Source organism: Phoenix dactylifera, chromosome 3 (genome assembly GCF_051530095.1).
Source record: "Phoenix dactylifera cultivar Ajwa chromosome 3, Ajwa_hap1_PhDact_Kaust_v1.1, whole genome shotgun sequence".
Classification (NCBI taxonomy): domain Eukaryota; kingdom Viridiplantae; phylum Streptophyta; class Magnoliopsida; order Arecales; family Arecaceae; genus Phoenix; species Phoenix dactylifera.
In genome coordinates this window covers 622,714-685,809 of record NC_143192.1, presented here as the reverse complement: position 1 = coordinate 685,809, position 63,096 = coordinate 622,714, and the positions used below count along the sequence as shown (strand labels likewise).

The 63,096-nt window shown below is 36.9% G+C and overlaps 2 protein-coding genes across 9 annotated transcripts; both read left to right on the top strand.

The window, feature by feature from the left end:
• Positions 1–2,432: 2,432 nt before the first annotated feature.
• On the top strand, positions 2,433–48,775 carry LOC103720448 (uncharacterized). Of its 4 annotated transcripts, none has more exons than XM_088717327.2 (26): positions 2,433–2,826; positions 4,541–4,621; positions 9,800–9,937; positions 10,602–10,712; positions 10,815–10,865; positions 10,998–11,098; positions 18,256–18,346; positions 25,353–25,484; positions 25,603–25,869; positions 26,033–26,111; positions 26,205–26,299; positions 26,390–26,473; positions 26,620–26,694; positions 26,763–26,810; positions 27,380–27,475; positions 27,603–27,832; positions 28,188–31,699; positions 31,806–31,882; positions 31,995–32,078; positions 33,243–33,314; positions 33,398–33,506; positions 33,599–33,665; positions 36,930–37,058; positions 37,146–37,263; positions 41,706–41,785; positions 47,970–48,775. In XM_088717327.2, the coding sequence occupies exons 1-26, from the start codon at positions 2,662–2,664 to the stop codon at positions 48,406–48,408; spliced, it is 6,531 nt and encodes a 2,176-aa protein (XP_088573453.2). In that variant the 5' UTR covers positions 2,433–2,661; the 3' UTR covers positions 48,409–48,775. The 4 variants fall into 4 exon arrangements, with proteins under 4 accessions (XP_088573453.2, XP_088573456.2, XP_088573454.2 ...); XM_088717330.2 differs by having other exon boundaries at positions 2,479–2,826; positions 10,825–10,865; XM_088717328.2 differs by having other exon boundaries at positions 2,479–2,826; positions 47,979–48,775.
• Positions 48,776–56,280: 7,505 nt separating this feature from the next.
• LOC103720446 (pectin acetylesterase 8-like) lies at positions 56,281–63,000 on the top strand. Of its 5 annotated transcripts, none has more exons than XM_039123912.3 (13): positions 56,281–56,580; positions 57,767–57,894; positions 58,075–58,157; positions 58,721–58,847; positions 60,040–60,119; positions 60,250–60,336; positions 60,412–60,536; positions 60,664–60,724; positions 61,001–61,054; positions 61,138–61,215; positions 61,671–61,776; positions 62,159–62,298; positions 62,710–63,000. In XM_039123912.3, exons 2-13 carry the CDS (start codon positions 57,768–57,770, stop codon positions 62,815–62,817), a joined length of 1,176 nt encoding a protein of 391 aa, XP_038979840.2. In that variant the 5' UTR covers positions 56,281–56,580; position 57,767; the 3' UTR covers positions 62,818–63,000. The 5 variants fall into 5 exon arrangements, with proteins under 5 accessions (XP_038979840.2, XP_038979839.2, XP_038979841.2 ...); XM_039123911.3 differs by lacking the exon at positions 56,281–56,580 and adding an exon at positions 56,693–57,032; XM_039123913.3 differs by lacking the exon at positions 56,281–56,580 and adding an exon at positions 57,030–57,332.
• Positions 63,001–63,096: the final 96 nt, after the last annotated feature.

The following is a 63,096-nucleotide window of genomic DNA, read 5'->3' as shown; positions in this document are numbered from 1 at the left end:
CATAATGGGTTAAAATTTGATGGAACAATGTAGCATGGAGATAGAAGGTCCCATAAACTTATTTTCTTAGAGAAGAAGCAATGAAGGGATTTAAAGAGTACGCATCAGCTAACTTTATACCAGCAACCATAGTAAGAGAAAAGATGCAAGTGCTATCTAAAATGATTGGGTGTTAGAAGCTTTTTAATTTTGTTGCCGAAGCCCAGGGCTCAACCATGAACAGACGGTAGAAACTACCAAATTGGAGTATGCCCTGAAACTTGCCATTGGAATAAGTCTATCTTGGCCGCAAATTGTTGTAACGCTGTCAAAAGATTATTAGAGCTAGTTCCTTTTAGATATGCTTCAATACCAGCATATAATATCTTACTTTGCTTAGTGATCAAAGCTTGTGAGGGCCAAATTTTCTTGAAGACTTTGATCTAGTGAATAATGCAGGTTCTTGCTGCGTAACACGATTAAATGAGGGAAAGGTGGTCGAGGCAAAGCTATTAACAAAGCATTTGAATTTCTTCACATTTTTTTTTTTTTTTTGTTCCATATGGATTATTATTTAATTTGCTAACCAATTCTTGTTTTTCATTGATGTAACTTTGATGCTACTTGCAAGTTTTTGTGTTTCTCATCTTTCTTTTCGTTATTTTATTTTTTTGAGATCGGAGGGAGTAGGCTTACTATAGTCATGCATGGATCGAAATCAAGGCTGAGGCTCATGGAGTTGAACATCCCTCTCTTGCTTTGAACTTTGAAAGCAAACTTTGAACCTAATTTGTACGTGATGATAAATTATTATCTTAAGCACACTGTAAATTCAAGGAACAAGGATACAATTTACTGCACACTTGATTAACGCTTTGTTTCATTTATGTTTGTATATTTAATAGCTTGCAAGTTGAGTTACTGGAGTTACCTAATTTTTAGTGTTTGCTCTGTTTTGACTACCAACTTAGATGCACTAAACAAGGGGCCCTCATTTCTCACGGTCCCCGGAAAGAAGGTTAAGAAGAAGAAGAACCTATGAAGGCATATGTATGTATGACAGGAGCTCTAACTCTAACTCAATGAGACCTCCCCAGTGACTACATGAATGTTAGTTGTTAGGCTACTAGCGCCTAATGAGGCAATCTAAAATATATGAACTGCCTTCAAAAATCTAAGGTTAGATTAATTTATATATGTACTCTTTTCTACAAAATTTATCATCATGGAACGTCACTTGTTTCAATACCACACCAGTTTGGACTCCCTTAATTTAATATTTTTCAATATTAGATATCCTTCCCGATCCTAGAGATCCACTGTGATGGACTCCATTATTTTAATATTTTTTCTATAACTCAAGATTTTTTTTTTTAGAGATCTACTTTGCATGCTTTCTCTTTCCTTCAGCATTTCAGGCTTTTAAATCACGTGCATTGTTGCACACATGAATGATAGCTCAAAGCAACTCTTTGAGTTGCGACTCAAGCTGCAAATGGGTCGGATCAGGTTAAGATATGCTGGACTTCAGCCCGATCTAATTTCATATTTGGGTCATATTTTTGGACTTGTAACTAACCTATTACCTGATTGGATCAGGTCAAGTTGGATCAACATAAAGAATTTGATCTAGCGGGTCATTGGAGCTGTGTCGTGGTCAAGTATACTCGGACTCAACCCGAAAATACATAGATTTATATAGGGACAAGGTCAGATCAGATTTGCAAATGAAGTCAAACATCTAGCTACTTTTTTATAGCTAAAATATAGCAACTGATAATTAAATATAAAACACTAAAGAATATAAATAAAAACTAAAAAATAATTTAAAATTGATTTTTCATTCAACAACTTTCAATTTTATCTGAGCAAGTGATCATTCTAAAGTTTATAAACTACAATTTCTAATATATATATGTATGTATGTATTTATGCATATTTGGGGTTAAAATTCATCAAAACAAATAATAAATTATGAACGTCTAATTATAATTAAGTCAAAGTATATGAAAGGAGATGTAGTTGTTGAATTGAAAAAAAATGAATTAGTTTAAATAAGAGTTCATTCAGTGATTCCAATTTTTAGGTTAAACCATATTTAATTTGGGTCGGGCTGTGTTTGTTTTTCATTGACTCAAATATGTCCGGTTTGGAATTTAGATTAGATCCAATTTTTGAACCAGCCCCTAGATCTTCGAATACGGAATGGATTAGGTCTAATCAGGTTAGGATGAGGGGTCACCCCAATCCATTCACAGCCCTAGTTGCACCTAAATTTTTGAAAACAAACTCTATTATTTCTCTTTTTTTTTGGGGGGGGGGGGGGGGGGGGCGGGGGAATGCTTCGAGAACTCTGGTACATTTGCCAAATCCTAAAGAAGATCACGTGCATTGCATACGCACCGGACTCTCGCACTTGCTATAGGTTTTACCACACGTACCGCACGTGCGATACGCAAGCGTGTACATTGAATGGAGGAGGGGGACTCGAGAGGCGTCGATTCTCTCTCCTTTTCTTGATCTCCTCGTTTTTCTCTCATCGAGTCCCCGCTCTCTTCTCGCTTCTTCGTTCACTCTCTCTGAACCATATCGTAGGAAGGAGACGAAGCTAGCTGGTAGAATAGAAGAAGAGGGGTTCGTCCGGTGCGCTAACCGTAGTTCAGAAGAGGGGGGAAGGGGAGGATGGAGATGGAGTTGGAGCCCCGGGTGAAGCCCCTGGCCTACAAGGTCAAGGCCATGTCCCGCGAATCCCCCGCCCAGAAGGCCGCCAACGTCCTCGACTCCGATCTCCGCACCCACTGGTCCACCGCTACTAATACCAAGGAGTGGATCCTCCTCGAGCTCGACGTGCGTACTCCCCCTTTGTCTCATCCTTTTCTTGAAATTAGCTTAATATTTAGGTCACAGGAAAGAAAAATCATCTCTTGCTCTTGATTTCTAACCAATTTGTTGGCAGAGCGCGCCCCAAATGTAAGATTCTGTATTGCAGATGTTTTTCTTTTTAAAATTTTTTAACTGGTATAATAGTATGGAAATTAAGTCCTTTCTTGGTCTTGATGTGGACTGTTGTTTCATTTCCCGTCTTTCTTCTTGAAATTACCTTAATATTTGGGTCATGATAAAGAGAAAAAAACGCACTCTAAATGTTAGATTTTGTAGTGCAAAAGATGTTTATTTTTTTCTACTTGCATAATTGAATGCAAACTAAGTCCTTTTCTTGATCTTGATGTGGAACTGTGGTTTTATCTACCGTCCTTCTTCTTGAAATTACATTAATATTTAGGTCATTATAAAGAGAGAAAAAAAATCATCTCTTGATCTTGATTGGCAGACCAATTTGTTGGAAGAGGGCACTCCAAATGTAAGATTTTGTAGTGCAAACGATGTTTATTTATTTATTTATTTATTTTTACTTGTATGATAGTATGGAAAGTAAGTCCTTTTCTTGATCTTGATGTGGAACTGTTGTTTCATTGGCCATCCTTTTTTTTTGAAATTACCTCAATATTTAGGTCACAAGAAAGAAAGCATCTCAATTTAGGATATCTTCGAGCAAAAGATGATTTTTTTTTTCTTTTTTGGTTGTAGAAAAGTATGTGTAAGTCCTCTTGATCATGACATGGACCTGTTGTTTGCACGCATCTTTGTTTGCAGAATTTTATGCTTGTATAGCGTTTTATCTCAATATTCTTCTTGGTGAAAAGCATTGTTATCATGGATGGCGCTAACCATGTGTCTTTGGCATCACCTATATAAACATCACTTAACCAGCTTAAATCACTTCTTCGAAGGAAATTATAGAATATGTTTGATAATGTTGAAAAAAAATGTTCTCATGTATAAGTTAAAGGGGGTTGGTCAATAGCATAACTCTTTCCCGGGTCTTCTTTCGAAGGAAAGGCCTTCGCATTCCTATTCCGGTAGGGCCTGATGGCTTTGTTTGCCCCAGCTTGGCGAATAGCTTAGCTCTTTCCTAGGTCTCCTTTCAAAAGTACTTTTGCAAGAAGCTTTAAAATCTAGATTTCAGCTTGTGCTTATATGGAATACCTATTTTATTTAAGCTTAACCTACTTAAGAATAGATGGATTAGAGATTCATGTGAATTACGTAGACCTATAATTAATCTATAGATGGATTAGAGATTCATGTGAATTACGTAGACCTATAATTAATGTAGACCTATAAATTACCTTGAAGTCCTTACACTGAACTGGGACCAAATACTTTCTAAAAAATTTTCTGCATTACAAGTTACCAAACACAAAACAAGTAGAAAGGTACTTCTCTTAAAAGCACTTTCGTTGAAGTGATCAACAAAAAGCCCTACTGGAAAGCCAAACAAATACCACACATGAAAGGCGCTTTAACTTGTTGAACCTTTTTTTGTCAACAATTGAGTTGTGAAATTTATGATTTGATGGACTAGAATTTTGTGGGATTTTTGCAGTTTTTTGATTTGGTCTTCTAAAAAGTTATGTGAGAGTATTTTGTCGGGATTGTAGTTTAGATATCTTTATGAAACATCTCTTGTACTTCTCCTAAACTATTCTTTTTCTTGCAGGAAGCTTGCCTACTTTCGCACATAAGGATATATAATAAGTCTGTTCTTGAATGGGAAATCACAGCTGGACTGCGCTATAAGGTTTGGAATTGTGTTCTAGTTTCATTGAAGGATCCAAAATGCTCAAAACTCCATTATGTAAACTTTACAAGTATATTATGACAACCCAATTTGAGGAGGATGTGTTCAATTTTTTATATTGGAAATTGTTGCACTGTTTCTTTTATCATTTCCGTTGTAGTACACACATGATTTCTTACTGTGATAATGTCATCATGCAATTAAATTAAGACTACTGCAGATCGTGTTCGGCATTTTAACCCATGTATAAGATTTGTTATTTTTCTTCATTTAGGAATGTTTTCTGTGTTTGCTTATGCAGAATTTTAAAATTAGAAATACATGCTGCATGCTTGAACGTTGTGGAATATGAAACCAACAGACAAAACCAAGCTAAAAGCCCAAAGCTTATGTTTGCCTTCATTTCATATTGGAGTACAATTAGTTTTAGAATGCAATTAATGACATCATGATTCATTTTGGTTGTCATAACTTTGTTCAGATGTTAATTGGTCATTGTTATCAGATTTACATATGTAAAAAATATTTGGAGGCCTGATGAAAAATTTAGATACTGCAAAAAGCTGAACTGACGGTTAACTTATTTCATGACCATAATTTATTATTAAATTTTTCAGTTTGGTGCCTATACTTTTTCAGATGAAACTGCTATACCAAAATTTGACAGTATGTATTGCTGCCATGCTACTCTGGTATGGGTACAATCACCATATGTAGCACTATCATATGTTCTCAATCCTTCCTTTCTCCTAGTGGAAGACGAATATACCGGGTGAAAGGTGCACCTAGGTTATTTAATTTCCTGACTTTTCTTCAACCTCCGCTAGTGATCCCTCTTTCCCAGGAACCAATGGTTATGAATCGGCTTTGCTGAAACCATGGTTTCCTGTGCATGCGTTTTGAGACAAGTATGACTAGGAAAGGATCACCGAGATGAAACATAGAGGGTTGGTATACAAGATGTATATTAGATACTACATATACATGTGTGTGCATGCAACATTCCAGACACCCTTGTATTTTTTTGGCTCTCAAGAAGCATGGCACATATTGCAAAAGCATGACATGCATCACTGCTCTATGTGTTTCTGCATGGTAGGACATAGCACTAATACAATACAAATTATTTAATCTTTGAAATGATCTATGTTCCTCACCAGAATAAAAAGGGATCTATGTTGGCATTTCTTGTAAATGCATAGTCAAAAGGGAAATTTTGGATGGGATGAACCCTTTACATTTAAAAAGATTAGGAAAAACAGAGGATATGGTCTCAAATGGCATATGCGATCAAGAGATACAAGTGCATGGCTGGAAGTTTAGGATGAAGGTCTTAAGTTTCCATTTACATGCATTTGTTTTGGCTGCATGCATTTGTTTTGGCCAGAACGAGACAAAAATTGACCTCCATTTTGGGTTTCGGCTAATTTCATTCAGTTTCAATTGAAACTGCCACCACATGGGTGATGTATTTATTAATTATATTTTGTTGTTTATTGCCATTCTAGACTCAATTTTGTTTCTTTAAATATATTTGAGTAAATAGTGTTGGTTTGAAGTCATCTTACATTTCTCTTTTTAGTAAATGGGAATTCAACTTGCATAGTAGCATATGTCATCTACACTAGCAATTTTTCCATTTCATATTAGTTCAATCCTTAAACATATCTTGTCAAATAAAAAGTTATATGCCCAATCTTGAAAAGGATAAATAAGTAGATGAAGGAGAAGACTACTTCAATTCATTATTTGAACCAGTTTATCAAAACTAGTTTGGAATGAGAACACTGTGTTTTTACATATAATTGGTTTTATTCTCTAAAATATAGGTGAACAATGAATTGCATTATTTTCTAATTTTGGACAGTTAATCTTCTAGGGATGCTACAACATGCTACAGTTGGCTATTGATTGATAGACCTGTCCTTAAAAAACCATTCTTCTGAAAGTAAACATAGATTTATTGCAACTGAGAATATTGGCAGCAATTAAGAGTTATGTTTCAAGAAATTCAGCACAATGACCTTTTTTTAGATGTGGGGGGCTTTTTTTTTCCTTAAAGATTTTAGGAGGAGAAATAAATAAGAAGAGCTTTTACAAAGTATATCAAGAGCATTCACCCAAAATTAGGAGATTTGATTTCAAATCACATGAACAGATAAATGACCTTTTGTTTTCAGTATCATTTTATTCTCAGACTTTATAGATTCTAATATGTTGATATTTGGTACTTGATATTTTGGTAAACATTGTATCAAGTTCCTGTATGCAGTCTTATACTTATATCTTGTATGTCTTCCTTTTTTAGATATTTATGCAGTTTTGCATATTAGATAATTAGATTTAGAAAACAATTAAATTTTATATCATGCCTAAATTACTGTATAACATGTTATGTTAGGTTTCCATTATTTTGTAATATAATTATAGTTTCTTTTTCTTTTTTCTTTGTAGTTTCAAACTTCTGGTCCAAAACATTGAATCTATACATTCAAATTTTCCAGGGAATACAACTTCTTGTTAAATATGGTGAAATATGTTTTGTCGTCTCACTTTTTTTTTCTTTCTAATATTAATTTCTTTTTAACTTAAACTCCGAAAGTCAGACCAAAGTTGCCAAAACCACCTCCTCTGATAAAACAAAAACTCAACAATACCCAGCTGAAACCTAGCTGACAAATGCTGGGTAAGATTTGAATCTAGTGATGAAATTGTAAATAAGATGTCTGAAAATATAGTGGTATAATTTTTTAATAGCAAACAGAATATTAATAAAGTTAATTTGTTGGCAGCTTCTACATTTTCTGGAAAAGGAATGCCTACTGATTTTCAAAATGTATAAAATCAATAATATAGAGGAACATGGAGGCTATGTTACATGGCGTTGGATACGAGTGTGGGGTATCGTTACATCTAAGTGTTGGACCCTTCTATTTCCTACAAATTTTCTTTTCATGGACCTATATTTAGGTGTCCTATCCATAACCTTATCTTAGTATTTGGTTCATAACCTTATCTTAGTATTTGGTTGTAGCTACTTAGATAATCCAAAGGTTTGGAGCATTAGAGCATTGAGATTATCATATTTATCAGGAGCGGTGCAAATTCATCACATTACAGATTATTTTTGTCATACAAAGGCGGGGACAGTTTGAACCAGCTATTGTAGGATGGTGGTTATTGGTGTTTGCATTAAGACTTAAAAGAGTAGTTAGAGTCTAAAAGTAGCTAGGAGTAAGTTGATGGAATTGAAATGTTACCAAAAGAAAAAAAACTAGTCTTTTTTTTTTTTTGTGGGGGGGGGGGGTACCAACAGAGAGAAGCAAAACATGAAAGGATGCTAGCTTAGGCCCGTTTAGCATTGCTTTTGTAGGGCCAAAAAGTGCTTCTTGGAGGGCTAAAAACTCTTTTTGGGTGACTTTGAGGTGTTTGGTAAAAATTTTGAAACAATTTTCTAGCTCCTCCAAAAGCTGAAAAAGGTCCACTAGAGAAAAGATTCAATTTGTAGTTTTTGGGCAAAAGCTCTACTTGAGATATGTCGGAAAGTTGTTTTTTTCGGAGAGACTCGACTTTGAGCCCTGACAACGGAAGTTTTTTGAAAAATTAATTTAAAAATATAAGTTAGCAATACTTTATAATAACAATTTTTGATGATACAATATATTAAAATAATATCATTATATTATAATGATTATAATGATATTATATTATGATAATATAATTATCATCATTAATATTCTATTATAATAAAAATTATAATGTAGTAATATGGAAAAGTATTATTATAATTTATGATAAATTTAATTATTTAATAATTTATTATATTATTTTGATTAAATATCAAAATAAATAATTTATAAATTAAGAATACTTAATAGCAATTTTGATAGTACAATACAATTGAATGCACTATATAATGTTTTTGTTATTATTTCTTGATACTAAAAGTACTTTCTCAATTGGGTTATAAAGGGTTATAAATGGATGTTAAAGTTCTATAGTGCTTTAAAAATGCAGTTATCAAACAGTAAACGGTTTTTTTTATTAAAAGCTCTACTAATGAAACCCCTAATGTCCAAAGTTTTATGGATAAAAGCTCTACTGCGTACAGTAATGCCAAGCAGAGCCTTAATGTGTTCACTCAAAAGTTGCTAGATGGGTCCTTAGAATGTTTAATGCGAAAATTGCATGCACAAGTAAACATAGTGCTGGAGTGAAAAATTCCAAGAGGCAGTTGAGTGAATAAAGTCTTGTGTTAAAGCATTTCAAAAACCAGAAACTTGAAAAATGATTGAAAAATATCGGTTAAAAAGATTATAAGATACAATATGTATCCCTTATTATCTTTACAGCTATTAAAGCTCGAAATGGCCTGAAACAGACATTTTTTGGGATAGATAAAATGAGAAAAAGTAGACAAGGAATGAAAATCACTTAGGATGCATCATTAGGATGGAGGTAGGATACTTATGTAATGAAGAGGATAAGTTCAGAAATTATTGCTTAATATAACATTGGCCACGTTGTTTAAGGGGAAGGATGAGAGGAAAACTTTTAGGACTGTGCAATGCCACTTGAAGTAATGACAAGGAGTTAGCTAATTTGCCTGGTTTATATATCTACAAAAGATTTTGAAAGCTTGGAGGGTGGCCCATGATGGGCCTTATATGCTTTTTGCTGAATTGTGATACAGCAGAAGATTTACAAAATTGCTCAAATTTTACCATGAAATCTTTCTTGTAAGTAATAGTGAAATTGTGGGAGAGAGTAGGACAGAGATCAGGACTTGTCAGAAGATACTGGAACTTAATTCATCTTAGTGCAAAGACAATTACTTCCTGAGTAAAGTTTCTTATTTTGATAGTTGATGTATTGAAATTGTCAGAAAATTGAAAATGTTAATACTCCGGCAGTCTTTAGTATCAACATGAATGTTTGCAGCATTTTTTAGTGTTATAACAGGAAAAATATATTTAGTTTTCTATGTCAGAGGATCATTCTTAACTTCATCAAGCTCCTTTGTTTTCAAACTTAGTAGTCTTTCACCTGTTTTCAGTGGCTTGCTCTTATATCTATATGTATTTATGCATATTTGTGTATGTCAAACTTTCTCTTAATGTTATTGCATCTTTTTTTAACGGCTAACCACTATTAATGATTCAAATTTGTTCCCCCCAGCCTGAGACATTTGTAAAAGTCCGTCCACGTTGTGAGGCTCCTAGGCGTGATATGGTGTATCCTGTGAACTATACACCATGCCGTTATGTACGGATATCTTGTTTGCGAGGAAATCCAATAGCTATATTTTTTATTCAGGTATTTTTTTATCTTTTTTCCCTCCTATACTAGGTTAAGACCCACTACTTGTAAAAGTGAGCCTATAATTTTTAATAATCCATCAAGCAGAGACTAAAATATCTAAAATCTTGGAGTTTGGTTGGAGGAAATAAATCCCATTATCACCATGGTAGCTTTGAAACATTTAAAGTTCTATTATGTGTGTGTCAATAGTTATTATCTTCATGGAAGGGCATCTTTTGGGTGCCTATTCTGATAGTATTTTGTGAAATACTCCCTGGTGCTTTGGACCTGGGAAATACTCCCTGTCCACTATTTTACTGATTCAGCAGGAAGCTTTTCTGATACACTACCATCATCACTTTGGCCTGAAGAAGTTTCTTGAAGAAGTTGATCTTTCAGACAGTAAATATATGTCAGGAGTCTCATGACTGATAAAGTTTCTTTTTCAAAATGACCTGGTAACCATTTGAATCATTTTTTTTGTCTTTCCAAAACTTTGGCCTCAAGGTTATATCTGTTAAGCCTTCTTTCTTCTTTTTTGCCTTTTGTTGACCTGGGAAATGAATATTAGTTGAAGGTATTCCTGCAGAAATCCACTATTATATCCACTATCATTCATCTTTTTTTTTTCCTCTTCAATTTTTTGTTGATGTATAACAATCAATTGATATTTGCCCAGCTGATCGGAGTTACTGTGGCTGGATTGGAGCCTGAGTTTCAACCTGTCATCAATTATTTGTTACCACAAATTATTTCACACAAACAAGATACCCATGATGTGCATCTCCAGGTAAATCATAATATCTATATCATTGACCCTCCTTTTCATTTGGTTTTTTAAACTTTTTCTGTAATGATATTGCTTCAAATTCTAATGCTGTATAGTTCGTAGTTGCTTCAAGATATGGCAAGCCGATTGCTGGTTTTTCTTCCCCAACTTGAGGTATGGTTATGATTTCTTAGGTTTCAAACATGATTTGTAACTGTTATAAACTTATAATTACTTTGTTTTGTTCTATTCAAGAATTTTAGATTTAGATTTAGAATTTTTCTTAGGTTTATCCTATCACTGCAGGCAGAGCTTACCAGTTTTGCAGATGCAGCTGAGACTAACATACGGTTTTTGGCAATGCTTGCTGGTCCATTTTATCCAATTCTGCACCTTGTAAATGAAAGGTTAGAATTACTCTTTTTTGTTTTGCAGTGTTTAGAGATACCATGTTTGCAATTAGCCATAAATGATTTATCTCATTTGCTGCATTTAACATGCAACATTTCAAATATTTCAGCATATTATCATGCTATGAATATATTAACTAATTTATTGAGCTTGTTTCTTTGATAAAGTGGAATATGTTTCCAGAACTTATCTGCACTTGGATTAACTTCACATGCACTACAGCTGGATCAAACTACTATAATTTGAACCACCTATGGTATATACCTAGGGAAGCAAATGTATGGAGCAAGTAGTTTATGGTATTATATTCTACTGTTTCCTTGCAATGTTGTCAAATTGTCTAGGCAGTCCAGGGGATTGACCCCTTTAAAAGCCTAGACAGAAAGTCTAGGCGGCCAGGTGGGTGCCTGAGTAAAAAAAAAAATCTAAAAATTGACTACCCTATATGTTTTAATATATAGAATCATGTATAGTTCATAAAAAAATTTCTACCCAAAAAAACTATACAGCTCTTAGAAACACAGAAAGAACATTATGTTGATAAATGATAAGGCTGTTAAGTTCTTAGGCTGTACAATTATAAAATATTTGATTTAATTAATTTAGTTTTCCTTAATAATTTTTTCTATTAAGTGGTTTGAATTATTTGAATCTTCTTAGAAACATTACATGTCCAAGCATCAATTAATATCCAAAGGAACATGTTATAGATGGACTCAGCTTCCTTCTTTGTTCAAGTAACCACTTTTTATTTGAAAAGTGAATTAGTTGACAATTTGATGTTTTTTGTAAACTAAAGAACGAGGCAATAGCTTGAGACAAAGGCTGCCCCTAGGTGGCTTGGGCGACAACCTAGGTGCTTAGGAGGGCACCTTGCATGAAGGCTTGGGAAGACCTACATGCCTAGGAAGTTGGATTGTCCAAGTGCCTAATCAGCCACTTGTGACAACCTTGTTGCTTGGTCTTATTTTCCCTTTGTAGGAAAGAAAACTATCTTACACTATATTTTGAGTGCTATCATAGCGTAAAGAAAAACTGTTGGATGGGTTACAATATTGCAAGAATCCACTATCAAGGGCAATTAGCGCAATACATATGCTCAGAATAGTCCATGAGGTTATTTTTTGGAACAATTTAAAGAAGAGTCTTCTCAACCACCATCTCAGCAATTTCAGAATGAAGATGAGGCAATGAGGTCTTGATAAAGTGACTGCCCTCGTAGTATTTTTGGGAAAAATGCATCCCATAAGTACCAGAAAATTTTACGGTGCCTCATATGGGCTCTCTCTTGGGCATAACGGGATACAACCTCACCTAAGACTGGGCATAAAGTGTGTTTGTGCGCAGGAGAAAAGGAGGTCAAGGCCATCCTGATGGGTTACCAAAAATCCTTAGCCTTCCGTGACAAAGCATAATGACATATGACTTCGCCTGGGTTGCGGAATGAATTCCCAATGGAAGCAGGTAGAGGGTGATTTTAAGTATTCTTAGCTATCAGCAAATGGAAAGAAACTCTACTTTGACTGGGAAAAGGAAGGGAAAGCGAAAGATTCAGTATTGGCAATAGCTTTGAGGCTTGATATCACCAGTCTAGAAAACAAAATAAGTATGCTTGCTGCTTGTTGGTTTTTCCATCATCCCATCCACAAGAAATTGAATAAAACCGCTTCAGATTTCTTTTGATTCAAACCCTTGTTCTACTCTGGCTTGCTGCTACTAATGGGGTCTCAGTTGATTTTGCTTTAGCTATCTTCTGTAGCAAAGACTAAGTGATTGATCTCATTATAGCTAAGTGAAGGCTTTCTGATATGGGTTTGAGTGCTCATGCTCCTACCTTGCTTGCTTCAGATGTTAATTTAAGTCGTAAATCTGAGATGAAATAAAGAATATCTCATTTATGGATTCTTTTGATGTCTAATTGCGGCTATTTTCCATCATGTGAATAGCATGAACTAAATCATAGACTTTGGAGCACCAAGGCCTATCTGTCCACCTCTTTAGACACAATAACTTGAGTACCTATTATGGTGGCTACATCTGCTGGCATGTGATGTTTGAATATAAAAACGAGTACTTGTGAATGGGTAGAGCCAAGTGCAAGTATTTACGACAGTAGGGATGATTGCTTCTATTACTATGAAGAAAGACACCAAATTCTCCTTTAGGTGTTTCAATTGTGTTATAGGTAGAAGGAGCTGATATGGAAAAGCCTTTTGTATAAAGTTTGAAATGGTGAATTGAGTGGTTGATTGGTCATTAGAAGGTAACTCTTTAGGGAAAGCAAATGCGGAATGAAGTGCTCGGTGGTTGTTGTGATCACAATAGATGAGTTGTGAGACCATAAGCGATATGATCTACTTTTCCTTTCAGAAGCATAAGTGTAAGGCTGGTCGTTCTACTCTATAATAGAGTCGCGAGTTCCGCAATTCTGGAGAGAATTCCATACTTTAACAATGAAAGGTGATGATTGAGTTACAGGAGAAATCAATTATACTAAAAAAGGTAAATTCATTCTTCTTATTCTTTAGTTCTTCGACTTGCATTCTTTGCAAGTCCAGTCTTTATAAAAATTTGTCCACCTTTCGTTGTTTGTTTCAAAAAGTTCTAACAAAAAAAATGTGTTATCGAGGAAATGCAAGCCAATAATTCATTAAGGTCTATTTATTTTCTCACGTAGTTCATGGGTCAAACTAATGATTCTCTTCTCAAAAAAAGATATAGAGAGACCTTTTGATAGTATCATTTCTATCAATGCAATGAAAGAGCCATCCCTTCCCATTTGTTTGCCCCGTTCTTTACCACATTGATAAGTTGACATGGTCATTTCTAGTGCTGGATTCTTGGTAGGCCTTCTCTTCCTGGGGAGCGGGGAAAGGAATCATGTTCTATTCGTTCCTTTAGCAATAAGGAGAGAGGTAGGAGAGTTCTTTCCTTTTATATTTAAGCCTTAGTAAAAAGGAGAAGAGACGTTGTTGGTGAGCTTGGATCAAACTTTGATCTTTGCCGACCAATATCCTTAGTTGCTTTTTCGATGCTGCTGTGGATGAGGGATTGGAAAGGCTTTTTTGTGGTGGGCTCCAAGGTGCAAAAGAATGAATGTGGACGAGGCCATAGATTTGGAAGCCTTTGACGGTATGTTTAGGTGGGGTTGCTTTTAGCTTGTACATGCTGACTTGGGAGTTGCCTTTACTCATGTTTCTACTAGCTGGCCAAAATTACAATTATTGTTTCTTAACCCCAAAGGCTCTAGAAGAGGAGGTTGGCCTTCCTTCGGGTATGGTTTTGAGGCCAAAGAGTAGATGCATTAGCAAAAGTATGTGAAGAAGCTGAAACTGCTTTTCCGCGTAGGCTATGAAGATAGTCACATGAGGGTAGAAAAGCGTATTTAGATCATTCCACTCATGTGGTGATCAATTCTTCCATTTTGAAAAGAGGGTAGGCTTGTTCTACTGAATACTACTCTTAATTTAATTAGGCACGTTCTTTTGTTCTAGAAAAAAGTAAAAAGCTCCTCTCTTCAATCTTTTGCCCTAACCAAACCAATTTGGGGCAGACGGGCGGGTTGGGCCTAAATTCAAAGCAGACTAGTCTCTTCTTTGTTTAAGCCAAGGTTGGAGGAACCTGTACTGCGTAGCGTCCTAGTTTTCCAGCAGCACGAGTCGGTATGAGCCGTGTCGGGCCTGTATCGACGAGGGCACGATACCGTGGGAGCAAGGATTGTCAAACCGGTACCAGTAGGCGTACCGATTGGCACCGGTACCGAACCGGTATCACTGGTTCAGCCTGGTTTACGCATCCAAAAGCCCCCAAAAAATTTAGAACCAGTATGGGCCGGTATGGTTGGTCGGTATGGGCTGGTACCGGTTTTTAACGCCGAACCGGACCGGTCAGAGTCGGTACTGGTGCGGGCTGAACCTGCCGGTACGGGCTGGTTCAGCATTCCTTGTGTGGGAGAGAAGAAAAGAGAAAGAAGGGGGAGAGAGAGACTTCGGTGGAGGGCACCGGCAGAGGGCCGCGGGGGGTTCGGGATTTTTAAGTGAAGTCAGCAAGCGATTTGCTGACTTCACTTAAAAATTCTGAAATTTTTTAAGCCGTGGCTGGACTCCTGTTTCATTCGAAACAGGAGAACCGGCCGCAGCCTCGCTTGCTGCGGCCTCTGCCGCCCCCCCCGCGGCCCTCCCTCTCCCTCCCTCCCTCCCTCCCTTGCTTGCTCTCTTCTTCTTCGGCTCTAGCAATGGGTCTTGTTTTCGTTGCCGGAACCGTACCGGTGAGCTACCGGTACAGCTCGGGATGGTTCCGCCGACCTTGGTTTAAGCTACTACCATGCATGCACATAGGAAGATATCAGTTGTCCTTGACCAAACAAGGGCGTAAAGATCTTTGTTGGACCAAGGAGGGAGCCTCAATTGATCACTTTCCTTAGGTGGTGGGATAAGAGATGGAGACTAGAAAAGGCTTCTCGGATGGGAAAGAAAGACTTAGGATAGATAATGAGGTTCCCTCTTCTTCAACTTATTTTCTACCCGTCCCTATAGTATCCATTGCATGACCTTTATTGTTCATTCGCTCCTGACCGGTGTCCTGTTCTAAATGGTTGAGTTCACAAATGACCTTGCTTCAATCTGATTGAGCTAGCGAGGGAAATCCCTGCAAAATAGTAAATCAAACCAGCTCAACGTGTTCCAAGGGCTTGTCCTTCTGGCTCGCAACAAACACTCACTTGGAAAAGGGTTGGCCAGTCATTCAAGCTTGAAAGCATTTGTAATTAGCAGAGAAGGAATCGTTGAGAGATAGATTTTGCTGTTTAGTCAGGATGAATGAGTGGCTATGAAGTATGCTGAGGAGGTGGTCAAATTGTCCTTCCTTAAGTCAGTCCAGTTAGAAAGAGGAGAGCTTGCAACCTAGACTGCATCATGGGAGATGCTGGTGGAGATGGAAATTCGAATTTTCATTTTTGGTTTGTGGCTATATGATGTGGAGTTCAATTTGATTGTGTCGAGACAGCTATGTCTATGTTTGTTTGAAGTTTGTGCCGATAATTGATCATGTGAGTGTATTACCGCTCTTTGGTCAGTTGCTTTGAGTGAATTGGTAATTACAAAAAAAATGGTGCTTGTGGGCCTTAATTGGCCATTTGGAGAACTCGACAGAAAGGCCTTGCACAAGATATTCAATTCCCAATAATTTGAGACCAGAAATCTTAAGAGCGTCCATCCAGTGATTTAATTTGATGTCAGATTGTGTAGTGTATACCACAAAAATCTTGCCTACTTTTGTAAAGATGTGATTTTGGGTTTAGATGATCAATGCCATCCAACTAATCATATTCCTTAAGGTGCAAAGAGACTACTGCATACTCAAGGTTGGAAGGATAATCATGGCCTTGCCCATTTGTTAGTGAGGTGTTATAAGAGAAGCACCAAAGGATGGTGAGCTAAGGTGGGTAGGAACATCTTTACAAGGTAGCTAGGGAGAAATCTTTGAAATTATACAAATGTAGTCCGAAACACTTAGTCACATGATAGCAAGTATCAGACATAGAACAACAATCTATAAGGAAGTTTGAACTACTCTAAAAGACAATGGAAAGCCAATGATCTGACACAACCATGCAAAAAATTGGTATCTTATACGAAGGAAAAGGACCAGTAAGCAATATAAAAACTTTTTCCAAGGGAAGGAGGCGCCATCCATGCAAAGGAATTTGCCCTTACATTGCAGGATGAAAGAGAACACAAGTTATAAAAAAAAGATTTGAGCCATATTTCATTCAAACCTGTCCTTGAACTACTCGAAAACCACTTTAGAAAGGTGGAGAAAGCTTAATTGCTTCCAAAAGACATTTAGAAGAAATGATTCATGGTTATGAGAAAAATTGTCTGTCATATTATTCACCCATTATGGGATCTTCTTAGGAGCATCTTCAAAGTGTAAAAAATGATGGTTTTGGGCTTTGCATTAATCTGGAGTGTGTGGAAAATTCTGACAAATCTCAGATCAATCCCTTTACCGAGAAAAGAACAGGGCCAATAGTCCAGTATATATAGTTAGGGTGGGCTATGGCACTTTATTAGTGTGAATAAAATTCATGATCTAATATTGTACACTCGTATCACAATGGTGTTAACATCAGCCTCTCTAATAATAGATGTGAGGAATTTTAAACGGCAGATGGTTGTTTTGAATTTTGATGCTTCTTATATGCCTCCTTTTTGTACTTTTTTGTTATTGGTGTATATGGTGTCATCTGATCCTTTGATATTTTAGTTTTTCCAACTAAAGAATAATGTGATTGAGGTAGCCCTAAAGTTGTGGATATTTGCAACATATTGGTGAGACTTCTTGAAAATTCTATGTGGCAGTTAATTTGAAGGATAATAACAATGCAGATGATCTAAATAGGAATACTCAGAGAATGAGGATCCATAAAGCCAACCTCAGATAGTTGGGAAAAGGCTTGATAATTATGATTCTGATTATGTGTTGATTGAAGGATAATAAATAGAAAAGAAATTCCCCATTAATAATACAAGGGATGTAGTGTTTACGTAAATAATATGTTCTATTATAAATATATAGTTTATGTAAATAATATAGTTTCAAATCTATGAATTTGACATCGTTAATTCAAATGAAAATTGTAATGTTTAATTCTTATGAAAATGAATTGTTCAGGTTCTTCTTTTGTTTGACATATTCACTTAAGCTGATTTAATTATTTGTATTTGCAGAAAAGTTATGCCTGTTTTTTTGATTTTTTGTACCGGAGATCAACCTGACACTAAGGCTGGGAGTATCATGATGCCTTTTAGGCAAGATGAGTGAGATGCACGCTAAAAGCAGAAGAAAACATTCTATTTTTTATTGGAAGGGTGCCAGTGTTGAAATTTCTTGGATGCAAAGTATTAGATGTCTGATTCAACAAGCTTTAACAAATAGATGCTGAGGTTAATAATATATAACTAATTATTAACAAATTTATTTTTATTTCTATAAGCATTTTACAATATAGAAGAACATAATTTTGCGTACCCAAGAGTTGTCACTACTATCAAAAAACAAGCTGTTCATGTTACAGAAGATATCTATTATTAAATATTGTTTCTATATGTCTTTTTTGATGGATCAACACCCCTTTTCTACTAATTTGTAGGGAAGCTGCAAAGACACTGCTTTACTCTTCTGATTCTGATGCTTTTAGGACCAATCAGATGTCTACTCTAACTGTGTCCTCAAATTTTGAGGTAGGTGCACTAAGCTTCTAAGACATATTAGTTATGATTCTTTATCTGTATTTACTGTCATATGCATTGAAAAATGGTGCTTACCAGTTTTGATTATTTAGCTGATAGTTTACCATTGATCATAATTATTCAATGGAAGTATTTAAATACTATGCATACTAGCTTGTATTAGCCAAACAAGATTGTACCAGTAAGGTACAAGTATTACAGATTAGCACATGGTCATTCACTTCTGTTTTGCTGTCTTGGATCAAAAGCTGTACTTTTTGTTGGTATGGTACCACAATGTATCAAGTGAGTTATTGGTGCTGAAAATTTGAACCTTGTTGTAATGTTCTTTTTTTCCCTCTCTTTTTTCTTTTCCTTGTGTTTCTGCAGAGACTATGAGCTGGTTCTGCCCCATTTATTACAAAGTCGATTGTTGGTTATCTCGAAAAATCATTTACAAGTTCTAAATCTTGTTTTAGACGAAATACAGAGCTACATGAAGAAGGCAGAATTTTGTAGCTGGCGTATATTCATGTTGTAATATAGGCACCATCAAGATAAACCAAAGCACGTTGATCAAGGATAATTTTTTTCTGTCACTTGTTTCAAAAAACAATGCAATCAGCATAAACTAACTTATCACTTTCACATGATTTTGTCCATAAATTATTGTCACAAGAAAACAATTATGAACTTTGGAGCTATTAGTGACAGCTATTAATCACTTTCACATGATTCTGTCCATAAATTATTGTCACCAGAAAACAATTATGAACTTTTTGTGTGTATGTTTGTGGTTTTTGTTTTTTTGGTTTGTGGGGGGGGGGAGCGGGCTCTAATTTATCTTTATCCAACTAAGCCTTTGAGTAGAGATGATGAGGGGGAAGGTTTTGGTGAGTCAGGGAGCCAAGTCGAGGAAGTGGATCCTGCTTTAAGTATTGGTTTAAGGGGCCTAGTAAGATCTTTTTGGCAATAGATTTCATCCCCTGGGGAGATATGAAGGGGAGAGATGTGGTGAGTGAATGGGAGGGACTAGGTTTGGAAAAATCCATGTTGAAGGGCCTAAACAGATATTCAGCAACAAAACCAGGTATGCAAAATTAAGACCTAGGAAAGCTTCATTTGATTGGATCTCCTTTGCAATTAGTAATGTGATATCTGTAGGACCAATGTGTTTTAGCTCACCAAAGAGCTAGAAGACTTTGTGAATGAAGTTGAATGAAGATATCAAAATATTCAATGAGTTCTATAAAATTTGTGGTTGGTGGAGGAACCTCTCCTAGTACAATGATCAACTTCTATATATGCGCACACAATATCATAGCTGAGAAAGACAAGTTTAAGGTGTGCATTGGAGTTCTGTGTTTTCAATTAAGCAACTTTTGAAGCTTTGAAAGTGGAAGAAGGATTTCAATGCTGCAAATGGGGACTTTGTGGTGCACAAGTTAGGTTCAGACATTTAACTATTGCGTGGAGCAACTACTTAAAGGGTCTGTTTGGTTCCTTGCATCCAAAGATGCCTTGTAGTTAGAATTGCTTGTGGTTAGAGTTGTAGCGTTCAGAATTGCAATTATTAAATATTCTATTTGAAAAAAATGATGCAATTATGAATGCTGAGTCTAATGTTTTTTTTTGGTTGGCTCCATTAATAACTTAGTTTACTACTTAAAAAAATATATGCAAATGATTTCCTTATCCAATTTTCCCCCTTTTTTGTTTTTCTTGGTTAGTTTCCTTGACTACCACATGGGGCTCATCTATAGCATTAGATCCTTTTCATCCCATATTGACCTATATTCGGCAACTCATCACCATGCCATCATCGGAGCTTCCTTTGCCCCCTTCTATAACCTTTTTGCCCAAGCTCTTATCCATTGGAACACAAACCAAATCTGATATTCTTATCATTGTCTCCAATGTTGAAGCCCCCATCCACAGTCTCCTCATTGCTCTTGCCCTTTGATCCTGCTGACATCCATGTGAAACTCAGCAATACCATCACTTTTCTGGCAGTGGAGTCCCATTCCATGCGATCTTCTTTGCTCCAGGCCTTTGATGTTGCTGCTTGTCAACCATGACTTGGGTAGAGAGGTGAAAACAGAGTCTGTAGGCACCATCAAAGCTTGGGAAGCCATGACATATTTCAGGATCCCTGCTAATGGAGTGGGAAAGGGGAGATCAGTGGATGAGGAGAAGGTTTTTTTTTTTGGGATATATAAGCCAAGGACTATCAAATGAGAATAATTGATGGTTTAATCGAGTGCTGATGTCTCCACTTGTTGCATCTTCTCATATGGCTGTTTTGGCTGAAGGCCATCTTGTAGCATCTGGGACCCAAACTTGGGAAGCCATGACATATTTCAGGATCCCTGCTAATGGAGTGGGAAAGGGGAGATCAGTGGATGAGGAGAAGGTTTTTTTTTTTGGGATATATAAGCCAAGGACTATCAAATGAGAATAATTGATGGTTTAATCGAGTGCTGATGTCTCCACTTGTTGCATCTTCTCATATGGCTGTTTTGGCTGAAGGCCATCTTGTAGCATCTGGGACCCAAACTGCAACTTGAGTTGCAGCAAACTAAATAGACAAGAATGTTGAGTTGTTGCAATTGAATATGCAGGCTATCCTGTTGCAGCAAACCAAACGGTCACTAAGTTAATTTGTCGAAGTGTTTCAACTATGGAAACTGGAAAGTCTTTTGTTTAAGCTGATTCTGTAGCTCTGATAAACATGTGTGAAGGTGATTGGCTAATGACATGGTACCCTCCCTATGGAGGATGTTAAGTGGATTAGTAAGAGTTTTCCAGTATTGAGTTTCTGTTTAACTATGCAAGGTGGATCAGTTTGTGGATTGTCTAACTAGCCATGGTATCTTTCCCATGGATTACCATTAATGAATTGACAAAAGCTTCCCTCTATTGCAAATTTTTGTGTCACTATGCAAGGTGAATCAGTGAGGGTGAGTCTTGGTGCATTGGTATGGTTGCTCCATTATGACTTGGAGGTAACTGGTTAGAAACAGAAAAATAGCCTTGCTGCATACGGGGCTAAGGCTGCGCACACATTTGACCCTACAGACCCTGTACTAGTGGAAGCCTCGTGCATTGGCCACCCTTTTTTTTATATGCAAGGTGAATCAGTTTGTCTATATAACAAAGGATGTAAAGATGAATCCTTGTATGTTTGGAAACAATGGTTTGGAATGGGTCTACAACTTGAAGTGAGATTCTTGCTTGAGCTTCCTGAACAGAGAAAATCATGTTGCAAGCGACTATCCAGTAGCCTCATTGATGAACAAAGGCATTTGCCCGACTTTTGATATCTTGATTAATGATATGAAGACCTTCCATTTCTTTTGTCTAGTTCTTTATAGCATCAAGTTTTTTTCCTTTTCATGATCCAATCAGGAAGAAGAAAGGATTTCCTTCCACCCACTCAATTTGAACTTCTTTAAAGAAGCATGGAAAAGTAAGAGAATTTCGAAAGCGAGAGTTTCAAAAATCCCATTTCCTTTCATTGTTTTCCTAATATAATTGATTAGAATGCATCCATTTATTACTAGTGAGGTTCGTACTTACAAAATTTAGGTTTATCTTCTAGTTGGAAGAAGTTACGAATTTCTTAAAATAACCATAACTAGCTAGTGAGGTTCATACTTACAAACTTTAGGTTTATCTTGTAGTTGGAAGAAGTTACAAATTTTTTAAAATAGCCATAACTAGTGGAAATAATCATGGAAAAGCTAATATCCTCCAGAAGCTAGATCTTAACTTTTGTATCAATTTTCTTTTTAGCCACTTCACCTAATTCATCCCGGATTATAAGTTATGCCCGATCAAATCTTTCCACAAAAGGAAGCTTTGACCATCCTATTTGGAGGCCAAAATGTCATTGTATATCCCCGATTTCTGCCATGCATTCGAACCCTTTAGGGGTCGATACATCGTTGTAGATCCTAAAAGGTTTCTAATTTCAAGAAGAAAATGGCTCCTCAATCCAATGGTGTATGGGAAGGTTATGACATCTGAAAGTTTTGATGCGCAATTTGGCTTTTAGTGTGGTGACTCTTGCTCTCGAACCCTGTCCAGGCCTTTTCGAGATGACTAGAGAGTGGTTTACAGCGAGTTTGGTGATCCTTTAGATCATTTCATCTCTACACCTTCAATTAAGGTCGCAATACTAGAACTGGTACCTGTGTCAGTAGGTTGGCAGTATGGTAGGGTACGTCCCCGTGCTGTGCTATTCCCGTGCGAACTGATAGGGAAACCGACAAGGAAGGGGGAGAGGGAGAATGAGAGAGGAAAAGAGAGAAAGAGAGGGAGGGAGAGGGAGAGGGAAGAAGGGAGGGAGAGAGTGGCAGAGGCAGGGGAGAGGGAGAAGGAAAGAGGAAAAAAGAGAGAGAGGGAGGGAGGAGAGAGAGGGGCAGAGGACAACGGTGAGTGAGGGCCGCTTGGAAGGGCCAAAGGAGGGCGGAGAGACGGCTTTTGAAGTCCTCTTTCCATGCATCGGAATAGGGGCAAAGTCCCTATTTTGAAAGAAAACAGGGTCTTCGACCCCTTTTTTATATTTTCTTTTGAAATTTTTTTAATGAAGTTTGCAACCATAGCTGACTTCACCTATTATTTTCTTTTTCGAAATTTTTTAAGTGAAGTCCCTCTCCCTCCTCTCTCTCTTTCTTCCTCTCTTTCCTTCTCCCTCTCCCCCTTCTTTGCTAGTTTCTCAATTTGAAGGCTGGAACTATGTCGATCTGCCGCCGGTATGCTCCCTAACCAGCTGGTTTGGGACAATTCCACTGTCCTTGCTTCAATTCTTTGGATTCTTTTTTCCTGAACCATTGCCATCTCTTTGTCATCAATTTTTTTTCCTAATCATAGTCAACATCGTTATCATTGCTTTTCTCTCCTGTTCTTGATTCTTCATCATCTTTTTTTCTTATTCTTTTCATGCTTGCTCATATTTATTTAATGCTCTTTCTATTCCTAGAGATTGGTAATACTTCATATTGATTGAAAAAGGCATCCACTTTGTGATATTAATTTAGATTATTATTTATTACTTCCTTTTTAATCACAGTTTTATCATTGTTTGTGACCAGTAAGCTGTTCTTAGTGCCCATTCAAACTAATTAAACTGATTAACTGTCAAAGAAATAAAGTGCTTTTATTGATTGTTTAACCTTTTTGACAACCATGCTCTCTTCAAATTAATCAGGGGATATATAACATGGATTATGTGCAGTTGGAGGATAAAACCAATTTAAAATAATACATATTACAATTAGAATGTTAATCCGCCATTTATTCTTCATGGGTTGCCAATGCCATGCTCTCAGATGCATGGATCATGCTTTAGATACTTTGAGAAATTCTCTAGGGTAGACTAGTTCCAAAACTTGCCATTAAGTGATCATTGCTATTCTTTCTCGTGCAATAGATATATTAGACAAGTGTCTTTTGTTGCTAGTAATTTTTAGCTTTTGCACTTTCCAAAGCTTCCTTGCAGGAATATGTAGTTGCAGGAAATGAATGATGTCCTTTTTTGTTTTTGGTAAATAATGACGTCCTTTTTAAGGTATTGCCTCGTATATTTCTTATATCCTTTTAATACTCAAGTAGCCTTCTAAAGAGTAATAGTCTCTTTTATACGGAGAAGTCGATCATGATACTGAATCTGCTAGCTGTAATGAACATTAAACAAGCAAGAACAATTCACATTATGAAAGATGTCATTTAAAACAATTCAGAACCAAGTTTAACAATCTCTAGGAGTTACGCACCAACGATTGCTTCCAACATGAAAATCATCATATTAGGTGGACCGTGGAATAGCTTTAATATACACCTTTTACATCGTATTAGGATATGAATAGAAAAACTAGGCATGAATAGCATTTATACATCATGTCTTACTGATGGATTGAGATCCTCATGCCTGGTAGTGTGGCATTTTATGAGTTATCATCCATGGTATGCGATGCAAATGCTCCCCCCCCCCCTCCTTCTTCTCTTCTCTTTAGGCAGTTCTTGAGAAAAGCTGGCTTTTTTGCCTTTTGTTTCTGTTGTCCAGAGGAAATACCACCAGTTTTTAGCTGTCATTGTTATCCAAGTATTCATTGTTGTAGTAGGCCATCTCTTTTTGGCTGGACAGACATGAGAGTTTTCTATGTTATTTTTTATATTCTTTCATAATAATTAATTCAATGAGGCAAATTTATGTTGATTTCTTTATTTATATCTTTCATTTTTTATTGGTTTATAACTTAAAATTTGTACCTCAGATATAGCTGGGGTTCTGTATATCATAGTTTGCCTTTGCTTATCTTTTTCTTTTTTCTTTTTTTCCTGAGATTAGGAGGGGCTAATCGCCACGTTTTCTACCCCATGCCCATCCACCCTTGGGGACGGACTCCAACTAGAATTGAACCGCTGCCCCCTCATGCAAGTGGCAAGGGGTGTTATCATCCGAGCAATTGCTCTGTCGTAGTTTGCCTTTGCTTGTCATCTAGACTTATTCCATGTCTACAGAAACTTGAAAGGCTGCTTTTTGGTTGCATAAGCTGTAACAGTGGAATCAATATGTCAAGTTTCCTTACCCATTGATTTGTTTATTAGGTTTCATGGCAAACCCTTGTCTTCCCCAAGGTTGTCTTGGCAAATTAAGATAAATCATACCTTGATCCGTAAGGCCTATAATGCATAGATGTGAAATAATTTGCTTAAGATTATGACATCATATATTCATATTGTCGTCATACTATTTTACACTGAAATTAATGGCAATTGTTGAGATTTCTAAATTGTGTTCAGACTTCAGATAATTTGTTATTTTTTAAATAAGCTAATTATTTGTTTTGTTTCCTATGTAATACTTTCAGTTGTATAATATATGAGTGCATATATATATGTATATATATATATGCTTAGTAGACGGCTTGAAGCATTGTATCTGTTGAGACTAAGCACTTCATTAAGATTTCTTTAAATGCTGTTAATTAACTATGTTTATTTTCAAGCACAGCCTAGGAGATCACGCAGTCCATCACCCTTTGTTCAGCCTGCTTCAAGCTTCATAGCATTTCGTCCTGATGCTGTTATCATCCTGTTAAGAAAAGCACATAAAGATTCTCATCTTGGGACTGTTTGCCGTATGGTATGTATCAATTATCTTTATTTCTTTTTCATGGTAGTTCTGTACTGGCTTCCTACCTCCCTATCATCTCATCATCATCATCAATATTCTTCTGGGGTTATCTTTGTTGTTTCTTTAGGCTGCAAGAACACTACAAAAGCTTATAGACCCTATTACAACCGGGGAAGAGTCAATGCCTACTGGTGATTTGACTTTGTCTTCAACCTCTGATGAAATAACCAAAACTGAAGTCACCTGTCATGTGCATATTGCCGATTACTCAAGCTTGTTTGGAGAAGAATTTAGAATACCTGAAGATAATTGTGATGCTGCATATTTGAATGTCCTGGATATCGCTGCAGTTGAAGAAGGAATTCTCCATGTCCTTTATGCTTGTGCATCACAAGTAGGTGCAACTTCTAGCTGCCAAAGTAGTTGTTAGTGGAAGTAACTGCTGTTTTTTGAGGGAACAACTAGTGTGTCTTGTGACCAGATTAGTTTCGCTACCAAAAGAGTAGTCTTGTATTCTTATAATTGTTGACTGCTTTTATGATCTGAGATATGCACAGCCTCTTCTCTGCTGCAAGTTGGCTGACGGTAGTTCAAATTTCTGGTCTATACTACCACTTGTGCAGGCACTGCTTCCAGGTGATGGTTCTTCTGTTTTTGGATATATTTATGAGCTTGCTTTCTCTTTTTAAAAAAGGAGTTTTGATATGCTAATGGTTTTTCGTATTTTAGCACTTCGTCCTCCTGTTAATGGTACTCCTCCAGTTCATGTTGATGATAGTTTCGGGCTATGGAAACATGCTTCTGTCCAGAATGCTCTTTCTCAGGTTTCTAATGTTAAATGTTCATAATATTCATGGCATGTGATTTGCATATGTAGCAAAGCCTTGATATTTAACATTAAACTGTTACTGCAGATAGTTACAATGTCGTCGTCATCAGTATACCGTCCCCTTCTTCGAGCTTGTGCAGGCTATCTGGCTTCGTTTTTATCATCACATGTTCGTTGGCTTGTTGCATGTTGAATATAGCTATTAGTTATCTTTTCATCAACTTGTCTAGAATAACTATGTAACTTACAGAGACATCAAATAGGTCACCCACTTGAGAAAGACATTCATTTTTTTTCCTTTAACTGCACCATCAGGCGAAGGCAGCATGCGTGGTTATTGATTTATGCTCTGGGCCATTATCACCTTGGATATCTACCATTACAGCAAAGGTTTTCTCTTGAGTGCCCTATAGATTTTTAAATATTTTTTTTCAGTAACTGTACTGACCCGAATGCAGGCCGATCTTGCAATTGAGCTTCTGGAGGACCTCTTAGGTGTTATCCAGGTACATTGATTTCTTATCATCATATCAAATGCAATGTATATTTATAGAAGTTCATGATTGATGCTCAATCACATGTACATGAGCAATATATGATATAATTCTGGTGAATTTCTAGTGGTCAATGCATGTGTACTTCTAGAATACAAATGCTTCATTTTCTTAAGTGATGTAAGATTATCTCTTTTTTTTTAGTTCTCTACTGAGTGTGTATTAACCATTGTTTGGAAAGTTCCAGGGTTGTCTTTATGGACTTCACTTTTGAATAAATTAAATTGCTAAATAAAATATTAAAATTACTTTTCAATACTGCCCTTCAAATTTTCTTTTTTTACTTTCTCCTCCTCTTTTCCCAGTCCTAGGAGCTCAATGCTTTAACATGCTGCATAATTTGTTGGCATAGCCACCACTTTAACCTCTATTAAGCACAATTTATATACTTACCCTAATGCAATAATTTCTTACTTATTTTAGATGCTGTTTCTTCATCATTCACGAGGTGGCATCTTGCATGCCACAAATATTTTCATGCTTTATATTGTAGTTTACCCTTCTTTTAATGTCTCTATCAGGGTGCTTGCCAATCAATTGCTCGTGCTCGTGCTGCTCTGAAATATATAATACTTGCAATGTCTGGGCACATGGATGATGTGCTAGCAAAATATAAGGTGTGATTTCTGCTGTTGTTTTCCAGTTAGACTGAGTTTCATGCATAACTTCTTTTCATTTCTAGCTTATTATGACGATTTCCAATCTATCTTCTGGCATAACTGATGCTTATCTTCCCTTCTTCAGGAAGTCAAACATAGAGTTCTTTTCCTTCTGGAAATGCTAGAACCTTTTCTTGATCCTGCCATAACTTCCATGGAGAATACAATTGCTTTTGGAGACGTTTCTTCTATAGTTTTGGAAAAAAAGGAGAGATCCTGTGCTATTGCACTAAATATTATTCGTACAGCAGTGCAAAGGCCTGCTGTTCTTCCATCCCTGGAGTCTGAATGGAGAAGAGGATCTGTTGCTCCAAGGTTTAGCAATTATAACCTTTATTAGTTATTTTTCTTCTTAAATGCTAAACTCCTGATATATGAAAATGTTTAAAAATGTCAATACTTAGACTTAATAATATAAAAATTGAAATTATGAAGATTTTCAATGTTTAGGAAGTTGTCTTATATTATTCCATAAATAGAAATTAGCCATCTTGTATAGTCAATAAAAAGTTGGGTTAATTTACAAATTAAAGAATTTGATTTTTCTTCCTATATGGACAACTTTGTGCTTCTGTACTTAGTCTAGGGATCACATACTGGTGCAGTTTAGATATCCAACTTATTGATAATAGATTAATACTTCTACCATCTTACTTTATTTGTTATGCAGTGTACTTCTTTCTGTTCTGGGTCCACACATGCCATTGCCTTCTGAAATTGATCTTTGCAAATGTTCAGTTTCGAAAGTTCTTGAACAAGAAAATTTGACTGTTTCATCTGGCTCTTCAATCCACTCCCATGGGTTCCCTACCTTATCCTGTAGCCCTGAAGAAACTGATCTAAAGATTGATGCATCCGAAGGAACTCTAAAGATAGATGTGTTCGAAGATGCCAACCTCCTTTTTGCCCCTATAGAATTGAAAAAAACTATGTTGACAAGTCTTCCTAACCCTTTTATAAGAAATAGTCCTGAAAAAGTTAGTATAGAATCTAATCATGGCGTCTCAGAAGGGAAACATGTTGATGAGAACATCTCGACCAGCCACTCTCAATTGGAGAATGGTTTCTCTGCTGATTACTTTAATTTGCAGGCAGATTATCTGCAACTTGTGAGCAATCAAGATTGTGAGTTCAGGGCTTCAGAGTTTCAACGCTTGGCACTGGATTTAAGCTCCCAGCCCGACATCACTCCAGAGGGCCATGATGCTGCAATAGATGCTTTACTCTTGGCTGCAGAATGCTATGTCAACCCCTTCTTTATGTTGTCCTTTAGACCCACATCTAAGCTTATCGATCAAATGAAAATTATTGGGTCCAAGTTAGGTCAAAATAATGATTTCATGGAGCTTAAAAGTGACTTTCAGAATGTTAATATTGATCTGGAGACAATAGCTCATCTTGAAAGGAAAAGAGACACAACTGTTCTACAGATACTCCTCCAAGCTGCTAAACTGGACAGGGAATACCAGAAGAGTAAATCTAATGGTGAACCGTATCTATGTGACCCTGATGACATTGAGCTTGATATAGAAATATCCCCACTAGATACAGAGTCTGCCGATGCTGTAACCTTGGTTAGGCAGAATCAGGCTTTGCTGTGTCATTTCGTAATGCGGCAGTTGCGAAGGGAACAGCACTCGTCACATGAAATTCTCTTGCAGAGCCTGCTATTTTTGTTGTACTCTGCAACCAAACTATTCTGCTCCCCTGAAAATGTGATTGACATTATACTGCAGTCAGCTGAAAATCTTAATCAACAGCTTATGGCTTTATATCATAAATTTAAATTTGGAAATATACAACTTGATCCTGAGAAGTTACATGGAATAAAAAGGCGCTGGGCACTTCTTCAAAGATTGGTGATGGCATCATCTGGAAATGATGGTGGAACAGATCTCATGAGCAATATGAATGGTTTCCAGTATCGAAGTTTAGTTCCGCCTTCATCATGGATGCAGAAAATAGCAAAATTTTCAAATTATGCATGCCCTCTTCCTCGGTTCCTAGGGTGGATGGCTGTGTCTCGTTATGCAAAGCAGTTTTTGAATGAACGGTTATTTCTTGCCTCTGATCTCTCACAGCTTACATCATTACTCTCTATTTTTGCGGATGAACTTGCATTGATGGATAATGTAGGAAACCAGAAGGTTGAGCCTACAGTTCCAGAACCATCTGATAATAAACAAACCCTGCAAGTTGGGCTTTCTGATCGCTTAGATGGTCAACATTCTTTACGAGTTCTTTATCCTGTTCTACATCTGTTTTTTCCAAATATGAAAAAGCAATTTAGATCATTTGGAGAAATTATTTTGGAAGCTATTGGGTTGCAGTTGAAATGCCTTCCCTATAGTGCTGTTCCAGATATACTTTGCTGGTTTTCTGATTTGTGTTTGTGGCCATATGTTGAAACACTGAAGGACCAGCTTACCTTTCCAAATACTGCTGATTGTTTGAAAGGATATACTGCCGTAAATGCTAAGGCTGTTGTCATATATGTACTAGAATCAATTGTTGGAGAACATATGGAAGCAATGGTTCCTGAAATGCCCAGGGTTGCTCACATTTTGATGTCATTATGTAGAGCCTCTTACTGCGATGTTGCATTCCTTGATTCTGTACTACGTTTATTGAGACCACTTATCTCTTACTTTTTGAGAAAGGCAACTAATGATGAAGAGTTGTTGACTGATGTGTCTTCTTGGCAGGATTTTGAGTTATTGAATTTTGAAGAACTATTTGATAGTATTAGGTATAGAAAGGAATCCAAGGATGATTCTGGAGAAAAGAACTTCCAGGGATCTCTGATGATCTTCATTTTGGGTTCTCTCTTTCCTGATCTCTCCTTCAAGAGGAAAACAGAAATTTTACAATCCTTGTTATTATGGGCTGATTTCACTACTTCAGAACCAACATGTTCTTTATATAATTACCTGTTGGCTTTTCAGAAAGTCATGGACAGTTGTGATATTGTACTATCACAGAATCTAAGATCATTTGGCATTCACAACCCAATTGAGATAGAACAATCATCTGAAACAGCTAGCACATTAAGAATTGATGGCAGCTTAAATTGCCATTCTAGTTTACCAGATAATGCAGAACAGGCTACTATAAGCAGGCCCATGGAAGAGTTTGAAAGTAGCAAGCCTGGTGCTAGTCAAGAGCTTCATCATCTATCAGCAGATGAAATTGAAGGATTATTAGATGGGTTAGAAAAGTTGATTTTCAAGCTAATTCGAGCTATTGAGGTCAGCTGGAAACTTCACTACCAGTTGACACTTAAGCTCACGTATACATCAGCAAAATGTATATTACTCTCAAGATGCTTGCGTTCCATCAGTCAAACAGGTAGTGATGGTGGTGGATTAGACAATCCTCCATCAGAATCAAGTGATCTGACCCCTAAATATTGGAGAAATGCTCTTGAGGGACTTACCGGAGCTATCTTGACAAGTCAACAAAATCATTGTTGGCAGGTTGCTTCAGGTATGCTAGACTATCTACTCAAGCTGCCCAAAAACATCTCTGTTGACTGTGTGATCTCTTCTATATGCTCTGCAATCAAGCACTTCTGTTGTCATGCGCCAAAAATTTCATGGCGGTTGCAGTCTGATAAATGGATATCATCATTATTTATGCGGGGTATTGGTAGTCTTAGTGGCGATGAAGCTTCATTAGTCGATTTGTTCTGCACAATGTTGGGCCATTCAGAACCAGAACAACGATCGGTTGCATTACGGCTTCTTGGTAGAATTGTTGACTTGAGTAGCTGTGATGGAATCACCAAACTATCTTACCCAGTTAATCTGAATGTGGTTGGATCTGGCTCTGCAATATGTGTTCCTGAATCAGTTATATCCGTTTTGGTCTCAAAGACATGGAACGGAGTGGCAGCATTAGCCTTATCTGACCCTTCAATGCAACTGAGAACAAATTCAATGGCTTTGCTTTCAGGTTATATGCCATTTGCTGAACGAACTCAGCTGCAATCCATTCTCATGGCAACCAATACCATACTGCGGGGTATGGGGAAACTTTCCCATTCAATGGAAGAGGGTCATTTGACACGACTTTCATTGGGTCTTCTTGCAACTGCATGTCTTTATTCTCCTTCTGAAGATATTGCTTTGATACCTGAAGGTGTTTGGAGGAACTTGGAGAGCATGGGAATGTCAAAAACTGGTGTGTCCACTTATTATGTAGAATGATTACTTTAAGTGCATAGTTTTACTTTAGGTGATTGAAAATGCTTTAATAAAAACCCACACACAATGTCAATTTATTTCAGGAGTCCTTGATAATATGGAGAAAAAATTATGTCTAGTTTTATGCAAACTTAGAACCGAGTCTGATAGCACGAAAGCAGTAAGTTTCTTTCCTTTGCTTGCTTATCTATCAGAAGTTCTCATAATCACAAACTTGATAATAACTTATTTTATTATTAAAGATTTATTTATTTGCCATGTTTGCACTTAAGGTTCTGAAAGAAGTGCTTTCATCAAGCTCTGCTGCAAAACCAAGTGTTCCTAATTTTGAAAGTACCCGTGAGTCAATTCTTGAGGTGAGTTGCATTAAAAGATGATTTGCTCAATCTAAATTCTAGTTTGTTCATTGGTGCAAATGAATTGCTCCTGAGGCATATGGCATTGTAATCAACTTTTCAAGTATATTTTCTTCTAGATGCCACTACAATAATAGCTATTATGTCCTGCATTCTGGAAAATGACACAATGAGTGTTACATTGAAATGATGCCAAAAGTAAATGGTTAATGAAGATATTTCTATTAAAATCTGTAGAGATGCTACTTTCAACAAACCTGAATGGGTAAACCACATGACTTCAAGTTAAAAGCTAAAAAAAATATGTCTCTGCTTTACAAAAACTTCTGTTATGATTTATTTTTATAAGAGATCTTGCAAGCTGGGCTATAGCCCTGCAATTGCATGATTTCAGGTTCAGATCTTGGGACGTGCTTTCCCATCTTTTTGACTTTTAGATAATTCTCGCATCAATACTCTTTGAAATGATGGATCATGCCTCCGCCTTTATTCTCAAAAGAGAGAAAGGTTACTTTTATCTAGAATGTAAGTTGAATCTTTGGTAGTTTGTAATGATTATTCTTCTGTTCTATTAATCATCTTATTGTTCATTGGCTGTAATTTTTATGTTGGCAATAGTTTAATTATATAAAAAAGTGGATTTTTAAAAGTATGTGTTTCACTCTTCATTTATGATAGATTACTAAGTCCATATAACAGAATTTTTGCTAGACCCCTCTATTTGCTTTGAGGTATGAATCCAAATCTCTACTCAAGCTCCTTATTTTCAACACAGAACTAATCAAAATTTATTGCTACATGTGAATATTTATATATGTGCGTGTGTTGGGATGTGAATTGTACAAAGGGAAGGTCACATGCAATGCAAAAAGCAAGCACGGTTTGAGGAGAGGGCTTTCCCTCTCTTACAACACACACACACTCACGAAGGAAACATAATTATACTCCATCTAACAAGCTCCAGGTCAGAGCCCTGAGCAGCCCATATGGAAAATAGGCCAAAAAAAGATTTCTTTTTCTATTTTAGTTCATTTTGTTTGCAATGTTTTGGTGCATACATGCACATATATATACACATTTTGTATGTATATACATGCTATTGTGTGGACATGTGCAATGACATTTATTTTCATGTTTACAAGGTAATATTTTGATTTTCAATAGGTGCTATCTTCTCTGACTTCCCTGCAATCATACTTCGATTTCTTCTCGGAGAAATTTGAACGAGAGTCTCAGGTAACATAAGTTCCGTTAACATTATTTTGATCTTATCATGCTTCAGAATGTTTGATCTACACTTTATGTTTGCAAATGTATAGGAACTAGAAGAAGCTGAGATTGAAATGGACCTTCTTCAAAGAGAAAAAGCATTGCAGGCACAATCTGGGTGTCCACCAGATGAAGCACCTCTATCTCAAAATATATCATGTAAAGTTGCTAGAAGGATCATCTCTGGATTTCCCTGCTGCCTCGAAGCCTTATCTGACCTCATGTTTTTTTTTTATAATTTTCAATGTCAGATGATAAGAAGGATGATAAGAGGGATAACGGCCGTCTTCAGAAAATTAAGGATGACATTGGAGCCTTGTAAGTTTCACTAGACTTCTAAAAATGTCACTACAATGACCAGTTTTCATCTACACACACTGAGTATAAGAGCACTTCAGTAAAAGGTTTTGTTTTGGATTGTTTAGTTTTGTATGAATTTGGAGCTTTGATATTCTTTGCTTTCTCATTAGAGTTTGTCGTCCCAGCATTGAATAATTCTAGTGGACACAGCTCAGTAACTAGTTTCATGGTACCCTCCTCTATGTTTTGATTTCGACTGAGTTGCCTTTTGCTTTACCATAAGTGCATTTTTCTTAAGTCCTTCAATCAAGAGATTTTGTGAGGATAATACAATGCTTGATGTTAGGTAAGGTTTGGATTCATAACTAATAATACATAGCAAGCCTTTGTCCTAGATATTTGGGGTTGGCTGAATCTTCATTTGCCAAGCATTCCTATCTAGGGCTACTATGGATATTATTTCAACCTTTTCCATATCCTTTTTCACAATTTTCATCCATGTAACTTTGGGTCTTCCTATTTCGTTTCTGAATTTTTCAGCAAAAATTAAACTACCCCTTCTTGCTGAATGCCCCTTTTAGGTTTACATTGCACATGTCCATGCTATGTCAATAGGTTTACATCACTTGATCCTCATTCCTCAATTGTTGCAACAACTACGGCTCAGCTATATCTGTTCCTCATTTTATCCTTCTTGCTTTTATAACGCGTTCATGTGAACATAATCACTTCTACTTTCACTTATTTTCTTGGAGCGTCCTTATCACCCACCATTCTTAGCCATAGAACATAGCAGGCCTCATTGTCATTCTATAGATTTTCCATTAAGTTGCCAAGGAATCTGTTGATCACATATTACCCTAGAAATACCTCTCCTCTTCATTCAGTCAACTCTAATTCTAATGCATGTCTTCATTTATCTCTCTATTATTTTAAATAATAGATCTTGTACGACATTAGTGATCAAACATTGGTATCTTTTGTCCACCAATCTTGGTTGAGGCCTCATCTTTATTTCTACTTTTGCTAATTTTGCATTTCATATAATTTCACCAATTTTAAGCCCTCATCCACTTGGGCTTTCCTCTTTGAATGCAATGCAGCATTTAATCTTGTCCTCAACTCATCAATGATGATATATATCAGCAAATGACATACAGAATTGATGCATCCTCAGTATTAGTGATTAGTTCATCAATGATTAGCATAAAAAAAGGGCTTAGTGTAGATGTTTGTTGTAGATGCACAGTGATTTGAAACTTTTCCTGCCACAACAATTATTGGGTTATGAAATATGGACCTAGATAACAATCAAGCATGCAACATGAGCAAGATAATTATGAGCTAAAACCTGAAGCATCTGATTCTTGCACATGGAAATAAAGGAAAGTAAACTATTTTCATGTAGAAAATTAAATTATCTAGCGCCAGTTGCACAGAAGAGTCTGAAAACTCAATTAATTATTCTGAAACAATGAAAACTACTTATCAAGAAAGAGATGGTATAGGAAGTTACTGAAAGTCTTTGAAGCCACCAAAATTCTCTCTAATTTGCCCCATTTGTATCCTTGCAATTAGGTCCTAGTATGTGGAAGCTTGATGAATTAACATCTCATAAAAAGGAGATTATGTGGGATCTTTATACTATTAAGATTCCTCCAAATATGGGAGAATTTTGTTAAACATTTTTGATGACATGGGATTCAAGACCCCTCAATTTTGGGCTGAAGGATCAAGGTACAAATTAGCAGTGCCTTATGATGTCCTAGCAGTTCCTCTGCTTTTAATGTGGCCCAATTAAGGGCTTGTAGAAGCTTTAGATTTCAGAGTTGAATGGGTTGAAACAGAAGATGTTAGGGATTTTTTATAATAGTTTTCTAAGTCAACTTTGTGGATAATCAACATTCAAAATCATAATTGCCACTTTGTGAAGTGGAAAATGGGATTAAAGAGTCTCCCTATTTCCTAAAGCAAGGACAGGTATTAATTCGAAAACACAGGGAAAACATCTTGGGACACCTTTAGGAAACCACTGTTGTTTCCATGATATTGTCATATAGGGGATGAAGTTCATAATGATCCTGTTACCATTTAGGTGTTTTTGACATGTTCTTCCTTTGTGGAAAAATCTTTTTGTTTCCTTTTCTATAATAGTTTTCAGAGAAATACTCGTGCATGGGGGACATGCTTTCTTGCAAATAATTTCAGAAGACTAATCAATGGATGTTATTAAAAGGAGCCTGTGAAATGATAAAGGCATACATGCTTAAATAAAAATGGTAGTTATCTTAACGAATCTTTTTTCTATTACTGAATGTCGAGTTTTTTCATTTCAACCATAAAGAGGGACTTATGCATATTAATTTGAGAATTATCTACATGGGCTGTTACTTCATCTATCTTTTCTAGAGCTAGATTATGTTTTCCAAAGGGTGCTAATACTATGTTGTACTCATCCATCGTAATTATCTCCATCAAGGATTGCTGAACTGAGCCAAACCGGCTGGTTCAGCCCAAACCGAGCCAACCCGGTCTCCGACCGAGTCGGTTCTCTAATGAAAAATAGTTCCGGCCTGCTAGGGGCTGGAACATACTGGAACAGGCCAGAACCGAATAGTTCTGTCTAGTTCGACTTGGATTTGGTGCTAACCTAGCAGGTCGGAACCGGCCGGAACCAGACAATTTCATCTGGTTCGACTCAGATTCGGTGCGAATCGACCGATTCGCATTGGATCCGAGGCCCCGCTGTGGGGCTGTGGCAATTGCCACAACCTAGTTTAGTTCGGTTCGAACCGATACCAAACTATACCGGTTGCTGGCCGGTATAGGTCTCGGTACCGGTTCGACGAACCTTGGTCTCCATCTTTATCATAATTCTTTAATTGATCACCTTTGTTGGTCTCTTTTTCGTTTGAACTTCTATAACTGTAGACGAAACTGGTGAGATACGAGCTAATTGAACTAGTGAGGTACAGAATTTCTAACGAAACATTTAATGAGTACTCACAAGTTTATAACTAATACAATATCTATATCATGAATAGGATGCTTAAGATGCTGCAAGCGATTGCATTGTACCCTTCTCTTTTTTGACCATGCCATTTTTTCTATTAAGCGAGTTTGAGCTATTCTGAAAAGCTAATGTCATATGATTCCCTTTAGATCATAAAATTAGATCCACTTACATGTCACTATGATAACTTTTTTCAGCTCCAGAAGCCATTAAATTCTTGCTTTTTGTTATACTTACTGTTCTTTTAATTAATTTGTCCTTTTGACCAGAGAGAGGTCCAAAGTTCGAGAAGATATTATAGTCCGGAGGCAAAAGAAGCTTCTAATGAGACGCGCACGTCAAAAATATATGGAAGAGGCAGCTTCACGGGAAATGGAGCTTCTACAAGAGCTTGATAAGTTTGTATCTAAAAATTCTTCGTTCTTATCCTCAATATAGTATGAAATTAAATCTTTTGATCACTATTCTAATTAATATATATCCAGGGAAAGAGCTAGTGAGTTGGAACGTGAGATAGAGAGACAGAGGCATTTAGAACTTGAACGTGCGAAAACTAGGGAACTGCAGTTCAACCTTGATATGGAAAGGGAAAAGCAAACACAGGTACCATTATGGAAACCGGGCTCCATTAATGCTTAGATCCACTAATGGAGGGCGATAGTGCAATTTACACTTAAACTGTAACTCCACATGCAACTCCTTTATATAATTCTTGAGCTTGTTGTGTATAAATGTTATGCAGGGCCTGTTTGACAGTAGATGAAGGAAATGAATTGCACTTCATATCTCTAATTGCTTTTGTTTATAAAAAGGTTTTTGTAATCCTTGTAGATATGCTTGGCTATACTCTTACTCTCAATCACCTAATGTTGTTGAACAAATCAGTTACATCACTGAAGAAATGTAATATCTCCATATGTTGAGATGAATCGACCATCATTTTAGAACTTCTTATACAAGTTCTTGTGTATGGTGCATTATTTTCTAGCCACTGGTCCCAAAGCATTGAAATGCAGTGGTTTAATATTTTTGTGGTACTGTTGTCCTGTGCATACGACCGTACCGTATTGGTATCTGTACCGAACCAGTATGTGGTATAGAGGGTGTACCAAGTGTCGGTACGCCGAACTGGCTTCCCCACTGAGCGTACTAATATAGTAGCAGGATAGTACCAGTATGGGATCCGGTACTAGGACAACAAACCTTCCTGATAATGGTTCAAAGAATTTGTTGCTGCACATGTTGGTTGCTACCATGTGAAGCTGCTCTTTCTTCCCGATCTTTTCCTTTCTCTCTTCTTTCTTCTCCCTTCGCCTTTTCTTATATGTGATAATTATCATGTACCATTGCATCTCCAAAACTCCCTCCAGTGTCTTTAACTTATCACCTTGTTTGTAAGCAATTTTCATTCAAAGACCACCTCCTGGGGAACCCTCTATCTCTGTGAAGAGAAAATGACCATTATGTTTTATATTCTGCCTGTGTTTTTGTTCATGTTGCTGTCATCTCTGTGTGTGCACCCATATGGATGTAAAATAGAGAGGATCTGATGTATGCAATGGTTGCTTGTGTCTTATTGTTTGGTCATTAAGTGGTCATTTTGATTTGAAGTATTGTGCTTCTGCTGCTATTTATGGTATGTGTGCAGGACCCAAGATAGATGTAAATGTCTAGATATTCCATCTCTTTTTCTAAACCTTTCTGTTATATGTATTTATTTATTTATTTCACTCCATGATGCATCATCAGAGATTCTATCTGTTGCTGATTTTATATCTTGGGACCTCAGTTTTCTTATAGTTAAAGATTTGGAGAGCAATCTATTAGTTTCTTGTGTGGTTTATGGTGAAAGTAATTATAATAATTTTTCCTCTTCTTGATGACATAGTGAACGTGGAGAAAACTATGTCAAAGGAAGTTGTCAAGTTTACTCCACGGGAGAAGTGTGTGAAGGTCTCTCATACTGTTATATAAAGAACCGGAGTTTGAGAATGCAGGGTCTCAGATATCATTTTATGGCCCCTTATTTGTGCATCTGGCTGATGTGATACATACCACTATATGTACCTTACAGGCATAGGCTACCAGTTGGTACTGAAAAGTAAAAAGTTTTAAAAACACCTTGAAGCTTGGTATTGGGTGGTTATCAAGCGAGTTATGGCTGGTATAGGGCAATTTGGGCCAATTTACCTAAGGAACCACCATGAGGTATGCTAGATATCAATACATAACAGTCAGTATGGGCGGGTACGCTTGGTATTTGGAACCTTGTCATAGTGGATAATCCAAATCATTGTGAAATTATACCAAGTTGATTCAAGAAAACGATGTGATGACATGGTTTTGAGATAGTACGGAGGTAATATCTGCAATACTGTTTCCTTTTCCAGAAGTAGATTTGGGACGCACTTAGTGAGATTTGCTTTACTAAGTAGTAAGTTAGGATTAACTAATTAACTAATTAATAATTACCTTATATGCTGTAATGGAGATATATCATCTGCTACCACAAAAAAGTCTTAGAGAACATTATGATACCTTTTGGAGTGTGTACTAGAAACTGTCTATACGCTCATACCACCAGCAAAAATTGGTGAAATTGAGGATATCTTTTTAATCAGACTTGTGCCTATGGTACGCGCTGTGATCGGGGCTTTTAAAACACCACATAATTACATTCATGGCAATAAACATTTGATGATCTGCCTCTTCTGTTTGCTCTCCCCCTCCATCACTCTCTCTCTCTTCCATCTCTCATGCCTTCTCGAACTCAATGCTAGTTACCTAGGTCCATATGGTTTGTTTGGTTTTATTACCTTAATCACAGTTTCGGCCTGAAGTAATGAACAAAAAAACAATATTTTATAAATCATCTTAAATGGTTAAAGCACATGCTAAGTTATTATGTGGAAAAGCTTAAAATGATTTGCTTCTCAATAAGGGAGATATTAACTCTTCAAAATGCTTATTGCTAGAAGAAGATTTGAGCATATCTTGTTTCTATGTGTCTATGAGGCAGGCTTGGAGAAAGCATGGCCACAAAATCTTGGAATATTTTGGTTTTGATGAAGCAGGTTTTATAACATGCATTAAATCTGTTACATGTTTTAGGATCTATTGCTGGAACTGCGGAAGAGCAATAATGAACTAGGAGTAGTGAATCTTGGACAATGACATTAGCAAATGTAGTGGTTAGTTGATGAGGTTAGAAAGAATAGAATTCTGGTGTTTAATGTGCATAGGCAGCAAAATTTTGAGGTGGCTTTATTTCACGGATGAATATATAGGTCAGTTTGGGGTACCCTTTGCAGCTTAACAGTGCTATGAGTGCTAAGTGGTGACAAAATGGATCAATGTTCTAATGAACAACGCTTTCTGCTTGGGCACCATGCTAATGTATCAATTTGTGTTTGAGTGTGTAATATAAAATTGATATATGAATTAGTATTGAATGTTGCCAAGTTGGTACTTCCTATTAACTTGCTACATTTTATTTAAATGATAAATATTTTTTGAGCTTTATTCCTACATTTATTAATTTTTGAATTTATTATTTTTGGGTCACACTCACCTTTGAGCACCCGCCGAGTGCCTAAGCCAGTTTTACCGATACACTTGACATAGGTGCCAAGAATCTAAGTGTCCTCATATAATTATATATGGGATAATATATAAATATATGAATACATAAAATATATATACCATATCTAAAAGTACAATTTGCAATAAGGAAAATTTTGTTTTGATTCCATTTGTCATTTTTCTTTCCAAAATGTGCTTGCATCTCTCTTACAGTACATAAATAGTTCCTATTTATATAAATTTAATTATTTTTAAAACGTCAAAGAATCAAAATGCTGCATTCCATAAAAAAAGGGATAGAAGAGTTTAAATTGAATTCTCATTGCTCTGTTTTAAGTGTGTCAAGTGTCAGACACTTTCTGTTGATGTTAGCAGGACATTTCGACGTGGAGTGTCTAGCCACATCGTACTATGCCATGTCTAAGTGTCTAAAAGTGTTGATACTCTTGGCTAGGTCAAAAATGGTATCTTTAGTTTAACATAAGCCAAAGCACTAGGTGGCACCTTGGCCACCCATTTGCTGCGTAGAATCTTCTAAAAGGTTGGTAGCTTGTTCTATATCTACGGAAAGGAACAATAAGGAAAAGTCTTTAATTTTATCTGGTTTAAGGCCATAACTGAGAGAATGTAGGGCGATAAGAAAAATGGATTGAAGCAAGGATGAAGGATCAGGGAGGAAATCATGGGAAGTAAATGTTATAATTAACTTGTATGCAGAAATACCATTATTGCTTAGGAGATTGCCACATTAATTGTCATGTCATATTTTGTCTGTGGTATAGCTGTTGATGAGATGTGCTGCTCAAATTTTGGCAAGATCCCATATTTTCGAAGCAAATACAACAGGCTTGCTTTTATGTTTTGTAATAACATTAGATAAAAACAAGGCACCCAAGAAAAAAATGTAACCTGATTCAATAGCATCTTCTCTTAAAATTAGATTATCAAGCTTATAAAATGCTGACAGGACAGCGAGACATCCCACCATCCCATGCGACGCGGCACTGTCCTGATTGTCGGGATGGGACAAGTTGGGAAATAGACTAGGACAGGACAAGAGATCTACTTCTCGAGTGTTGGGATGCGGGGCATCTTGTTCCACGAAAAAACTAGGGTGGCCCCATCCCATGGTATTTAAAACCTTGCAGATTAAGAAGTAAAAAAATCTAGTGTTTCTAAATTTACACAAACAATCGTTTGGATCTTTAAATTGTACTAGACAAAACATTAGTTTTCTTTTATATATTAAAAATTAGTATTATTGGGCAACATATAATCTTGTTTTAGGGTAAACAAAAATAATAAGCTGCATTAATCATCTAAAAACCTATAATTTATTAAACTTATATCTGATTAATGGGAATCGCATCATTTCGTTCTAAGCAAATTTTGTGCAAGTTTTTGTATTTTTGAATGTTTTGTAAATGTGTATTGATAATGCATGTTTATCCATCTGTGTGTAGAGAGAACTTCAACGAGAACTGGAGCAGGTTGAGTCTGGAGTACGATCATCTCGAAGAGAATTCTCTTCTAATCCCAACAGGTGATATTTTTAACCATTCCCTTTTCTTTTGTTCAAAATTTAAAAATTAGATCATGGGTACAAAAGTTATGGTCAGGTGTATATTTGCATATAAATCTTGGTGACCTTGATTGATTTTCCACTTGCTACTAGCATTTTACATGTTATACTTGTTCATTAATTTGGTGAGCTATCAGACATGTTACCAACACAGGTATAGTTGGATACTGATTATAGTTATAGGTATTACTAGAAATGCCAGATAATCAAATTGACAAATTGTTGCATCATGTGGCCTTGTTTGATACTTTGAATACTTGTGTAGCACCCCCGTCCATATCACTTAGGGCTTTAAGGATGTTCTGGTTATCAGCAAGTGTTGGATAAAATCTTAGTAAACTAAATATTGTGCCCTGTCCATATATATGACCTTCCAGTGATACCTTATCAGCAAGAGTTGGATAAAAGAAATAGTTATTCTAATTGCTAATTGAGCAACCCAACACTCTATCAAGAAACAGAAAAACTGTTCTGCGTATTCTTAGGAAAGATGATGTCGGAATATTTCAAATCTTTTCCATTTTTGCAATAAGCCACTTGGAATGCGGTGATCACATTTTATGTACAACATCCTTTTGTTCTTATCTAATTTTTTTTAAAAAAATTCCTTATTGCGGCTGTTGTGGAAGTTGCAGCATAGGTTTAGGCAGTCCCCTGTTTGTTGTCTTTAGAGTCTATGGACCATGTCAACCCTTATACATCTGCAGGCACTTAGCAGGTGCCTAAGTGGCTTGAGTGGACCTTGGCACCATCGATGGGTCAGGTATTTTGTGGAGCATACCAGTATTACACATGATGCAAACAAATTATACCTTTCCTATCTACCTTATTGCTGTCAGTTCCTTTATTTTGAAATTCTATCAATTCTTGATTAGTTATTCATTTCCATCTTTATAGTGCTATTGTTAGCTTGTTTTGCTGGTCACATTAAAGTTGCATCTGTTAACTAGGTTAAGATGAAACTCTTTTACCATCTACTCCAGCTATTATTTCCATGCACCTTTCAACAACCAACTTTAGTCATGGGGAAAAGTTGGCATTTTAGAAAGTCATGAGCACTGCTTTTTCCGTATGGGGTTGGAGTTTAATCTGAAATTAAGTGGGTTAGTAATACCTTAATCCATTTATCCCAAGCTAACTTACAGTGCAACCAAATCGGTCTTTAGGGACTGCTTCTCTGCTTGCAGAAGACTATCTCAAGCTAACTTGTCCTGCATAAGACTTGTGTACAAGTGTCTTTGCTGTTAGTGACTTGTAGGTGGGCTTTCTGCAATATTTGGCTATTTTTAAGCTTTCTGTGGTTGGAGGTTAAATGATATGCAATTAATCAGTTTTTGCAGCATTTTGATACACTGCCAAATTGGCTGAGTCAAGCTAAAGCCTTGTCTTGTGACTGGTCCTCTGACCCATTTCTCATTCAAGACCTTGCCTCCCTTAGCTTTAGACAATCTTCATCCTCCCTCACTCTCAATCACTCATCAGATTGGCAATGTGTGCCCTCTCTCTTCTATCTCTCTCTCTCTCTCTCTCACCCACCCTTGCATTCTTTTTCTCTCCCCCCTCTTCCTTCTCCCTCTTGCTGAATCTAGCTGGATCTCTGTCACTCCCACTTAATGACAAAGCTAGGATTTTTTCTTTGTGAGGTGTCAATGATAACAAATGACAATTTATGAAACCAATATATTTAAAACTTCAAAAATATTTTTATCTACATTAGCAACCAATATAGTTAAAAGCACTTGATAGACATGACGGTTGAGGGTTATGGCATCCTGTGGATGATGGGCAACTTGAGCTCAAGGCATATATTGAAAAGATATTAGTATTTTACCTTACTAGGCATCCAATGGACAATGTTTCGCTTACATTTCATGTGCCTAATTTAAGATTTTAGGAGTAGTAATAAATGCAATCACTTGTTATTTATATCACACTTCACAATGACTATGTTGGACCAATTATTATGTTTCCTATACAATCACAACTCAAAACATTATATCATTACTTAAGAAAGCAAAATCCTAAAACAGAGAGTTGACTATTAGGGGAGAGGTATCGTGGAGCTTTGTTGTTAAACCATCATTTGTTAGGAAAGAACCACTTGGAAACTGGTCTAGCTGCTACAGGCTTATGGTGCTTGCCTTGGACCCACCATACAGCCACTGTATTGATGTTGAGACCTGCCATGGTACCCACCATCAGCTAGGATACCATGCCAGGTTGCCACATATGATGGCAGGGCAAATTTCACCTAAAATTAAGAATGTTGCTGACAACTGTACATGTGCAATGCAAATTTGTGTGAAGAAAATGAAAATAAACTCTTAAATTACATTACTAATAGACTATAAAAAGACGTTACTTAAACAATAATATTGTATAAACAAAATGTGACATAAAATATTCTAAGTTGAATATTTCTTTTAATATTTAAAATTTAATGTTAATTAGTCTAAAATAGTTTTATTGGTTTATCCATTTATGATTTGAGAGATGTGTGAATTGAGCAATTAAAATAGGAAAGGAAAACAGAGATAAGAGCTAATATGCTTCCCTATTTATTTTACTGAAAGAGTAAGTATTTGTTATTTAATTGAATTTCTATACTTCAAGATTCAGTGAAGAGATACTGACAGTTTTGAAAAAATGACTGGGCATTTTTGTCTGAAAAGTTCATAAAAGACAATATAGAGGGGAATAAAATCTGGATTATCCAAATGAATAAATCAAAACTAATTCAAAGATACTAATATACTAAATATTGTGCAGGAAAGCTAAAAGAACAACAAATTTAAGAAAAATATGGCTCGAGACTACTTTCCATGAAATGATAAAAGAGAACTAGATCATATGCTTTTGTTTCCTGTTGGTTTCGAGGGAGATTAAGGTTCTATTAGAAACCTTGTAGCTCGACCCACCTGCAGGTTGAGCTACAGGTGTTGTCCAGCCCCTCTGTTTTGACTCTTGTAACTCAAAGAGGTCCCACAAGTCAAGATGCGGCCAACATGTAACTCAGGCCAGAGCTGCAACAGCTCAGCTGATTCTTGTTACCCCCTGGCGCCCCTCAATCTGCACGAGCTCTCCATCTGCTCGAGATCAAGAGTGAAGTCCTCCTTGGCAATGCCATCACCATCCCAATGTCTCCTCTAACCCCTTCTCCCTCTTTCCCCTCAACTTCTCATCTCCCATCCCGTCCCTGCTGATCCTAAAACACATCACTCACCCAATCCTTCATCCTAATCCGCCTCCTCAATCACCTCTCTTGTTAGAATCCTGGACATCGGAGTCCCCTGTGATGGTGCCCCATTAAAAGCAAATCCTCCTTTGAGGAGTGATAATCAGAGCAACCTTCTTGGAAGCAAAGGACATGCAGTGCCCTTCCTACCTTTGGCCCAATACCAGTGGCCATGGCTGCAAATTGTTGACCATTCACCTGGAGGGAGGAGGATCAGCTAGAATGCGTATTATGAGGAAGTTTTGGACGAGTGGCCGACACACCTCCATGGGCTTGACAAGGTTTTAGGGAAGCCTATGAATTCTGGTGAAAACAATAATATTCTAGAGGCTTTTTTTTTATTTGATGAGCAATGATTTGGGTCAATTATATATTTATGTTGCTATATTTTATATTGACAACTTGACAATTACAAATGTTTCTTTTTAATTTTCTTAATCTGGCAGATTTAAACTTGTTATAATGGTAATAATGAAAATAGAGGTTCTTAGCTAATGTTCATTCTTTTCTTGTAATGACATATTAATTATTATAATAATTAATATTTTAATCCCAAATATTCCTACTTTGGCACATGACTGTTATTTTGGTTTATAACAATAAGCAATGGCAAAGGGGGGTGTTCATTAATTTGAGATATTGATATTATTAAAATCATGGTATACATATAAAATAGAATATTTATTATAACTTGAAAGTGAGGGGTAAGATTGCAAGATTAATACATTTCTTGCATCTTGTCTAGTCAAGCAAGAAAATTATAGTTACTCTAGTTGTAGTTTCATCCAACCAAACACGATGAACTGTAGCCACATGCAACGTAGTTGCATGCAAATCCAGCTGCATGCTACTTGAGCTATAGTGTATCTAACATTGCAAGTTTGCAAACAACCCCTAAAGTGTGCACAAGTTAGAGGCGAAAGAAAATTGTAATTTTATTGAAGGTGCAACTGCATTCTCCTTTTTATTTGTTCCTCTTGGTTAGTTTTTTATATGCTGGATAAAAGCCTTCAAATATAATTAAGAATAACAGAAAGAATACGTCCTTTGATAGGGAAACAGAATAATCCATAGATGGGTTTACGAAATCCCCAATAGTGAATTAGCATGGCTAGAGTCTAGGCAACAAATTTTTAAAAATATAGAACTAGATAGGGACTTGTAACTGGATATGTAGTGACGAAAATGCAGACTTCTGACCCACTTTGGATCTTAAATGAATTTTAAAAAGGTGAAGCAACTTTATACACTTTTTTTTTTGTGAACTAGGACTGGAGGAGCCTAGCCAAAGTCAAGGTGAGGGTGAAATTCAAGCCTAGGTCACTGGTATTCAACACCCAACGACTTTAACCGAGCTAGTTGGCACCCTCTTATGCACAATAGTTTTAGTATATAACTTCCATGGCAAATCTCTTGGCGTGACACTTTCATATGGTTGGTTTTAAAATTTCTAGGGGAGCAATTGCCCCTTAGCCCCAACTTTGCTCTATCAATTTTCCTACTTATTTATTCTTTTAGTTTCTCTCCTGCTCTCTATTACCATTATTAGTGGTTGACAACCAATTGCCTTCTCTCATGTCTCTCCTAGTTCTAACTCCTACTATTGTACTTTCTCTCTCATGGTCTATGTTGTATCCAATTCTCTCCCTCTGTTAGCTAAATGACTCCCAACAATCAGGTCACCTGCACTCTACCCATCTCTCTCCTTTTGCTCCAATTCCCTCCTTTCTCTTCTCCTTCTCTATTGGCTTCGATGGTGGCCAATAACTAGATCGTCTCACTTCGTTCTCTCTTTCATACTTTCTCCCCTATTTTTTCCTCTCTCTACCATTCTATTAGCCTAAGCTATAATTGATAACCAGGCCATCCCTTCTATACTCTCTTGACTCTCTTATTATCTCTTTGGCTCATCCTTTCTTTTCTCTCTCCATCTTTGATAGTGTAGCAGTCCAAGTGTAGCGGTAAGCAACAACTAGACTGCCTCCTCTCCAGTCTCTCTTTCATTCATCCTTCTCTCTTAACTTTTCATACCCCCTTCATTCCTCACTAGTAAGCGCAAAATTGCCAATATCTAGTCCATCCCTCCTCTAGTCTCTCAGTTCTCTTGCTGTCATTTCTTTTATCTCTCTTACTTTTTTTCTTCCTCCCCCTCTCTTTTAGCCCTAGTGATAGTTGACAATTAGGTTGCTCCTACTGTCCTACTCCTATCTCTCTTTCTCACTCCCTCTATCTCACCCTCTTATTTCCCTCCCTCCCTCTCTCGTGTCCAAATACTGGTTGGATGTATCAAATTAGTAAGCATGTCAAATGTTTTTAGAAGGGTAACTTTTTCAAGATAATTGCATCTCGTCTAGCATTTGACAAAAAGAGCATCCTAGTGCATGATGCTCATGCCATTGTAGAGTCTAGGGAGGGTCAGATGTGGAGCCTTAACCCCACAAGCAGAGGTTGTTTTCATGTTTCGAACCCATGACATCTAAGTTACAATAGAGCAAGTTATCATTGTGCTAAGGCCCGCCTTTTCTTTTAGCATTTGGCAGTGGAATAAATAAATATATTTGCAATTGTTTGTTCCAGGTCTCAATAAAAAAATAGTTGCTCTAACCATAATTGCAGGCAAATGAACGAAAATAGGTAAAAATTAAATTGCAACATTTTTTGTTGCATTGCAATTTTAATCTCAATTAATTGGTATTGTAGGTCTATGAGTCAAGTTACTCAAGTTCTTTTTCTCCTCTTTTTTTTTTTCTTGACTCTTGCCTGATTTCCATGTGATCTTCTGGCTGCTCGCATACTGCAATTGGTTTTTCCTGCTGTTCATAAAGTTTATAGAGAAGATTCTATCATCATATGATATTATTTCCCAAACTTTGTAAAAGCTTATTGCTCATGCACTCTAATTCTATGTAGTCGGCCCAGGGAAAGGTACCGTGAAAGAGAGAATGGGAGGTCCGGACAACACGAAGGAAGCCTAAGATCAAGCAGCAGAGATCGTGAGAGTGGTGCTCCACATATCGCGGCTTCTGGCTCCAGCGGAGCTTCTCCTGCACCAACTGTAGTGTTGGCTGGGTCCCGATCATTTTCAGGTCAACTTCCAACAATACTGCAATCAAGGGACCGCACAGATGAGCGTGCCACCAGTTACGAAGAGCATATTGAGGGGAGTAGGGATTCGGGGGATACAGGCAGTGTTGGCGATCCAGACTTGGCTTCGGCCTTTGATGGGTTGGCAGGTGGATTCGGGTCAGCACCTAGGCATGGGTCACGGGGTAGCAAGTCAAGGCAGATCGTAGAGAGGAGAGAGAGGGACGGGAGGCGTGAAGGAAAATGGGAGAGAAAGCATTCTTGAATAGTTAAAATTAGGAAATAGTTTCGATGAGTGGTTTCACTCTCAGAGAAGTGCAGGAGAATTGGAGAGAATTGTCCAGGTGGTGTGCCACAAGCTGTGCCCGGCTTTTTTATCTTTTTTGGTAGAAGGGCATCCTCGTGGTTAAATGCAAGGCTCTAAACCTGATGAGCATGGACGCTTTTGCTGGGGAAGTGTGCTATCACTCTGCTGAGAAGATGGGTTCGATGTAAATTGTTAGTCTAATGATCTTTTGTTATTTGACTGGTTCTGTTTCAATTGTTTCATTTAGAGACATGATTGAATACAGACTAAAGATGTTGTAAATGTCATTTATCTAATGTACAGGTACCTTGGGGTTTGTGTAGCATCGCAGTTGGCAGAATAAACTTGCTTGAATTGGTAGCTTAGTGACAGTACTCCCCTAAAAATCCAAGGGATCTTTAGGGTACCAACTCTCGAATGTGTACCAAAGCATGACCTCTATCTGCATTCAGGTCCTTGCTATCTGAACCCATGGATGGATGCTTGACCTCCATCTTGCATTCCTGTCTATGCTTCATAGCTCTTCGCATAAATTACATGTTGGTGGGATCGGTATCAACATGCTCTCCTCTCCCAGAACCAGGCTTCTCCGGATTCTCCAGTTCCTTGCAACCCTCTGCTGTTCCTGAGAGTTCCCTCAGTCTCCCCAAGAAAGAAGCCAGGCCATGTATCGAAATCCTCTAGAATCCGCAACCAGCTCTCGGTGCTGCAGATGGTTCTACCAGCTGCCAGACATCTCCCGTTTCAATTTTGTGGTTCTCGGAATCCTTGAGTGGCACCATGTTCTTCTGCCAAACCCAGCATTTGAGCCTCGACCCATCGGTTACTGGCTTCTCCAAGGTCTTTGGTGTTGAACTGTTCATTTTTCCAGTCATAACTGCAGCAGGAAGAATGAGGAGTTCGCAAGCTGGACTGATGGTTGGATTATCATGCGGGCTTCTCTGAGAATGCTCTTGTTTACGGAGAAACAAAGATGGAATGTGGTATTGTGGTTACGGACTCGATGTGATAGGACACATTAGCTTAATCATGGGGAGGGTCCAGATTGACACTCGGGAGTAGCAAACCAGGGAATGCCCTTGGAATCCACCTGGGGTTGATGTTTATAAGATGTTGAACTCTGATGTAGATGTGATGGAGCTGGATAATTATGGTGTGCTGTCGGTGCTGAACCAATGCATGATGCAACTCGGCTGTTTTATATATGCATTCTTTACTGCAGACTGATGTTTAAAAAAGACAAAAAAAAAAAAACAATGTAATTGAAATAAGCATTGTCGTAATCATAGATCAAACTTGAACTATGCCGGTGGATTTTATTTAGCTTTCGCAAGGCACCTGAAGGAGCTAGCTAGGATGCTTGTTACCTTTCTGGAATTGCAAAGTTTTTTGGGGCCCTTTCAATAGCTTCTATTATTGATGATATCTAGAGCAGAATTTGTGATCACGGTGAAGTCATGGAGTAGAAAATTCAAAAAGATACAGTATTTGACAAATTGAATCTTAAATCAGATTCCTGCTCTAGTCGGCTCTTTTGTTAGGTTTTTGATTTAGAGCTAGCTTCGAGCTCTGACTAGTTTAATACCAGACAGTTGATTCTCATGGATCAAAGAGGAGAATTAGGGTCATGAGTTACAGGGTAATACATGGATGCCATATACAAGTTCTGAGATATTTACGAGACCTCTAATGACTTGACAGCATATCTTCTACATCCCTTCGGCTTCCTCATGTGAATTCATCGGATTCCCTGGTGGATACAAAAGTAGTTTTCAGAGTTCATGACAATCTCATTTTCTCCATTTTCCAGCTGATAAGAACTCGAAGGAAGTATCATCAGTGTTTTAACCCTCAAAATGTTGGCGAACCCTGTCTACCTTTCTGGTGAAAAGGATAAAAGAAAGGAGTAAAATATTTAAGCTTTGGCCGACCTACTATATACGTTGTTAGAAAACCCTGGAATTCCTGATAACCATATGAATTTAGCATCAATTATTGATTATGAAAATATTGCAAAAATCTAGCCTAATTGACACGCATGACATTTGTAATTTTCCGACTTCTATTCATAGAAGCAGTCAGATTCACTTCAAAATCCATGAATCTCACATTATGTGGCTCGAGAGCTAGACAATTCTCTGTCCTCAAAAGGAAAAAGATGCATACTAATAGCATTATTTAGGCAAGCATCCATCAGCACGCATGGTAGGGTTGTTTCACTTGAGTTCTTGCCCTATCTCATCCATGCCCAATTACAATCCCTTCAAGAAAAGCTTGTGTCTTGATTTTTTAATTGGAAATTCTGTTTATGTAGAAGAAAAAAGAACTTTTTTATGATCGACATTTGTTCTACTAAGTTGTGGCTTGGATCACTCTCCTCGGCATGGCTATATGGCCAACCTGTGCACCATCACCATCACCATCATCATCACCATCACCATCTTGGAGGTGAAACTCAACCACTAGATAGACTCAGTTGCAGGATCTTAGAAAAGTAGCCACACAAAGTTCCTAAATCTAAAGGCATGGGTCCTCATCAATTGAAAGTGGCCACCAAGCTTGACCTACAGTGAACTTATCGGGCCTGGTGGATCATGATCTCACTCCGCTGTATGTAACAGTTGAGCTCCAGTGAGAAGTCACTCTCATTTGTCATGAAATGGCTTGTTGCATTGCATCCAATGATGTGTGCATGCACGATATTTAGCTATACCAGCTGTAATTTGTGAATGATTGATTTTTGCATCAAGTCCGGAGTTTGTAATTATAGTGAAAAAAAAAATTCTTACTTTCACTTTTAAAAACAATAAAATAATTTTTAAAAATAAAAATAAAATAATAGCATAAAAAATATATTTTTTTCTTATCTCGTTTGATTCTCTAAAAATAAAAGCGCTCTCTTCTCTCCTCGTCTTTTGAAATGGAAGGTTGGACGGCCGGTAAGCCGTACCACACTGATTTGTGACGCTGCGTGCTTTAAATTCCCGTGCGAAGAAGGCAACCGTCCGTGCGAATCCATTGGCCCAGCCCATACCTTAGCTGTCCCCCGAAAAGGACAAAACTAGCCCTACGAGTTACGTCATGGGCCTCCACATCACGTGGGCTCTGCGGTCATTGGCCTAAACCCTAAAGCCAGAGAGTGGCGACCCCGTTTTGGTCCTCTCCTCAGCTTCCACTTCCACAATATAAAGAAGAGCTCACCATCCCAACCCCACCCCCTCATAGCCGCAGATGGCTGCTCAACTGGTCGGCGCCGAGGCCACCGTGGCTTCCATCGATGCCGCGGCCTTCCTCTTGCCTCACCATCAGAGCTCATATTCCTACTCCTTGAAGGTTCGTGACAAGGCCCCCAGGAAACCTCATGATGACAAGCCTCCAATTCGATGCATGGTGAAGAGAGTGAAGCAACTGCTTGCCCGAGGTTCTTCGCCTGCATTATACCTTGTGAGCAAGGCAAAGGAGCTTCGGAGGCATTGTTTCCGAGATGAAGCTTGTGGTGCTTCAGAGGTTGGCAATGGATTAATGGGCATGGAAGCATATTTCTCGATCCCCGTTGTGGTGCCGGTTACCTCCAGTGTGGTTTAGAAAATAGATATATATCAGAGGTGATTAATTGTCCTGTAGTCCTTTTACGTGAGCTCTTGGATATGAATATGGACAGAATCATGCATGCATGTGATCTAATCGATAGAAACCTGTACAATATCGCTAATTACCTTCTACTTGAAGCTCTCCACATATTACTATCGCTTTGATCGAGCTCCAGTTTGCCATTACGTGCACAATTAGAAACATAATTGCTAACCGTAATAGACGCGCCCTTAAGTTTAATTATCTCTGCCGTGGTTTCCATGCATGAGATTCCACTCTATCAGAGGTTTAACTATGCCCGTACATACTTACTAGTGCAGATCGATTCATGGGTCACCAGCGAGATTAGTTATATGGATGAATTGCAGGATGATATGGATTTCTGTGGGATGAAAAGGAGCGATCGCACAGACACTGTCAAAGATTCTACAACTAAACAAATTATTATTTGCTGATCCATCAGCTAGAATGACCAGCTTTAGAGATGTTTCAGGCAGCCAGCTTTAGCTCAGCTGGCTGGCATACCTCCCCACTTGGGAGAGGTCTAGGGTTTGAAACATGGTGACTGCAGCATGTTTACATGCATGTGATGTTAGCATTATTCTCTCTTCATCTATTGTTATCTTTTGAGATGCGAACTTCTGCAAAGGAAATATTGTGGAGATGGCACTTTTATTAGAGAGAACAATAAAAGATGGAAAAGAAAATATTAGTCTATTGGGATAGTTAGTCCATAAGTCATTCTGACTTCTTCTTGGTTACATTTTTGGAAATAATTCAAGGCTACGAGCGTTTTTGCATCTTAAAAAAAAAAAAAAAAATGGTGGTTTTATGCTAGAAGTAGCTCATGACAGCTTTTCCCTTGGAATAGTTATGCACCGCAAAACGTACGGCATAAGCAAGCTTGATAGAATAACCTTACCTTAAGTTTATGCTTATTTCTGAAAAGCTGTTTAGCAGGGATAAGGCTTAATGCAAGCCTTACGTCTTCTTCCAGAACCAGATGCTGCCTATTGTCACGGGTTAGCTTCAAACCTTACGGACATTAGTTTAATGTATTCTCTAGGAAATAGTGAGGAATTAAGGAATTCAAGCTATGTGTTTGTCCATATTGGAGGGTGAGAGTAATTAATCGTGGAAGAGTAATTCATGTCTAACTACAATTTAATTTGTACAAAATGGTGAGTGAAACCTTAAAAGAACAGTTTTTATTAATTCTCTACAAGTTGTTATACCGCATCATGTTTCCAATGAATGCATGCTCAGCTAGCTAGGTGATTTAGGGCCACATAGTCTGGTGGTACTATAACTGTGATAATAGTACAAGTCTTGTGGAAGTGGATGTAGACGTAGTAAGTTGACGTAGATATGGTAATGCAAATGAACAAATGTGGACCTGTCATGCTGTAACATTGCTACAGTATTGGTCGTGCAAGAGTAGGCAGAGATCGTTCACTTATCGAGGAGCTTCGCATGATCTTCGCAACCACACAATCAATATAATGGGATCGCACCGAAACATAATATATTATATTAGTATAATACTTAATATTTAATATTACATAATATAATATTTAATATTAGTATTAATATTGATATAGTATGTCAAGTATTCATATATAATAATATTATAATTTATTATTCATAATATTGATAGTATTAGTATATTAACAAAATATTGTCTTAAAATACACCAATAGCAATTTATTATACTAATATATGATGAATATATTAATATAATATAAAAAATTAATATATTATTAATTAATATATTAGCAAATTCATGTGAATCGACATTTCTCGCATCTAAATGAGTTCCATACAGGGGAACAGTTTGGATGGGAAAACTAGCATCCATTCTCACCTTCCAATTCTTGCAGACCAAACATAGCCTTGGTGGTAGAAACAGCTTCAATGAAAGATCTTTACCAGGGCTATCAATGGGCTAGGCCTAATACCCAGGGAGCCTAAATAATTTCTTTGTGAGCCATGCCCTAAATTTTGAGTACAAAAAGAGCAGAGTTAGGTAAGCATATTCTGGTTTGGCATAAATGAATTTGAATCATAAATGAGCAAATTTTTTTAGACTTGGTTATTAAATGGGTAGGCTTTTGGTTTAGACCTTTGAGTCGTTCAACCCACGGTGACTCGTTTAATAATTTGATTGGGTCATAACCCAATCTATTTAATCTATTTAAAACTTGCTTAACCATTCAACATATACTTACCTTATTTTTACATGTTTATATGATCTCTTTAACATGTTTAACCTATTTTGATCTATTTAATCTGTTAAAGACCTACCTAACCTATTTTATCCATTTAACTTGGCTCGACCTATTTAACAAATTGGTTATACATGTTAGATTTTCTGTTGGGTCGGATTATCTGTTTAATAAATCAGTCAGGTTCAGATCTGAATTTTTGTCTCAATCCGCATCCAACTCAGCCTGTATTTGATTTTGGTACGACCCAATTACCACCCATAAATAAGGACCAACACAAGAAGATACAAAACTCGGATTGGGTTCAGGAATGGTACCTCCAAGTCAGCTAAGCTTCAGCCTGTAGTTTGAATCACCAAACAAAAATCAGGCCGCCCATTGGCGCCCTTCATGACTTGAAACACTCATCCCTTTAGTTTTTTTCTTTCTTTTGAGCAGGTGTGCCTCATAATTTCACTTGGCGGTGGACATGAGCTTGCAGTTTGTCGACTAATCCAAAGACTTTCACCGCGTCTCGGATAGAGTGATGGAGATTGCAGAGAGACAGCTAAGTTGCTGCTTCGTTTTCCCTTGGTGGGTAATTTTAGACGACAGAAGGGACAACGAGAAGAAACTAAAAGAAATGCGTGTGGGTCACAGCCTCACAGGCCAAAATCAGCTGGGAATCCGCGCACCGACAGGCGCGTTTCGCCGAACATTTGTCCGACGCCATCGCGGACAAAACCGCCCACAAGTACGCATTGCGAGGGTGGAAAGGGATTAGACCTGCAGCTGACGGACATCAATGCGCGACGCGCGCACCAACCAGCCCACGTTCAATGGCTCAAAATCTAATACTGTGTTCTGGCTGGATCACAACAATAATTTTTGAGATTCTTTTTGGTACGCTGATCATTTTAAAATTTGAACTATAGTCACGATGGACCCCCCCACTCAGCTTAAAAAAAAAAAAAATTCTTATGATTTTTTTAATGATCATCTCTTTAAGTAATCTAAAAGTTAGAAAAAATTTACTTGCTAATGAAGTTGTCAATTCTATAATATAAATATTTAAAAAAAATTTACAAATGATCTATCCTTCCTTGCCTATCAAAGCTCGATAGGGTAGTTCTTCTTCTTTCCAAATCTTTTTCTCCTCTATTTTTTTTTTTAGAATCCTGATATCAACAAGTTCATAAAATCTAAAAAAAAATACATATATATATATATATATATATATATATATATTTATATTAGATAAAGTTAAAAAACTATACGCTTATATTAATTAAAATTATGTTATGAAAACTGTGTTTCGATTTAATTATTGCTTGGTATACACTTATAATATGAGTAATTTGGTTGGTGTATATTACATGACCATGACCATAGTATGTAACAATAAAATTGAAAAGAATTTTTTGTTATCAAAATATTTTTCTGAAATCTTAATATTTGAAAAAATAATTTTTACAAATTTAGTTGACCATACAAAACCATAATTTACATTAGATCAAGTATTTATTTTTTAAAAAAATATAAAATATTTATTATAAAAAAGAGCTTACTATATTCTATTTAAAATTTTAAAAATATTTTTGAAAAAAAAATATCACAATTTTCAATCCATAAAAATTAAACTTTTTCGTATCCTACATAATTTTTTTATAAAATTTGAGAATTTTATTCCCATAAAAAGCTTTTCTTTTTTTTAAAAATTCATATTGAATATTATATATATATATATATATATATATATATATATATGTTGGGGGCCTTGAATTTAGTCCCACATCGGCTAGTAGCGGAAAGCTTCTGTGCCTTAAAATGGGGGATGAAAATCCTTTCCTCTCGAGGCACCTTTTGAAGAACAAAATCGTGAGGACAGTGGTCTTCCCCCTAAAATGGATAATACCTCGAGAGGAACGCAGTACTCTTTTTCTGCTAGCTTAATGTGGGATATGCTGTTGTGTGAGGCTCCGGCCAAAAACCGTTTCCACAACAATATACTTAGGAACAAATTTTAGTACAAGTTGTTTCCAACTTTTGAATTGCTTCATCAAGAAGTTATTTCAAGAAAAAAATATGGGAAGGTATCAAGCCCCCCGCATAGTTCTAACGAGCAAGGGAATCGCGTCCACCTTTGGCCTTTCTCCACGTGAAAGGCCCCAGAGAAAGAGAAAGAGAGTGGGGGATGGCTTGTGAGTTGCATATGTTAGTATAAAAATATATGTGGTGTGAGAACTTAAGCGGTGCAGTTCGGGTGATCCCCAAATATTTCATGTGGGCTGAGCGAATTTCGTATAGTTTGAAGTAATCTCCTCTGTTTTTCGAGGTAGTTCTCTCTTGTTGATTTTTGAGGGGCTGTGCATTTGTTTAATATATCTTTGCAGAAAACTGTACCCCTTGAACTGTTCTTTATCGACCGAGTGAGCTGCTATTGATGTGATTTGCTCTCATTTTTCTTTTTTCCTCCTTCACAAAGAGTTCTTTTTCTTTTTGTTATTCTTGTTCAGCTTAAAATGCATTTTTTTTTGTTTTATTTTTACTTTTTTTTTGTGGTGGTTGGATAGATGCAAGTGAAGCCGGTTGTTTGTTGAATAAGAATTTAAGGATGGGATCTGTTTTTTGATTAGTCTAAAGGAGGGACATCTGAGAAATAGTGGAGTGGACATCACTATCGTATGGCATCTTAGAAAGTGGAGAGCATGAGCTTTTGAAAGGAACAAATGAGAGGCTTTAGTTATCGGATTCGTAATATGGATTGCCGGGCTATGAAATGTTGGTGTATGTCTGTTAAAACCTTTTTGATACAATCGACAAATTAGTTTCATGACAATTTCATAACTTATATCACCACTTCTCTGCACATATTGGATCCCATTGAAATTTTTTGTTGATCAGCAGTTGCAGTACTTCCGGTCCATGCTAATTCCTGCATATATAGGAAAGTTGATATCTTTTTCTGCTTAAAATTCTGCAAGTCAAACTGCTAATATTGAAGTTACAGTAAAGGAAAAGTTGGGTTTTCTTTGCCTCGATAGGATGATGAGAGCTCACTTGATCTAATCAGGAAGAAGGGAAAAGGTTAAGTTGACAAGACTTCTTCCTCTTCCTTTTCTTTTTCCCCCCTCCATATGGTAACAAATTTGTTGCCATATGTTGTCCCTCTCATGTGTCAAGGAAATGGTTATTGATTTAAAAAAATTACATTCATCTTTTAGTAAGGAAAAAGAGAAAAGAAAAAGGATATCTACTGTTTAGTGCTTATTGCTAGCCAGTTGCAGGGTATATGCTCAGAACCTAATCATCCACCTATATTGAACTAGGGATTAAGTAATTTGCTATATGAATTTTTAATTTTGGACAGATTGTTGACACACTTTTCAGTTGTTTCTTAGAAATGCTGGAAATTCCAGGGAGTCTAGTGGCTTTAGCTATTACTGTTGACAGATGTGTTGCTTATGGTCTTGGAGCAATAGCGCTTGCTTTGTTTTTATGTGCTGAAATCGATCCTGCAGAATGCTTGGTGCTAAACCAGGAGGATGGATTTATCTTTTCATCTTACTAGAGCTACTGATCTCGATGAAAGTGGAGGGTTTCGATGTCCCTCTCACTCTTGTGCAAAGTGCTGTGGCCAAAGGAGCAGGTTGGATAATTATATTAATTGCTTCCTCATGCAATGTTCCTCTCATTTTATCAGGCTAACATGATTTATGTATACTAGGATATAAATTAGGATTCTATGGTTTTTCAGAAACTACGCCCGTTGCTCCTGTCTCGAATCTAATTGTTTCTTTGGCTCTATGACTTCTGAATCATTATGCAGTCTGTTTGGATGGAAGTCCCCCAGCGTATCATTTCGCGCCAGGCTTTGGCTCAGGGGTGAACAACTGGTTGGTTCACATGGAGGTAAGTTGGATATTTTGTGAGCAAACATTAAGGCCTATCCACCTATTTTCGTTTCATAAGGCAAGGAAACAGTATGCTTTCTTCTGTTAATCAGTTGGTATGGAGTCTCAGGTTCAACCTTCAGTGATACTCATATCTACTAATTGAAAGTGTTCTGGCAGGTTTCTTGTATATTTACTAGATCGGTACTTTTGTTTGCGAATTTTGAAATATAAAGAGGTCCAGTATGAGAATATATCACATTTTCATGTCCCAATTGCCAGTCCAGAAATCATTATCACACATGAGCTGAAGATCCGCAAGGATTGCAACAGCATCTCAGTTCTGGATATTCTTCATATTTTTCCATGTCTAGGACATGCATAGTTCTGCAACACAAAAATTATACCATGATACTTGTTGCAAAGGAATGAAGACTATACCGTCCTTGTCATAAGTTGCTAACTTGCAAGGATGGCTTCTTTATCAGCAGGGTGAATGTTTAAGTTCATGGGATGTCCCAAGTTCCCTGGCTTCCACTTTTTATCAATTGGATTCATCTTTTTTTCACTAATCTTTCTCAGGGAGGAGGATGGTGCCGGAATGTTGAAGAATGTAAAGAACGCACAAAGAACTTCAGAGGCTCCTCTAAGTATATGAAGCAGCTCTCCTTCTCTGGAATTTTAGGCAAGAAGCAAAATTTAAATCCTGGTATAGCATTCAACGATTATCTCCTTTTCTGGATCATTGTATCAACTACCAATAATGTGAGAGATTAATTTGAATTTTATATAGTAGCTGGTATAATTTGAGGAGAATTTTTCTATTAACAAATGAAAATGAGGTGGACAAAAAGGAGAGCTTCTAAATAAATTCTATAGACCTTGTTTGGCAGGTTGTTGTGGATTACGCAGTGGTATTCCTCCAATTTTCTATATGTTTCTGCCAAATGACATTTTGAACCCAGTTTAAACCAGGGACAAAAGGAACCTATAAAAGTGTGAATAAAAAAAAGAAAATCAACTTCTTGCCACCTTACGTGAATATACCTAGATAAAGCTATCCTGCCAAAGTAGCAGGATTACTTCAGGTTTTCTCAAGTCGAGGGTGGCTTATTCTGGATTAAGTACTATCCAGGTTTCGTTATCCCGCAGCCGAGGAAATTCAGGCGAACTGAATTCCAAGGTCTAGAGAATCTTGGATGACGAAAAATAAAGCATAAAGCATTTTAATGAATTTCTGGATGAAGTGACTGGCAAGATAGATAATGTTTCATGCAGATCATGTGAGTTAATGAGACAAACATTTATCATACCTTAAAATCTCTCTTTTGGCTTGTGGCTTTTCAACCATCCATTGAAAATATATACCCTTTTTATCTCATATGCCAAAAATTCACGAGAAAACGATGCTAAAGAATGTCTCTCTCAGGCTGGTCTAGTATATCTTTATACAAACAAGGGCCTTGTCATTGCTTAATGAAGTCTCCTTGGGTGGGTCTCCATGGTTTAGTACTATGAGCATATATCTCCTTGCATACAAACAGGGGAGTGGCTTGTTCTGCAAGTAGTGCAATTATTTCTGATTTGTGATGTTTTATATGTAATTTCAGCCACTTCATTAATTAAATATAGTTGTCCGCTTCGTGGTCTCCAGATGCAACTCCTTGCTAGTGGATACCTCTCTATTCATATTAAATATTAATGTTCCTTCTCCAAAGGGCCAGTCAGTTTCTGCAGTCACCTGCCATTTGTAATTTCTGTTGTCCAATAATTCACAACTAAGTGATCACATATTTACCTATATTCTATGTAATTGAACGCTAAGATTAAGTTTTTCATTTATTTTAATGAAACACTGTTTCTGAATTTAAATTAATATGTCTTTCTGGGGCTACATGTAGACTTCTATAACTGGAATAAGGTCAAGATTCGATACTGTGACGGTTCATCATTCACTGGTGATATAGAGGCAGTAAATCCTGTAAGTCTGTTCCGCATTTTGCTTAGGCAAAATGTGCTGTACTTGCAATTTGATTACTATTTTTCCTCTTTTATTTACAAATCATAAATCCATTAATATAACAATGGTTTTTATGGCATCATCTACTTAGGCAACAAATCTTCACTTTAGAGGAGCTAGGGTTTGGCGTGCTATTATAGATGATCTACTGGCAAAGGGGATGAACAAGGCACAAAATGTATGTTCCTGTAAAGTAGCCAAAATGTTTTATTTGTACAATACAGTGTTCTAATAATATGAAGAATGGCTGCAGGCGCTTCTTTCTGGTTGTTCAGCTGGTGGTTTGGCATCCATACTACACTGCGACAGCTTTCGTGATCTTGTACCAGCTGGTGCAAGAGTTAAATGCTTCTCAGATGCTGGTTATTTTATCAATGGGTAAGCTTATACTCTGCATCCATGTTCCAATTTGCTCATCATACCAGACAATCACTCCCAGTTATCGAACTTTCTAACAAGGAGAAAAAAAATCCTAGCATGACATTCTTTGGCAATATTATGACAGGAAGGATGTTTCTGGAAAGGAGTCCATCAAAGACTTCTATAATCAAGTGGCGACGACACATGTATGTTTGTTTAGTTACTTTAACCTGCTGTATATAAACCCATCTCTTGTATTTATGCTACTGTTTTCCGATGATACTAATAAACAGGTTGGGGTCAGTGACAAGCCCCTGGCCATGAGGTGGTTTTAGAAGGAAACTGCAGAAAAATTTAGGCCATTACAATTACTTTGTGAATAATAATCTCAATTCTGACATTCTGAAAATTATGTAATAGCATCTAGTCCGAATAGTAATAATGAATGATGCATGCTAAGCTGGAGCTTGCGTTTCTTCTAGGGATCAGCAAAGAATTTGCCATCTTCATGCACTTCAAGGTTTCCGCCAAGCATGGTAAGTAATATTATTTTTTTTCAATTGTTGTATTTTGAACCTTATAGCACCATCGTACAAACATGGTTCAAATGTATATGCAGTGCTTTTTCCCACAGTATGTGGTGCAGAGTATGCGCACACCACTTTTTATATTAAATGCAGCATATGATGCATGGCAGGTAACAATTTCCTCAAATTTATTATGTCGCTTTTCGACTTGTTCTTCATATCATAACAGTGATATCTTTCTTCAGCTAATTAAACAATGATTCTTATCAAAAAAAAGAGCAAACTGTATATATAAGAATTTGATCAGTGTATGTGGTTATCCTTGAAGTACTGCCCTCTCTAAATGATGGTTATATCCTATATATCGAAACCCTGTTGATTTTTATACCATAGTTTTCCTTTAATGCAACCAAGATATAGTTAAATATCTTTCATTTTATAGATCATATGCACTCTATAGATATTCCAAGGTAATCACCTGCCGATTTTGATGATAGAAAATAGACTTGAACCTTTGTTTCTTTCGTCTTTTTTTTTTTTCTTTTCTCTGAGCAAATATATACAGAAGGACCATTGCTTGTTTCAAAACCCCTCTAAGTTGTGAATAAAATGTCTCGTATTTCAGATCAAGAACATTTTGGCACCAAGTCCTTCTGATCCCCGTAAAGTTTGGGGTGAATGCAAGCTTGATATAAAGAAGTGTTCTTCGAATCAACTTCAGGTCATGCAAGGTCAGCACTTTAAGTTGTTTCTTATTGAAAGAAGTTTCTTTTTGTATAGCAAATTCACCAAACAGGCTTGGATTTTCAGAGCCTCCACCACTGAAATTCTGTGCACACACGCATTCATTATTTGCTAAAAAAGAGATTTTTTTGGTGATACTGCTAAAAGAGAGATTGAATCACTATCAAATAGTATGCCCAATTTCCAGTTCTTCCTTCTAGTTATCTTACCTGGGAACAGCAGCATAGATATCATCATGTAACGATGCAGAGTCATGAATTATTACATGTTTATTATAATTGGAGATTTTAGTTTCTCTAGGGCAGTTGAACTGTTGATTTGTTGTGTTTGAAGAGTATGTGATTAACATATTTTTTGATGTTATAACAGGTTTCAGATCAGAGTTTATGCGTGCACTGCCTGCAAACTCATCATCTATAGGCATGTTTATAGACTCGTGTTATTCCCACTGCCAATCAGGGGCTCAGGAGACATGGTTAAGAAGTGATTCTCCTGTTATAGATAAGATGGTAAACTCTACTATATTCTACTTAATTCCAAATATTCAGTGGTGGTAGTTGACACGTGTGGATCGCTACTTTCTGATTTTTTTTTTTACAGAAAAAAAAAAGATATTATTGTTCCTTCTGTCATAACTTGCAGTGCTTAGTCTGAAATATGTTGATTAGAAGTATATATTGTTTTAGCGCCATTGCAGGCTACTGATTCATTTAGTTGTTTTTTTTTTCTTTTTCAACTTTTCACCCTCATTATGATCTATTATATAGTTGCATGTTGTAGGTTGTTATGTTGCATTTGAACCAAGATTTTTGTATCTAAATAAAAATTACTTAATATTAGGCTTGTGCAATGGAATTTATGATCATTCCAAGTGCACAACTTTTATAGGCTGTCTTATCTTTATAGTTTTCTTTTTGCAGCCAATTGCAAAAGCAGTTGGAGACTGGTATTTCGGCCGGACTTCCATGCGGAAGATTGACTGCCCTTACCCATGCAACCCAACATGTCACAACCGCGAAATTGATTAAGTATAAAATTAGCTACCTTGGCTTGTGCATTGATGTGCTATAATGTCACTATATTGTTTATCTTTCATGCAAACCATTCCTAAAATCAAGTGGCACTTCTTTTGTGCTCTTTGTAGGCATGTCTTTGGTCTTCTGTCAGCAGAAGCCAGTTTGATTAAGTTAAAGAGCAGTTTGTTTTACTTATGTATGGAGAGTAATAGTCTAAAAGTGAATCTTGGTACGGTGGTAAGGTTGCTCCTGGATGTTATGAGTTTGATATATGGATGCACCCTTTTTCTT

Coding starts and splice junctions, on each gene's coding strand:
- LOC103720446 (XM_039123911.3), top strand. Junction 57,895..58,074: donor TGCTGTGGCCAAAGGAGCAG/GTTGGATAATTA, acceptor ATCATTATGCAG/TCTGTTTGGATGGAAGTCCC. Junction 58,158..58,720: donor ACTGGTTGGTTCACATGGAG/GTAAGTTGGATA, acceptor AATCTTTCTCAG/GGAGGAGGATGGTGCCGGAA.
- LOC103720448 (XM_088717327.2), top strand. CDS start 2,662: ATGGAGATGGAGTTGGAGCCCCGGGTGAAGCCCCTGGCCTACAAGGTC. Junction 27,476..27,602: donor ATGTGCTAGCAAAATATAAG/GTGTGATTTCTG, acceptor TCCCTTCTTCAG/GAAGTCAAACATAGAGTTCT. Junction 37,264..41,705: donor AAAGGGAAAAGCAAACACAG/GTACCATTATGG, acceptor ATCTGTGTGTAG/AGAGAACTTCAACGAGAACT.